General features: G+C 43.5%; 1 protein-coding gene and 1 long non-coding RNA gene across 2 annotated transcripts; one reads left to right on the top strand and one right to left on the bottom strand.

The window, feature by feature from the left end:
• The first annotated feature begins 24,045 nt into the window (after nucleotides 1-24,045).
• Nucleotides 24,046-45,430, top strand: LOC117500638 (bcl-2-modifying factor-like). Its single transcript, XM_034159383.1, has 4 exons — nucleotides 24,046-24,180; nucleotides 26,541-26,737; nucleotides 27,456-27,658; nucleotides 43,363-45,430. The coding sequence occupies exons 2-4, from the start codon at nucleotides 26,566-26,568 to the stop codon at nucleotides 43,477-43,479; spliced, it is 492 nt and encodes a 163-aa protein (XP_034015274.1). The 5' UTR covers nucleotides 24,046-24,180; nucleotides 26,541-26,565; the 3' UTR covers nucleotides 43,480-45,430.
• LOC117500639 lies at nucleotides 30,540-49,518 on the bottom strand. Its single transcript, XR_004557814.1, has 3 exons — nucleotides 47,196-49,518; nucleotides 41,579-41,582; nucleotides 30,540-30,551 (listed from the first exon to the last, which is right to left on the bottom strand). It is a non-coding gene; the product is annotated as an uncharacterized LOC117500639 (long non-coding RNA).
• Between the last annotated feature and the right edge of the window lie 22,571 nt (nucleotides 49,519-72,089).

Below are 72,089 nucleotides of genomic sequence, written 5' to 3' on the forward strand. Positions count from 1 at the left end.
CAGTGCTCAAAGTGCTTATCTAGATTAAATATTCACAAAGAAAATTAAAGTCGCGGAGACGACGTCTAGCCAAGTGCATGGAGAAGATGTGCTGAAGACTTAGAATTTGTGGAGCAGTTTTCTGTCTCGTAACATTATAGATAATCTCTGAAGAACAACAACAACCGTGGAAGCTTCAATTACTGAGGAGACTGAGGCTAATAAAAAAGACATTTTTGCCACATCAGTAAATGTGTTACTTTTAAATATCTACCTTTTTTCATTAAAACAAAATTTACATTGTTTTACTAAAATAAAATTTCAATATACACTTGCAAACAAAAAAATCCTGTACGAAAAAATCTCTTGGAGAATAACAAAAATCCATCAATCTTGATCCATTTAGGCTCACTTCATCAAAATACACTTACGCCAGAATGACCTCAGTGTTGTTACTGTATAGGACATGTTGGACCAACACCAGAAGATAGAGCCACCAGGATCAAAGCTCAAGTCATCAAAGTGAAAGGTCAGCAATCAAGGTCAAAGGTCAGTGAGCACAAATCAAGGATTTTTTATCAAAGATCTGTGGTTATGGATTAAAGAGATCTAATCCTTCTAATCGAATCCTGTTTCTGTGTAATCCTGCTAATAATCCATTAAACAAACAAACACAGCAGAGGTAAACAAAAAATTGAAGAGACATGAACAAATCTGATAACACACGATGAAGAACATTGTTGGTTACGTGTGTAACTGTAGTTCTGTGAGTAGCTGCTGGTGTCACTTTTCCCAGTGAGCTGTTTGTCACCAGCAGCGTCTCACACTCACGGGGACATTTCCTTTGAATGTCCATATATCCATATATCAATGCATTTATTTGTTTGATGTGATAAAAAGAAACCTGTAAATGTTTTTTTTTTGGTGTGATCCACACATTCTCCCGTTCTAACACGTTTCAGATGCTAAAATCCAATACACAGCTTTTGAACCATATTGATTGTTATTTGACACGCGCACAGTAATCCTGAAAAGCACTCAACAAAACACAGCGCAGTGAGCCAATCCTGGTGGAAAACAGCATCGGCCTCCATGAATACTTAGAGACCATTAGTTCTCCATTAGAGCAACTCGCCGCGTTCACGGCGGACTCGTCTTGTTGTTGACGACCCGTCCAGTCTGATTGACAGCACTTTTGTTTTCCGTGGATTAGACAATCTGACTTCATCGTCGTCCGTGAGGGGGGTTCACGTAACTCTGCTCGAAGGTCAGTAAATCCATGTGACCCCCCCTCCTCTCCGCCCTCCAGACCCAGACTGGACCGAGTGACCTGTACCCCGTTAAGACCTCATGCATTCTTCAGTCACTTTCCCGGGCAGAGCATAAATGTTTAATGGAATATACATTAAGAAGCTGCTATATGATGTTTCCCCACAGCTAATATTTCAGTGTGGCGTGGATTGGATTGGGATTGAATGATTGATTTTCTATCAGGCTGCTTTTCTACGATTAATAATTCAGAGTTATGGCGTGTGACACCTTCAGCATATTCCATTACGAGCTTCAAATTATTTCAAAATAGACGAGTAAAGACATGTCAGGATCGGGTTCCATCTCCGTGCATGTTTACTGTACAGGTTGCCATGGCACAGAGGTTTGTTTGTTTGCTTTGGGAGGACACCTGCTGAGGACTTTCTCTCTTGGCCTCCTGTCTGCAATGAGAAACACGAGACAACAGTGTCTGAGGTCACATACTGATTACTTGTCCCCACTCAGGGTCAAATGACTTTTAAATGTTTTGTTTACACTTTAACAACTACCCAATAAGACTCCAGACTTTCAGCTGTTTGGGGTCTCTGGCATCACAAGGGAGTGGTATTTGTTTGCCACATATGATGCGTTTTTGGTGCAGCAGACCAAACAACAAACAAACATGCAGATGTGTGCACATCTCAATTCAGTCTTTTTTTTTTTTTGGAGGTTCATTGCAGCAGAGGAATGAAGATTTCAGTTCAGTTCAATTTGTCTTTAAAGTGTCAAATTACATCAGTTGCCTCCAGGTCGTGCTTTTTATTCTTAGGCTTAAGAAAAGCTGAGGCTTGCAGCCTGTGAATTGCAATGAACAGATAAATCAGTCCATCCTCTCCAAAGGTTTTAACTCAGTAACTCATAAACAATCAATACGATCATTTTATAAAAAGTAAAAGAGCACCATAATGAGGACAAATTGATTAAACTTCAATTTACACGGATGCACCAGATTAACACCAAACCAGGGTTGTTTTTCTTGTCAGGCAATCATATGCCACACATCTGCCAGCTGCTGGACATGTCTGGGATTGTTGCAGGGAATAATCTTATCTTCACATGCATAATGGAAATTTAAGAGCAATTCAGGTTGAAGTCTGTAGTGTGAAATGAGATTGTTAGTTTCTTTGATTCCTAAAGCCTCCTAAAGAAAGAGGCTGGTGAAAAAGAATTCGGATAGTCGGAGAGATGAAGAAAGTAGACAAGGTGAAGTGACGTAAGGCGAAAAGAAGTGGCAAAAGCTAAGGAAAACGCATATAGTGAGCTGTACAAGAAGTTGGTTCGTAAGGAAGGAGAAAAGGACTTGTACCAATTACCAGACAAAGGGACAGAGTTGGAAAGGACGTGCAGCAAGTTAGGTTGGTAAAAGATGTACATGCTAATGTGCTGACAAGCGAGGAGAATGTGGTGAGAGGGTGGAGGGAATATTTTGAGGAGCTGTTGAATGACTAAAATGAGAGAGAGAAAAGGCTAGATGATAGATGATGTAGAGAACGACTCAGAAAGTGCAAGAAATTAATAAGGATGAAATGAGGGCAGCTATGAAGAGGATGAAGAATGGAAAGGCATTTGGCCCAGATGACATTCCAGTGGAGGCATGGAAATGTCTAGGAGAGATGGTAGTGGAGTTTCTAACCAGATTGTTTAATAAAATCTTGGAAAGTGAGAGGGTACCTGAGGAGTGGAGACGAAGTGTGTTGGTTCCTATTTTTAAGAACAAGGGTGATATGCAGAGCTACAGTAACTACAGAGGCATAAAGTTAATCAGTCACAGCTTCAGGTTATGGGAAAGAGTAGTCGAAGCTAGGCTTAAAAAATAGGTGAAGATCTGTGATCAGCAATACGGTTTCATGCCAAGAAAGTGCACTATGGGTGCAATGTTTGTGTAACCTATAAGAAAATTTAGGATTTGGGAATATGAGTTTGTCAGATGTTGGGCTAGATCAGAAGATAAGATACGGCTCTGGGAGGTATAGGAACAGCAAATACACAGACAGAGATTTTAGTTTATGTGGCGGATGCCTTATTATTAAGTACAAATAGTGAATAGAAAAATATTTACAATATATACAATCTGCAGATGAGGTAGATTTTTTTCCCACAAGGAAAAAAACAATTTTCTAGTCAAAACCAATATTCCAAACACAAATACACACACAGCTCTGTTCAACAGAAAATACAACTTTTGCTTGTCCAGAGTGGAAATGGAACAGTCTCTCAAGATTCCAAAAATAAATGTTTAGTTCCCACAATTGATGTGGTTTAATTGTCCATAAAGTTCAACAGGAGTGGTTGATACTGTCCATAAAGTTCATAGGCAGTTGGTGGAACCGAGAGAGTGAACAGAAGTTGGAGAGGAACGGCTGCATCAGCCTCCTACCATACAGTAGCTAAGGTTGTGTAGGGTCTCAGGTACTTTTCAGGGCTAAGCTTGCCATCAAACGGGTTTTTTACCCCAACAGGAATCACCTGGCCTGTTTTAAGCAGACAGGACCAAATATTACATTCCTGAAATACAATTCATAATACTTTTTGTATAAAAGTGCATTGAATGAACAGGATATGAAATCCAAAACAAGACATTAAAATAGCTGTAGCCAAACAACATGAGCAGCAAAGCTAATAATACTTAGTTAGCATTTCAGTACAAACAGGTAGTCTGATGATACAGACCACTCATGCATATGCTAATGCTAACACAAACAATCAGACTCACCAATTCCGTTTAGGAAACGCTCCCACAGCGCGAACCCCAGCGTCAGCGGATATTAACTTCTAAACATACGGATTTAAAACAGGGTTTTAGTACGAATGCAATAAACATGCAAAAACAGAATTTTAATGGAAGACAAACCTTGATGCAGCCGTCCTGAAGCCTCCTCTCCCACACGTCTGTCGGAGAGGGGGAACAGGCGTCTATATCAGGCGCTACGAGCAACGCGATTGGCTGAACGTCATGAGGGCGGAAGGGCACATGCATGTGGGATCACGTGACTAAAGTGTTGCATTCACTGACGCATTACGAGAGGAATTTAGAGTTTTATTTATTTTTAATGCACAATTCATGTGGGTTACATCCTCCCCGCCTAAAATCGTGCACGTCCCGGTGCATGATAACAAGCTTGAATGCGAAATAACAGATTTTAGTAACAACTGACTGAAAGTGCATCGGACAAACTATGTAGCATCGTTTGGACAATGGAGATTAACGGGTTACCGCATTGGATACTGAAGTCTTTCAGGTGGGTTCCTGTTTCTCTGTGAACGTCTGAGATTAACTGCAGTAACGTCATTGTCAGGTTGTTCAACAGGATCTAAGGTAAGTGATTTTGGTTTTCAGGTTGGTTATCAGCAACAGTTTCTAACAAGGTTTCAACATCAGTCTGAGGGGGTTCACTACTGGACTCGATGACTGAAGGTAAAATATTGGCTAGAGATGGTGCTTCAATTTGTTTTTCAGCTGAAGGATCAGGCAACAGTTCATTTTGGTCTTTATTTTGAAGAGATGAACTTGGAACCGGAGTGCGATGTTTCTCCACTGTAAATGCACTGTAGATGGACTAGAGTTGTAAAAAGCCATCCTCTCATCTTTGTCCGCAGAAAGGTCTGTCAGGCAGTCTGAATTTTTGCTCTGCTGTCGAGTTCTAGGTCTGCGAACAGGTGAGTTATCGGAATTTAGCTCCTCTTTACTGACTTTGAGAAAATTACAGGGGAGCAGAAGGTCTCGATGGAGGGTACGTGCTGGTCCGTCACTAGTTTCTGGTTTGATTTTGTACACTGGAAGGTCTCCAGCTCTGTGGACCACAACATAAACTTCTTGTTCCCATTTATCAGAAAGCTTATGTTTCCCTCATAATCGTATGTTTCTCACAAGAACTCGATCCCCTGGTTCTAGAGCAGATGGAATTACTCTACTGTCGAAGCGGGCTTTGTTTTGGTCAGCTGTCTTTGTTGCATTTCTCAAGGCAACTTGAAAACTTTCTTCCAACCTGGATTTCAAAGATTTGATGTACTGTGAGTGGTTCTTGGTCCACTTCCCTCGCACTGGAAGATTGAAAGCAAGGTCCACAGGTAAGCGTGGTGTTCTGCCAAACATAAGTTCATAGGGGCTGAATCCTGTAACCTCATTCTTAGTGCAATTGTAAGCATGGACCAATGGTTTAACATGTTCTTTCCATCTGGATTTCTGCTTTGGTTCCAACGTGCCTAACATAGCAAGAAGCGTACGGTTGAAACGTTCCACGGGGTTTCCTCTCGGATGGTATGATGTTCTGCTCTTTTGGATTCCTGCAACCTCACAGAGTTCTTTAATCAGGTTTGATTCAAAGTCTTTTCCTTGATCGGTGTGTATGCGTTCTGGAATGCCGTAGTAAGTTATGAACCCATCCAATAAGCATTTTGCAACAGTTTTGGCCTTTTGATTTGGCGTAGGTATTGCGACAGTGAATTTAGTGAAGTGATCAGTTAAAACAAGGATATCACGTGTGTTACTGGAATCTGGTTCGAGGCTCAAGAAATCCATGCATAAAAGTTCTAGCGGTCGGGATGTTATTATATTTACCAATGGGGCAGCTCTTTCTGGTAAGGCCTTCCTTCGCACACAGCGGCCACAAGTTTTTATTTTTTGCTCCACGTCCACTGCCATTTTTGGCCAGTAGAATCTAGTGCGGATTAGGTCAATCGTGCGCTCAATTCCCATGTGACCCATGTCATCATGGAGATTCTTCAGAACCAAAGGATGTAGTTCCTCAGGAAGGACAAGCTAGTATGAAACGTATTCATTTTCATGCCTTTTCCTGTACAGAATTCCATCCATTAGCTCTAATCTTGACCACTCCCTGAGCAACAGTGGGAGCTCTGGCAGTTCTAATCTTGTTGTGGGCGGTACCTTTTCCCCAGTCTCAAGTTGATGGATTAGCTCTCGTATTGTGGCATCATCGTGTTGCTTCTCTTTTATATCAAAAACTGGCATGACTGGAAACTGGGGGTCTTCGGAGTTGTAACTTTCAGAGATGGTATCTACAGTGGCTGACATCGTTTCAACAAGTGTGAACGAAATCTGATTGTCGTCATGTGGCTGGGTGCCTCCGATGAGGTGACTCTGGCAAATGGCTTCAACAATTTCCTCTGAAATGGTATTGGCGCTGGCAGTATGCTGAGAGATGAACTGGTGAATGAGTTCAGTATCTTTTGGGATGTCGTCACTGGAAAAAAGGTGTGGTCGATGTGACAGAGCATCTGCATCACAGTTTTGATTTCCTGCTCGGTATAAGAGTTTAAATGAATAGGTAGATAATGCAGCCAACCAACGGTGTCCAGTGGCATCCAACTTGGCTGTAGTTAGAATATAAGTCAGTGGGTTGCTGTCTGTTACCACTGTGAAATCGACACCATACAGATAATCTTTGAACTTTTCTGTCACACTCCATTTCAGGGCAAGAAATTCAAGTTTATGGGTAGGGTAACGGGTTTCACTGTGTGATAGCCCACGGCTGGCATATGCGATGACTCTGAGTCTCCCATCTTGTTCCTGATATAGGGCTGCTCCTAGTCCTGTTACACTGGCATCAGTATGAAGGATGTGTGGACGAGATGGGTCAGCGAACCCAAGCACTGGAGTGGTTGTTAATTTCTCAATCAAAGTCTCAAAGGCAAGCTGGCAGTTGTGATCCCATCTCTGTCCAAAAGGCTGGGTTGGAGAATAAACAGACGAATTGTTGGTTCGTGGGCGCTTTGGTTTTTGGAAAGGTGCATACCCCTGGGTCAGATTGTTTAATGGTCTTGCAATGATGGAGTAATCTTATGAATCGGCTGTAATATCCTGCGAAGCCAAGAAAAGATCTCAGTTGTTTCAAAGTTGTTGGAACTGGCCAGGTTTTTATTGTTTCAGTTTTTTCTGGATCTGTTTGAACACCATTTTCAGATACAATGTGGCCCAGGTAACGAACTGAAGTCTGAAATAGTCTGCATTTTTCAGGTGACAATTTTAGCCCATATTCATGGAGTCTGTTCAGTACTCAAAAGCCTTCGTTCATGCTCTTCTAAAGTATCTGAGAATACATTTATGTCATCCAAGAATACCAGCACTTCTTTTAGATGAAGGTTTCCCATGCAGCACTCCATCAAGCGCTGGAACGTGCTTGGGGCATTCGTCACACCTTGGGGCATTCTTGAAAACTCCCAAAAGCCAAGTGGGGTCACAAAGGCGGTCTTGGCCTTATCTTCATCACACATCTCGATCTGATAGTAACCAGACTTTAGGTTGAGTACTGAGAACCATTTGGAACCACAAAGAGCAGAAAATGATTCTTCCAGATTTGGTAGAGGATATGCATCTTTTATCGTTTGAAGATTAAGTTTCCGATAGTCAATGCACAATCGGACTTCACCGTTTTTCTTCCTCACAACCATGACAGGTGACGCAAAAGGGGATGAGGATTCCTGTATAACACCGGCCTCCAGAAGCTCACGTAGGTGGTGACGGACAGCTTCGAAATCTTGAGGATGGATAGGCCGGGCTCGTTGTTTGAAAGGTGTATTGTCGTGGAGTCGTATGTTATGTTTCACAACGGAAGTGCAACCAAAGTCCATGTCATGTCGTGAAAATACTTCTGAAATGGCATTGAATTTCTCAGTTATCCGTTTTTTCCATTCAAGTGACAGTGGTGAATCGCCAAAATCAAGATTTAAGTTGGACGGTGGGTTCTGAACTGTTGGCTTAGTCACATGATGTTCTGAGAGGACACACTGGTACATTTCCAGGTCAGCAACAACAGTGAAGGGTGGGATGTATACGTCTTGTTCTGATTCATTGGTAAGTACCACTGGAACCTTGTATGGAGGACGGACTGGAAGGGATATTAGGCAGCTGCTGACACACAAGCCACCAGGGAGGGGGGTAGCAGGATGTCGCATCATAACACTGCGGCGGAACTGTGGAGTAGGGACTTTAGCAGAGCCCTCGCTCACAATGGTGCGGCCGGCCGGAACACGCACAGGGGTCTTACTTAGAAGCCTTACAAGTCCAATACTGTCATGGCTGTCCTGTTGGTGTGAAAGCTGCAGAATCTTTAATACGGCTCTATATCCATGTTCACTGGGTTGGAATGTAGAATGTTTGTCAACATACTGCTTGTAAAGTGGTTCAAGTGTATTCATGCCAATAAGTACAGGGGCTGGAGAGTCTGGGACAACAAGGGCAAGGGTCGACAGTTCATAGTCTTCACCGACAAAATCTTTGGGAAACTTGATGGAAATGTTGACATAGCCAAGGTAAGGAACCTTTTGACCTGCAGCACCTTCAACTTGTAATAGGTCTTATAACGGTTGTATTGGATGTTCATGAAGATATTTATTATAAAATGATACAGGCACTGTGGTCACTTGTGATCCGGTGTCAAGCAGGCACTGGTAGGTCTGACTGGCAATACTGACTTCAGCTGTGCACCTGGATCCAATCAGTCCTCGGGGCAGCGTTGTTTCTGGCCCTGGACTGGTTTGTTGTAGCTCTGCACAATTGACATTCCTCTTCTTTGCTGCGGGACAGGGTGGGTCCTGCATAGTTCCTGTGTGTCCCTCAACACGAACTGATTCTAGTTTAAAGACTCATGAGGGGAAGGATTTTGTCTTTGCCATTTCTGTTTTCTTTCACTGAACTGTTTGCGCTTTGTGTTAACGAGTGTTTGGTTGGGAGGATTCCGACATTGTGGTCTTATATGTCCATCTTCTCCACAGCGGAAGCAAAATCCGGGTTTTGGAGTTGAAAGTATAGTTCTTGGTTTCTGGTGAGTCTTTTGAGTGTGAGAATGCCTCGGAGTAAGGGGCTGGAATGAGCTGGAGGATTTGCAGGCAGTGAGAGCAGCTAGTTGCTGTTGTATTCCTGCCATCTGTTTTGTGAGAGTGGACAATGCAGCACAAACTCCTTTCTCCTCTTCAACTGCTAACTGTGTTTTCACAGAAACTTTGTGTTGTTGTTCCAAGATGGTGTTTCATCCGTTCAGCTTTACTGGCTTCCTGGTCTTCTTCTGTTCTCAGCAAGAGCAGCAGTTCAGCAAAAGGGGGTGGGTTTAATTTGCGTTTTTTTAACTGGAGTTCTGAAATTAAATTGTTATTCCAGCATCCTCTGCAAAACTGATTAAGCAGGTGCCTATTCACGTCACTGGGCCTTACTCCTCCACGCTTCACAGCCAGACTAAGAGCTACTTGCAGTCTTTGTAAGTAAACAGATGGTTTCTCCCCCTCATCCTGACAGGTATCCATGAATTTAACATACAACTCCTCCCCATCCTGTACAGTTCCATAGGCTGAGTCAAGGTGCTGGATATAGATTTCAGCAGACAAATCTGGGCTGAGATGTTTCACAATGTCCACAGCAGGTGGTAGTAAGCTGTCCATGATGTATCTCGACTTTTGGAGTTCCGATATTGCTGGGTCTTGAAGGATGATATCAACAGCTGAATGCCATGTGTCAAAATCCACTTCATGCTGTGGGCGTGGTGTTTTTCCAGAGAATATGCGGAGTCTGTGAGAGGAGCGTACATTTAAATCATCACTCTTAACAATGTGTTCCACAACATACCTCTGCACCTCAGATGGATTTAAATCGGCAGCAGATATATTTATTTTAGGTGCAGGCATTGGGGAAGACGCAGCCATGTTGTGAATATGTTGAGGAGGAGCAGCGGCAGCCATTTTGATTTCTGGAGGAATCTTTCCTTCTGTTTTAGCTGGGCGAAGCTCTGCAACAGCATCATTTATTTGGACCATTAAAACCTGAAGCACCTCTGTGAAGTCTTGTCCAGACAGTTTAGCAACTTCCTCTAAGTCAGCTAAATAAGTCTTTGTCTTGGTGCAACCTACATTCGCAGCGTAAACTTTAGCTAAGCTTTTAACGCAGTATTCATTATTCACAGATTTAAAAGTATATGGCAAGATCGGACCCAGTAAATTAAAAGGTGAACCGGTTTTAAATTCAACAACAAGCATGTCATTATATTCGCTTTCAGGTGCATTTATTGTCAAAGACCGCTCTATAGCTCCGTACTCAAGTGAAAATTCTTCCACTTCCTCAATATCACATTTTGGAGTACTACTCACTAAAACTGCATTTGGAATTTTAATACCAAGCGGCTGAAATAAATCCATATTTTCTGTGAATTGGTGAGACTTAATGAAAAATATAATTTACTGTTCCACAACCTCCTGGCTGGCTCGCCACGTTTTTCCTTTTATGTAACCTATAAGAAAATTTAGGATTTGGGAATATGAGTTTGTCAGATGTTGGGCTAGATCAGAAGATAAGATACGGCTCTGGGAGGTATAGGAACAGCAAATACACAGACAGAGATTTTAGTTTATGTGGCGGATGCCTTATTATTAAGTACAAATAGTGAATAGAAAAATATTTACAATATATACAATCTGCAGATGAGGTAGATTTTTTTTTCCACAAGGAAAAAAACAGTTTTCTAGTCAAAACCAATATTTCAAACACAAATACACACACAGCTCTGTTCAACAGAAAATACAACTTTTGCTTGTCCAGAGTGGAAATGGAACAGTCTCTCAAGATTCCAAAAATAAATGTTTGGTTCCCACAATTGATGTGGTTTAATTGTCCATAAAGTTCAACAGGAGTGGTTGATATTGTCCATAAAGTTCATAGGCAGTTGGTGGAACCGAGAGAGTGAACAGAAGTTGGAGAGGAACGGCTGCATCAGCCTCCTACCATACAGTAGCTAAGGTTGTGTAGGGTCTCAGGCACTTTTCAGGGCTAAGCTCGCCATCAAACGGGTTTTTTACCCCAACAGGAATCACCTGGCCTGTTTTAAGCCGACAGGACCAAATATTAGTACCAATAAATATTTCCATTAACACTAGCTAGCTTTCTTTCCTTTCGTCTGTGTACACAACATTCCTGAAATACAGTTCATAATATTCTTTGTATAAAAGTGCATTGAATGAACAGGATATGAAATCCAAAACAAGACATTAAAATAGCTGTAGCCAAACAACATGAGCAGCAAAGCTAATAATACTTAGTTAGCATTTCAGTACAAACAGGTAGTCTGATGATCGAGACCACTCATGCATTTGCTAATGCTAACACAAACAATCAGACTCACCAATTCCGTTTAGGAAACGCTCCCACAGCGCGAACCCCAGCGTCAGCGGATATTAACTTCTAAACATACGGATTTAAAACAGGGTTTTAGTACGAATGCAATAAACATGCAAAAACAGAATTTTAACGGAAGACAAACCTTGCTGCAGCCGTCCTGAAGCCTGTTCTCCCACACGTCTGTCGGAGAGGGGGAACAGGCGTCTATATCAGGCGCTACGAGCAACGCGATTGGCTGAACATCATGAGTGCGGAAGGGCACATGCACGTGGGATCACGTGACTAAAGTGTTGCATTCACTGAAGCATTACGAGAGGAATTTAGAGTTTTATTTATTTTTAATGCACAATTCATGTGGGTTACATCTGCTCTGAGAATACTGATGCAGGAGAATAGAGAAGGCCAGAAGGAGTTACATTGTGTGTTTGTGGATTTAGGGAACGCTTATGACAGGGTGCCAAGAGAAGAGTTGTGGTATTGCATGAGGAAGTTTGGAGTGGCAGAGAAGTATATGAAAGTAGTGCGGGACATGTACAGTAGTGTTCAGAATAATAGTAGTGCTATGTGACTAAAATGAGTAATCCAGGTTTTGAGTATATTTCTTATTGTTACATAGGAAACAAGGTACCAGTAGATTCAGTAGATTCTCACAAATCCAACAAGACCAAGCATTCACGATATGCACACTCTTAAGCCTATGGAATTGGGCTATTAGTAAAAAAAGTAGAAAAGGGGGTGTTCACAATAATAGTAGCGTGGCATTCAGTCAGTGAGTTCGTCAGTTTTGTGGAACAAACAGGTGTGAATCAGGTGTCCCCTATGTAAGGATGAAGCCAGCACCTGTTGAATATGCTTTTCTCTTTGAAAGCCTGAGGAAAATGGGACGTTCAAGACATTGTTCAGAAGAAAAGCGTAGTTTGATTAAAAGTTGACTGGAGAGGGGAAAGCTTATACACAGGTGCAAAAAATTATAAGCTGTTCATCTACAATGATTTCCAGTGCTTTAAAATGGACAAAAAAAAACAGAGATGCGTGGAAGAAAACGGAAAACAACCATCAAAATGGATAGAAGAATAACCAGAATGGCAAAGGCTCACCCATTGATCAGCTCCAGGATGATCAAAGACAGTCTTGAGTTACCTGTAAGTGCTGTGACAGTTAGAAGACGCCTCCAAGGGCCGCAGACAGTTTGTGACACGCCCCCCAAACTCTGAATTCAAGCCACAGTTCACAGTGAAGACAGTGAAGCATGGTGGTGCAAGAATCATGATATGGGCATGTTTCTCCTACTATGGTATTGGGCCTATATATCGCATACCAGGTATCATGGATCAGTTTGGATATGCCAAAATACTTGAAGAGGTCATGTTGCCTTATGCTGAAGAGGACATGCCCTTGAAATGGGTGTTTCAACAAGACAGTGACCCCAAGCAAGCAGTAAATGAACAAAATCTTGGTTCCAAACCAATAAAATTAATGCCTCGCAGATGTGAAGAAATCATGAAAAACTGTGGTTATACAACTAAATACTAGTTTAGTGATTCACAGGATTGCTAAGAAAGCAGTTTGAACATAATAGTTTTGAGTTTGTAGCGTCAACAGCAGATGCTACTATTATTGTGAACACCCCCTTTTCTACTTTTTTTACTAATAGCCCAATTTCATTGCCTTAAGAGTGTGCATATCATGAATGCTTGGTCTTGTTGGATTTGTGAGAATCTACTGAATCTACTGGTACCTTGTTTCCCATGTAACAATAAGAAATATACTCAAAACCTGGATTAATCTTTTTAGTCACATAGCACTACTATTATTCTGAGCACTACTGTACAAGGACAGTGCGACAGTTTGAGATGTGCAGTAGGAATGACAGACTCATTCAAGGGGGTGGTGGGATTATACCAAGGATCAGCTCTGAGTCCTTTGCTGTTCTCATTGGTGATGGGTAGGTTGACTGATGAGATCAGACAGGAGTCTTCATGGACTATGATGTTTGCAGATGACATTGTGATCTGTAGTGGAAGTAGAGAGGAGGTTGAGTCTAGCCTAGAAGGTGGAGATATGCCCTGGAGAGAAGGGGAATGAAAGTCAGTAAGAGCAAGACTGAGTACATGTGTGTGAATGAGAGGGAGAGTAGAAGTGGTGAAAGTAGATAAGTTTAAATACTTGGGGTCAACTGTCCAAAGTAATGAAGAGTGTGGTAGAGAGGTGAAGAAGAGAGTGCCGGCAGGGTGGAGTGGGTGGGGAAAGGTGGCAGGAGTGATTTGTGACTGAAGAAAATCTCAAGAGTGAAGGGGAAAGTCTACAAGACTGTAGTGAGACCAGCTACTATGTACTGAGAGGCGGAGGCACTAAAAGAAGACAGGAGGTGGAGCTGGAGATGCTGTGATTCTCTTTACCAGTGACGAGAATGGACAGGATTAGGAATGAACATATTGGAACGGTTTGGAGACAAAGTCAGAGAGGTGAGATTGAGATGGTTTGGACATGTGCAGAGGAGGGACCCAGGGTATAAAACAGGAAACATTGGCAAACTGACAGGAACTAAGATACTACTGTTCATATGCAACAATATGCAACGAAGAAGAGCCAAGAATCAAACATCTCCACCTACAGTGTGCTCAGGGTATTTATGATCCATCACAGTAGACATCAGTGGTGCCCACATCACATCTCTGTGGAACACCAAAGGTGACCAAATGCAGCATATTCTTATTGGCAGTATAATAGGATGTCTTCTGAGGAGCTCAAACATTTGCGTCTTTCACCAAAGCATTTTTAAGCTTGACAGTGAAAGTTTGTCCTCAAGCAGAAATGGTCTTTTTCTGCTGAATCCAGAAACCTAAAATCACACAAGGGTTAAAACCTGTCTAATTCTGCACCTCCAATAATCGCCCTGAGAATAATATGTGATAATAATCTGACTGAGTGTGAGAGCATAATCTGTTCCACAGTCCTCAGATGATTGAGGGTAAAGTTCTGGGATATGAGTGACAGATGGAAGCGAGATGGCTTTATGTGTTTTTTGTTTAATAGCTTGTGCATCTTTCAGGAGTATCTCCACTTTCAGCTGGCTGGAGTCCGAGTCCTGGACCGACAGGTGCTGGATGATTACCCACATTAGTGTTAAGTACAAATTGCTCGGAACGGGTGAGACTTAGAAATAAAGGAAGTGTGAACGGCCACTTCACACATAGCAACCAGACCAAAGGTTTGATGCTGCTTATCAGCCAACCAGTCTGAGTCTGTGGATTCTGTGATGCAACAAAGTGCAAAGTCACGTGATGTCTGACATCAGAGGGGTGGGGCCATGTGGCGAAGCCGCTAACAGAGCAACAGGATGAGCTGCTCTTAGAAACAGAAAACAATCTGACATGAAAAGATCAAAGGTACTGAGAAAACACAACCTCATGTCTCTTCAAAGGTGTGAAGTCACTTGGTCTTCTCCAACCGCTGGGGTCCTTCACAGTCAGGCACCTGTGTGCATGATTAATGGCCATATAGCCAGAATGTCATTGCTGATGTTTCCAACAGTTTGATGTCTTTGGTAGTAGGTCTCCTTGGATTACCCTTGGTTACCCCTTTTTGGTTACCCCTGAAAGGAGTTTTTATCAAATGAGTAGCTACCTGTGTTTTGGGAGTCTAAGATGAGGAGTATCACTTGCATTTTGAGCTGCAACATTTTGTCCATGTGTTGCGTTTCTCTGGAGATGATCCAGGACACAGGTGCCTGTCAATGACCCCAGTGGCTGGAGAAGGTCAAGGACACACTCACGTTTGACCTGGCTGTGGTGCGTTGTAGATGGTTACTTTGGGGAGGTGAGGATTGTCTGTCTGGGTGGTTGCCATCCAGGACCCAAGATGGTTTTGTGGTGTGGAGGAGGCAGTGCCAGAGCATTTGTTTATTAGCACTGAACAGTTTCTGATTGTTTGCACAAATACTAAAGTACATTGCTTTTGAATTTGAATATTGATTGATCGTTTGTGCAGATTACTTGATTAAATATACTGCATTTATATAGTGCTTTTCCATCTGCATCAGACGCTCAAAGTGCTTTACAATAATGCCTCACATTCACACCGATGTCAGGCTGCTGCCATACAAGGCGCCCACTACACACCGAGAGCAACTAGGGGAATAAGGACCTTGCCCAAGGGCCCTTAGTGATTTTCTGGTCAGGCTGGGATTTGAACCGGGGATCCTCTGGTCTCAAGCCCAACGCTTAATGATTAGAAGAGTGACACTGTCACCTCCTTGTGGAAATCCTTGTGGAATAAAGACTTTGCAGTTTATGTTTTGAATTATTTTACGTGTCTGTGCAGTTTGAATTTCATGTTTTATTACTTCCGCCAAGGAGGTTATGTTTTCGGTCGTGTCCGTTTGTTTGTTGGTTGGGTTGTTAGCAGGATTACTCAAAAAATCCTTGGCGGATTTTTACCAGGGGTGTATCTTGGCCTAACTTAGAAGTCATTAAATTTTGGTAATGATCCGGAACACGATCCGGATCCAGTAATTTTTTAAGGATTCTTTATCATTGCAGGATAGGGCCAATTTCAACATTTTTGCATCTAACGTCATGAAGATGGGTCACAAAAGCTGAACAAAAATTACGTTACGACACAACAATAATTCAGCATTTGTTTTTCCTCATTGAATAAACTTATTAGAAAATAAAAAAATAACTTGTGTAGTTCATGCAGCTTCTCTTTATAAATACATTTGCTGAAGGTCTAAGGGTTTAACCACTGAATCTGAAACATGATGGTACAACCCCTGGCAAAAATTATGGAATCACCGGCCTCAGAGGATGTTCATTCAGTTGTTTAATTTTGTAGAAAAAAAGCAGATCACAGACATGACACAAAACTAAGTCATTTCAAATGGCAACTTTCTGGCTTTAAGAAACACTATAAGAAATGAAGAAAAAAAGATTGTGGCAGTCAGTAACGGTTACTTTTTTAGACCAAGCAGAGGAAAAAAATATGGAATCACCCTGTAAATTTTCATCCCCAAAACTAACACCTGCATCATATCAGATCTGCTTGTTAGTCTGCATCTAAAAAGGAGTGATCACACCTTGGAGAGCTGTTGCACCAAGTGGACTGACATGAATCATGGCTCCAACATGAGAGATGTCAATTGAAACAAAGGAGAGGATTATCAAACTCTTAAAAGAGAGTAAATCATCACGCAATGTTGCAAAAGATGTTGGTTGTTCACAGTCAGCTGTGTCTAAACTCTGGACCAAATACAAACAACATGGGAAGGTTGTTAAAGGCAAACATATTGGTAGACCAAGGAAGACATCAAAGCGTCAAGACAGAAAACTTAAAGCAATATGTCTCAAAAATCGAAAAATGTACAACAAAACAAATGAGGAACGAATGGGACGAAACTGGAGTCAACGTCTGTGACCAAACTGTAAGAAACCGCCTAAAGGAAATGGGATTTACATACAGAAAAGCTAAACGAAAGGCATCATTAACACCTAAACAGAAAAAAACAAGGTTACAATGGGCTAAGGAAAAGCAATTGTGGACTGTGGATGACTGGATGAAAGTCATATTCAGTGATGAATCTCGAATCTGCATTGGGCAAGGTGATGATGCTGGAACTTTTGTTTGGTGCCGTTCCAATGAGATTTATAAAGATGACTGCCTGAAGAGAACATGTAAATTTCCACAGTCATTGATGATATGGGGCTGCATGTCAGGTAAAGGCACTGGGGAGATGGCTGTCATTACATCATCAATAAATGCACAAGTTTATGTTGATATTTTGGACAATTGAAAGGATGTTTGGGGATGATGAAATCATTTTTCAAGATGGTAATGCATCTTGCCATAGAGCAAAAACTGTTGGGGAAAGTGTAGGAGCACGGACCCACAACAGGGGGCGCAAATGAACGGACAATGGATAAAGCCAAATACAACACTTTACTGTTGTGAAAATGCACAACAACAACAACAGCTTACAATAGTGAGTCAAATACAAGATGTCATGTGGGCAGGCTCGAAGATAGGAGACATCAGTCCGAAGTCGAACCGGAACCACACGATTTCCTCCGCCACCGAACCCCGGGAATACTGGAGCCGCCAAGTCCCGAACTCCCAGGTGGCCACTGCCTCCGCGTGTCGGATCTGGTACTGCTGGCGAGGAGCAAACACAGTTAGAAGTGGGTGCGTGTGCACCCAGCAATACGTACGGTGGAAAACCACCTCCTCCTCTCGTCGAATAAAGAGTTCACAAAAAACGCTCAAGCAACAAAGGGTTATTATCTCACAACCAGCTGAGGTACGTTACCTTCAAGGTAGAACGATATCTCGGCAAAGAGGTGGAGATGTCGTCTGGCTGATATACCAATGCTGATCCTGTTGAGTGGTGACAGCTGTCAAGGACGATGAGCGTCAGCTGTCACCCTGGCTGCTCCTGTTAGGCGGCAGCGCCCTCTGGTGCCTGGAGCCCGCACTCCAGGCAGGGCGCCCTCTGGTGGTGGTGGGCCAGCAGTACCTCCTCTTCAGCGGCCCACACAACAAAAACTGCAAAAACATTCCTTGCAAAAAGACACATAGGGTCAATGTCATGGCATAGGGTCAATGTCAATGAGCAGATCTGATTTGATGCAGGTGTTAATTTGGGGGATGAAAATTTACAGGGTGATTCCATAATTGTTTCCTCAGAATTGAGTGATTCCATATTTTTTTCCTCTGCTTGGTCTAAAAAAGTAACCGTTACTGACTGCCACAATCTTTTTTTCTTCATTTCTTATAGTGTTTCTTAAAGCCAGAAAGTTGCCATTTGAAATGACTTTAGTTTTGTGTCATGTCTGTGATCTGCTTTTTTTCTACAAAATTAAACAACTGAATGAACATCCTCTGAGGCTGGTGATTCCATAATTTTTGCCAGGGGTTGTAGATGCGTGAAACGACGTGGAATAAGTCTCTTTGCCAAAGGGTATTCCATGTGACGTAAGTGACCCTATGGCCTTGGTGGAGGTTTGTGCTCTCAGAGTGCTTCTAGTTTTAATATGTGTCCAAAAAAGAGAGAAAAAGTCGTATTAAATCTCTGTGATTGAGGTCTGTAGGTGAAATCGATCTAATAAGTGTTGTTGTTGTTGTTGTTTGTCCTTCCAGGTGACAGGTTTTCTTCTCTGCCTGGTGGATCAGGTACGGTCTGCTCTCCTTCCTATAATGAGCTGTGATTAAATATGAATGCTAAGTGTTTGATGGCTCCAGCCCAAAGCTGAAAGCGGATCTGGTTGGGCCCACAGGCAGCATCATTAGTAAGCGATGATAGAAGCCGTTTGTCTCGCTGAGCTGGATCTGCACACAGCACACCGCGTCTAAGCCAGGCTCAATTAAGCCAGAAATAAATAAACCTAAAGCCGCTGTGCTGATTGTAATCTGTGTTTAAATTGTTTCCTTGTCAGCAGTGATTCAGTATGAAAAGTTCAGCCTGGTTTATTTGATCTCTTTTATGATCACCTCAGAGGATTTACCCATGACCAGAATCCTGCAGAAACCAGGATCAGCATTTCAAAGGTCTGAGGCAGCAGCGTGATGTCTGTGACGAGGAAGAAAAGTTCTTTGTGTGCACCCGTGAAGGGTTGTGTTGTGTTTTCAGGCCTTTTTGGATTGTCATAACCTCAGCATGAGACTCACTCATTCATCCTTTGCATCTCTGCCATGAACGCTGCAGCGCTTCTGAGCAAAGTCCACAGCTGCTACACCACGTTTGCTTTAATGATTAAACAGATCAAAGTGATCACCGCACAGCTTTCCTGAGTAATTATCCAGTGTTACAGTGATTAGAAAAACTGCTCAGCCACACTCTGATCTGTCATGCCTGATTGCTTTATGACATCATAATACAATTAGGCTGTTTCATACAAAAAATATGGAAAAACTCAGCTTCATTCAGTCGCTGATTTTAGCAGTCTTTGTGGCACACATCAGAAAACTGTGAGTGGGGAAGCAAAAGTCAAATGTCTCTCCAAATAAAGCAGCTGAACTTCAGAGGTGTCTTTATGGCTTCCCTCACTGGTCTCCTTTGTGCACATTCACTCAGTTTACACTGATGTCGTAAAGCAATAGACAGACAAAAGCACAAGTGAGTGAATCCTGTCTACAGGTGCTGAATCTTGTTTATGTGCACAAATGTTTGTGGAGAAAAAAGCAGAACATCCCAACACCAGACAATCTCATTAAGTGGATTTTGTGCCACGGGGAAATTACCAGGAGCCGCGTCTCAGAGTTTCAGTTTGGTTTTTGGTGCCTTACATGAAAGTGTTGCCTGTGGTGTGTTAACGCTGCGCTTTGCCTCTGTTAGAATGTGAAGTACGCTGCGTGATACGGGCCAGCGGTGACCTGCAGGGGAGATCAAACGCTTGGTCTGAGTATGTCAAAGGAATCTCAGACTGTGGTTTTTCCTCCTGTGCACCAGAGGAGCTGAAAGTCTAAAGTGTCTAAAAAGAAGTCCAACTTTAAAATTGCTTGTTGTGTTGATGATGTGACAGAATCATTATCTCAGTTTATAAAACCCAATCAGTACTAGTGTAGTTCTGGATCAGAATGTGGATATTGGATCATTTTTTTCTGAAGGGGTGTTTTGGAGTCAAACCAGGTGTGCACACCCCATGAACATCTCCTATGCAATTATATTTCAAAAATGAATGTTGATCAGGATCTGGATGTGGATTGTCAGTGACTAGAGCTCTTGTGCGTGTGTGTGTGTGTGTGTGTGTGGGGGGGGGGGGGGCATCTTAATAAATGTCTAAAAAAATACTTGGTGAAATGGTTGATCTTATGAAGAGGAAGAATAAAAGGTTCAGGGAATTACATCTGGATCAGATTTTACTTCTTGTTTTGCAGCAGACTAGGGCTTAAAAAAGTATTCACTGGGTTTAGGAAAAAAGTATAATGCTGCTCCTGGTAAAACCTGTCAATTGTTCTTATCCCAAACAGTGACAATCAACCTAATACAGTGCATCTGGAAAGTATTCGCAGCGCTTCCCGTTTTCCACATTTTGTTATGTTACAGCCTTATTCCAAAATAGATGAAATTCATTTTTTTTTTCTCAAAATTCTACACACAATACCCCATAATGACAATGTGAAAAAAGATTTTTGAAATGTTTGCACATTTATTCAAAATAAAACACTAAGAAATCATATGTACATTTCACACTCTTTGCTCAATACTTTGTTGATGCACCTTTGGCAGCAATTACAGCCTCAAGTCTTCTTGAATATGATGCCACAATCTTGGCGCACCTAACTTTGGGCAGTTTGTCCATTACTATTTGCAGCACCTCTCAAGCTCCATCAGGTTGGATGGGGAGTGTCAGTGCACAGACATTTTCAGATCTCTCCAGAGATGTTCAATCAGATTCAAGTCTGGGCTCTGGCTGGGCCACTCAAGGACATTCACAGAGTTGTCCTGAAGCCACTCCTTTGATATCTTGGCTGTGAGTTTAGGGTCATTGTCCTGCTGAAAGATGAACCGTTGCTCCAGTCTGAGGTCAGGCGTGCTCTGGAGCAGGTTTTCATACAGGATGTCTCTGCACATTGCTGCATTCAGCTTTCCCTCAATCCTGACTAGTCTCCCAGTTCCTGCTGCTGAAAAACATCCCCACAGCATGATGCTGCCACCACCATGCTTCACTGTAGGGATTGTGCCTGGTTTCCTCCAAACATGATGCCTGCCATTCACGCCAAAGAGTTCAATCTTTGTCTCATCAGACCAGAGAATTTTGTTTCTCGTGGTCTGAGAGTCCTTCAGGTTCCTTTTGTCAAACTCCAGGTGGGCTGCCATGTACCTTTTACTAAGGAATGGCTTCCGTCTGGCCACTCTGCCATACAGGTCTGATTGGTGGATTGCTGCAGAGATAGTTGTCCTTCAGGAAGGTTCTCCCCTCTCCACAGAGGAATGCTGGAGCTCTGACAGAGTGACCATCGGGTTCTTGGTCACCTCCCTGACTAAGGCCCTTCCCCCTGATCACTCAGTTTAGACGGGTGGCCAGCTCTCCTGGATCTGAACTTCTTCCGTTTATGGATGATTGAGGCCACTGTGCTCATTGGGATCTTCAAAGCAGCAGAAATGTTTCTGTACCCTTCCCCAGATTTGTGCCTCGAGACAATCCTGTCTGAGAGGTCTACAGACATTTCCTTTGACTTCATGCTTCATGGATGTGTAAAATATGATGGGCAGTTCATGGGGCAGGTTTAACTTCCTGAGCTGTCTGAGGAAGTACATCCTGTGCTGTGCCTTTTTCCTGATGGAATCTATGTGGGATGTTCACTTCAGATCCCGTGAGATGGTGGATCAATGATGGCGGTGTCGTCCGCAAACGTAAGTCACATTTCAGATCCACCATTCATGTAATTTAACTATTTCTGCTGTTTGCAGTAAGGATGAGTGAATGATCAAATAATTAGCCTGAGTGCCAGTGTTATCCTTTGACAATAAAGCTCTTCATTGTGGGTGCAGCTGCCCCATGTCTGATGTTAAAATCCTTTAATTGTAAAGCACACTGAGGAAAATATGAGCAGGCACTGCAGAGCTGACGGCCGCCCTGCCAGGCCAATGGAAGGGAAACACCTGTTGCTTTCTCAGTCTTAATAGAGACAAGGACAGAGCTGAGAAATGTGGCCAGTTTAATTTATTCCTGTTCAGTAGTTTTTGCCATAGTTTGTTCCATGGGATCCAGATGAACAAGCATGGAGAGAAGTTGAACAGAAACCCTCAAATATTTGCTTTTTCCACTCAATGATAGTGTAGAGAAAAGTTGTTAATGCTGTGCAATGCAGACTCTGTGCAGACTATGCTGATGATGCAGGCTCGGTGCAGACTTTATGCAGGCTGTACAGACTGCAGATTTGAAACACATTTTCTGTAAAATCAGAGCAGACGTGCAGCAGAGTCGGTGCACACGGGAGCAGTCTGTCACCAGACATCATGTGTGACCCAGCAGACAGGCCTCACAGAGGTAAACACGCTCTCAGTTACTGGGCTTGGATCAGGTGTCATTGCTTCATAACAGCATGTCCTCATCACCTTCATACATTCAGAAAGCTGTCTGAAGACCCTTTCACACTGAACGTGTTCAGGGCATTAAACATGCCGCGCATCACACAGTCACCCTGGTCTCAACCAGCCGAGTGCGTTTCAACATGAAACATTTCTGTGTCAGAAACTTTAGAGCTTCACACATCATTTTATTAACTATTTGTTTGTTTGTTTACAGGAAACTGTAAACACCCTGAACCACTGAGTGGACTATACCATGGCCTTCCCATTTTTAAAGTATCATGAGCCCCGCCCTCCATACTGTTTTCTCTGTGGTCACTTTGTTGGTTATAAACAATATGTGATACATTTTCTTCACATAACACATTTCTTCATACATTTTCAAGCTTGATTTGATTTGATTTGACCACTCTGCTACAGTTCTTTCCCATCATGCACATTTTTTTTTTAATCTTCATTTATATAGCGCCAAATCACAACAGAGTTGCCTCAAAGCGCTTCACACAGGTAACATGTAGCTGAGTGCTCTATCTCTGAGGCTTCTGGTCGGATTCAGAAACTAGATCAGTGGATACTCCTGCAAGCGGCACAGCTCTCCGTGGATTTATTGCACTTAATTATTCATTTTTTGGACTTACAGAAGAATTTTTATTCACACTTCACACACGTTGTTACAAGTGTTATTTTCTTCACCTTTCTCAACAAGTATTGGCAGCAGAGATAGTCAAAAGCAGCATACGCCTGTCCGAACATTTTTCTCAATGTCGCCAAGGCTTCAGGGTCCAAACTAACCAAGCTTGGCATATGGGTATTCCCAGTGAAGGATCACCATAGCAACAGTGGCCAGATTTACATATAAATTGGATCACAGATAATATTTTGGCTTATAGAAATTATATTTTTTTAAGATCTGCACACAAAATTTTGATAGTTTGCTACAATGGACTCCAAAGCACCCACGGGGTATTTGCAGTCTCTTGGGGGGGGGTTGTCCTCTGCTCCAGCTGTCTATCACTGTATTGATCAGTGATCGCCTGAGGGGCCACGAGTACCTCAACAACAGGCCAGCTTGACACAGCAGCCTGAACCAGGTTATTTATTAAACCATGTGCTGGCTGAGAAATGCAGCGAGAACACAAAATACCTTCTGAACATTCGAACTGTGTCTGGGAGGTTATGTTTCTGCATTTAAAAAAACCGCAGCATGATATGAACCAGCTTTTAGGAAAATATAATGACGTGTGTGTGTGTGTGCGTGCGTGTGAAAATGTAAATATTCAGTTGTGATGGCGTCACTGCGCATGCTCCATAGCGGCGGGCTTTAGCGGTCTCGTGCTACGCGGGAATTTCCCGTCCACGTGTCTGAATCAGTGTGAATACGCGATGAGGAAGGCGGGATGAAAACAAATGCGGCGATTGGCTGCAGCCGCCGGAATGTAAATTACAATTAAAGGAAGGCGTGCCGTCGGTGTAGTTACCATGGATACGCAGTGCAGCCTGCCGACAGAAACGCAGGCGCCTTTCAGCGGCTTTTCTCTGCCCGCCTTGGGCGGAGCGTATACGTATATGGGGCGGAGCCAGAGTGGGGTGTTGACGTCAGCGAAATGAAACCCGCTGCTCGGTGTTTTCGTCGCAGAATGGAAGCGAGCTTCAGCTGGTGCAGGGTAAGCTGCTCCACTTGCCGGATACTGAGCGGGTTTTATTTCGAGTGTGGAACAGCGGTCACAGCGAGAACTTGTACGCGGTGAGTGTGAACAAACTATCCTTTTGTTTTCGGTGCTTGTAGTGTGGAACTCCGCTAACAAAGTGAAACAAAAGCGCCGTTGTTACAAAGAATGAAGCTTCATCACCACAAAAATAAAATTTCTAAGATTTGTTGGAAAGAATGAAGCTTCAACTGTTAGACAAAAATAAAACTTCTAAGATTGTTGGAAAGAATGAAGCTTCGACTGTTAAGCCGAAAGTAAAACTTCGATGATTGTTGTAAAGAATGAATCCTCAACAGGTAAGACAAAAGTAAAACTTAAATGATTATTGTAAAGAATGAAGCTTCATCACGTCTTTCCTGCAAACACTGATAAATAGCTTGTTATGTATAAAACTGAAAGGATCGGTTTGGAGTTGACCATTATTGCCAATAAACTGCAAAGTTGATATGAAAATATTTCTAGCTGCTGTAGACCAAACCTGAACACATGGATGAAAAGACAACATTTGTAGCTACAGTTCCTATTATGCTGTTTTGGACAAATTTCTAGATTTTGGAGGATGGACACTTTAGTCTGGATGCAGCATTTCTGAGAATTTGACAGTTTAGTATAGATGCTGTATTTAGGGGAATTGACAATTGTATTTGGGAGGATTGACACTTGCGTCTGGACGTGGTATTTCTGAAAATTGGCACTATTGACACTTGCGTCTGGACGTGGTATTTCTGAAAATTGACACTATTGACACTTGTGTATGGATGCGGTATTTCTGAAAATTGACACTATTGACACTTGTGTATGGATGCGGTATTTCTGAAAATTGACACTATTGACACTTGTGTATGGATGCGGTATTTCTGAAAATTGACACTATTGACACTTGTGTATGGATGCAGTATTTCTGAAAATTGACACTTGCGCCTGGATGCGGTATTTGGGAATATTGACAATTTTGTCCAGGTGTCTTATTTTGGAGGATTGATAATTGCATCTGGACACGGTATTTCCGAGGATGACAACTGCGTCTCGATGCGGCATTTGCTTGTGACCGGCGTATATCCGAGTGCTGGCGGGTTGCTTGTAGCCAAAGTTTTTTGAAGGCATTGTGCTTCAGATTGCAGGTCACTTCAGGTTGCAGCCTGATATGAAACATGAAGCTTTGACACACTTTGTGCAAGCGCTTCACCTTCTCCATTCCTTTTTTTTGTGTTTACAGCAGAGGGAGCCACTGGATCTGGATAAGTCCATCATCTTCTTATCTTACAGCGTCTTTGTCAAAACAAAACATTAAGTGGTTTTATTGTGTGTGCGCACCTGGTGTACATGCAGCATCAGGATGTTTAGATGAAAGCAGGACGGCCAGTCCAAGAAATGAGTGAAACATTTTCCTCAAACACTCAGTGGTTTTTGCTACTGATCTTAATCTGGAAGTGCAGCAGCCAAACTCTTCATGTTCAGCCTGTTTTATTATACCTTTTTGTGTGACATTCCAGACTGTCACAGTGCATCATTTAGTCAGTCAGCACAAGAATAATCTTAATCTTCAAATCAGTGTATCTTAAATAAGTGACACTGATGCTTTGTTTCTGCTGGAATGGGAACAGAACCTCCTCTTGGACTGAAAAGGAGTAAGTCATGACAATTTAAAAAGCCTGAACATCTTAACGTGTCATTTATAAGTAACTTTGACTGCCGCCCCTCCTGTTTTTGGTAAATGTGAGGTTTGATCAGTAACACTGAACTCTGTCACAAATCAGGTACATTACTTTGCTGGTTTTCTCTGCCTCTTCTTCTTCACTGTGGGTTTTATTGACTTGAGGCCAATTACAATTTTGAGGAAAGCAGTTTGTCATAACTTTGCATCTCCAAACACTTGTTCAGTAATTATTAACATTTAAATTGGACAACATTAATGATCACATTTTTCACCCATGATGCACCAGTGCCAGAATTACAACAGTTAGCATGGGTGACCTCACTGACCTGTGTACACATTTTAGCATGATTACAGAACGTTGTCAGGCTGCATCACCAGAGGCTGAGCAATGATTTTTTTTTTTTAAACTTCTCTATTTGTTATTTTAAACTGAAAGCAGTCTTTGGTTTCAGTCTTGTTACCATTAGCTCAGCAGTACAGGGAAGCTAATATAGCTGAAACACCATTTTATAAGTGTTTTCTTGTAAACATGATATTCATGCTGTTTTTGAAGCGCTGCTTGTCCAAAGAAAATTAAGTGTGTGTGACAAAGCAGGACAAATTAAAACTGAGTGCTCTGGCAGCACTCTTGGCTGAGCATCTTTGTGCAGGATCAGTAATGAAAATAATTGGCTGCAGCACTATAGTTTTGACACTGCTCTAATCTGTCTTTTGTTTTTTATTCTTGTCTTTCATAAGGCTGCTCATCTTATAGCACCCCCGTATGGATGATGAGGAGGATGATGTGTTTGAGCCAGACCTCCGCTGCTGGCGCACCGCATTCAGGGAAATAAAGTGTGAAGAGCGCAGCACACAAACACCTGGCCCGGCTCTGTCGCTGACCAACGGCATGCTGCCCTGTGGCATCTCAGAGGAGCCCATATCTCTGTTCTACGGTACGACGCTTGCTGCGTGACAGCCAATGCTGTAAAACATAAACTAGCACATGAGACTTGGTGAGAAGTGAGTACCAGGGTGCCTGTGCTGATGTCACTGGTGGCGCCTGACAGTCGCTGTCATGCAGGACTTTATGGTCTGTGTGGAGTGTACACAGCTGCTTCGGCATTCAGAAGGTGCCAGACGCTTACCTGCACTGGAGCGCTGATTATCATCGAGCGGTGCTGTACACACGCAATCAGACCCAAGACTCCAAAACAGCTTTTATTAAAGAAAAGACACCTGATTGGTCAAAGCTCCAGCAGCATGCAGAGGTTTTAGGCATCCCAAACATTTGACAAAAAAATGTTTTTTTTGTGTGTGTGTGTGTGTGTGTGTGTTGCTGTGGTACAAAAAAATGCAAAATAAGATCAGGAGATACTTCAAAAACAAGTGCTGAAGTAGGGTTGTTTACTTATTTATTCTAATAAATTACAAATAAAACATAACTATTGGATTTTATAGCAAACAGCAGCTTCTCCAGTTGCTTTGTTGCTTCCTGACAGATTAAACTCCAGACACTTTCATGCTGGTTTGCACTTTTCTGGTTGACAATTTATCAGAAATGATGCAGAATAAGTTGCACACATGTTTTTAAAAAAGTAGCTGTGCATTTTGTGATGTCATAAAGCTCAGCCAGACCCTTTGATGCACATTTTTGAATATTTACTTCTGCAGGCAGTGCAGGATTTCTGTTGCACTTGCCAGCACACTTCGAGCTTGTTCGGGGTCCGGACGCCAGGCGACTGGAAAGCCCAGAGCAGGAAAACAGGATGGAGCAGCGGCACCTCCAGCAACCTGCGGCCCACAGCGTGGAGGCCTGCATTGGTCAAAAACTCCAGCTGATTGGAGACCAGCTCCACCGGGAACACCTACAACGGGTGAGGAGGACGGACACACTCTCCTGTCTCAGCCAGAACTACTCAGTTGTCAAATTTGAATACATTTGACAAAAACACAGCATGGCACCACACAAATAGGATCTCTTCCGAAAGTCATTGTGACCTATGTTATGAGTTCTTGTAAACAAAGTGTTACCGCCCACAACATGCCTCGTCATATCATGAAATACGACCCACGTGGCACTTTCTCTTCTGTGTGTGAATCTACAAATAGCTGAGTGCCAACATGCAAAATATTACGGTCAACCACAGTGTTACTGTCAAATCCTCAGGAAAACAGTCACGTGGATAAATTTGTCCTGAGCAGTGCATTATACATTTGAAGGTCAAATCCTTGTGTGACCAATCAGACAGCAGAAGTTTGTTGACTAATTTTAAGGTAATAATGAGAGGCTGAGCTTTGATAGAGTAAATAGCATTCAGTTCCACACGTTAACTTTGGAGGGAATGTGGGTGACTCGGACAGTTTCATCAGAAATTTAAAGTTTGAAGCCTCCCTGCTGAAATTTCGACCTGTCTGCGTCCTTGTTTGATGTGTCATTCTGACAAATGTGCTTTTAAAAAAATTGTAATCTTGCAGGCTTATCTTAAGTGTGTGTTGTGGGGACGGCGTGCACAGAACCAGAACAGCCCTTCCCCCACATCACACTCCCTTTCCTGTTTGTTTCTCTCGCCTCCTGTTGTGGGGCCAGCAGACAGAGACAGGGTGACATCGTCCACCAACTCTATGCCTCATCTGTGTGGGTGTGGCTTGAACCTGTGGTGTTATTTTGTTTGCTGTGGTCTGCACTTGAGAAAGCCGTCAGTCTGCTGTTGCACAAAGAGGAAATAAACCGCACGCCTTCATCCAAAAAAAAAAAAAAAAAAAGCAGAAGTGGTGCGAAAAGGTGAGCGTGTTGTAACCTGAAGCGGAGCACACGATCCTGGAGGTGAAGACCTGTGTTTAAGGAGGCTCCTGTCAGTCCTTTAACACGTCACAGGAAACCCAAATCAGTTCTCCTCAGTCACTGGTGGAGAGGACAAAGGTCCACAATGATTTAAAAGCTGGGATTAAACAGCGTGCATAAAGTAAAAGTTTTCAGACACTGTTCAAAGGCTTTAAAACACGACAGAGACATTAAGGCTACTGATTGTCCACCGGGGGAGTTGGTGAGGCTCCAGCTGCAAAGACAGTCTGTGTCCCCACGCTGGACCAAACACCAGGCACACAGAAGTGCTGAGATGAAAATGCAGATGATTTCCACGGATCAGACAAACCAAACCTTCAGGAAGTTCCACAGAACAGGACTGCAGGGACAGTGGGGCCACCCCTTCAGCAGACAGAGGTGATAAATATATAGAGCTGTGTTCTTACAAAACTACTGCTGGAGTGTTTGCGAGTAGTGTCCCAGATATTTTATATTAATGAATGTTGTGTAATAATAAAATGTCATAGCCTGATGATGATGATTATTATTTTATGTATAAATGACATCAAATTGGGTGCTTGAGTTTGACTTCTTAGGCAAATGTTTGTCATTCCTCTGTTTCATTATGCTGAAATGACAGAAAATACAAAGTTTACTTTGTTTGTGGTGAAAATAAGCTGGTTGAGCTCAGCTGACCGTGAATGTTTTAATATGGTGATACTTGATTATAGGGCAGCGCAGTCTCGTTTAAACCCCTGCGTGATATCGTGGGATTTGACTGCTTCTGGGGACAGCCTGTCGTGCAACATAAACGGCGTTACTTCACACAGGAAAATGGTGTACTGTTTTGTTTTCGGCTGCAGTCACTGAAGCAGTCGGGGAAAAATGCAGGGTTTTTTTTGGTCCCCACTGGAGAAGGGAAGACGAGGCAAAATGGGAGAGGTCGTGTCAGTAAGTGTTAGCCTACACACCTTGACAGAGTAGCTACGTTCTCTCGCCTGCACAACCGCCTTGGCACGTTTAAACAAACCGCAACACATGTCCACTTTTCCACCGCATCGTCACTTTTTCTTTTGCGTTTTCACTTTGTTTGCATGTAATTTTCCCAAAAACCCAGAGAAAGTGCAGTGTTTCTGATGGGGACAGACGAGGACTGTCCTTGGATGTAGCAAAATTGCGTCATATTTTACCCCTTAGCACCAGCCCTCAAATGAGACTGCTCTGCCCAGTTGTCAGTAGATGTTTATGAGACGTTTGCCTCAAAACATCAAAGTGGCTGCTGCATGTTCCGAACAGTGATGCCGGTAACGCATTACTTAGTAACACGTTACTCTAATCCGACCACTTTTTTTAGTAACAAGTAATCTAACGCGTTAATCTTTCCAAATCAGTAATCAGATTAAAGTTACTTCTCCATGTCACTGTGCGTTACTATTATTTTTCATTGTGGGTCAACAGCAACATTAAACTTGGTCTGTGGGCAGGAGGTCGGGGTTTGACTGAACTGCGCACTTTCAGTGAGCTGTGAGCTTTTCATCCACGGTTTTTTGCAGCTGCTCGACTCGTCCTCACCTCTTAAAGCGCGGTGATCAGCACACCTGCACTGAGCTTTACAAAGACATTTTTATACTTTTTCCCCACCTTTATTTAGAATTCTGAGCTGACCTGCTCCGTATCGTCTCGTTAAAAACAGCTGATACTCCGCGACGCATCAACAACTAACACTATTTTCCACTCAAATGCACCTAAACTCTCTTTCTGAGGACCACATGATGTGAAAACGCAATAAAACTTTCTTACCTGTAAATCTGGTCCTGTTTTCTGCATAAATAAATGTTATCCATTCTTTGTGCTCAAACGCCAAAGCAGGGGCGAATCCAGATGGAATGGGGGCGTGGGGCAGGGATGTGCCCCCCTCCCCCACAACACCCCTAGATTAAAGGTCCAGTTTTGAAGGTTTTTTACTACAACTACTAATATTGCTTAAAATAATAATAATTTCGACAAGTAAAATGTTTAGAGAGTTAGAATTTAATAGTTACATTTCTAAACAATGTAGGTTTGAAATTGCAAGTTTTACTGTTACAGTGCTGTCAACAGTTGAATATGAGGTCAAGAAAGAGGTCTTTATTTTACTTTTTATAAAACAAGTATTTATTTTCATTGAAGTCAAGAAAGGGTGACTATAAAGTGAGTTGTTGTCGGCAGCTGGGGAAAGTAACTAAAAAAGTAACTAGTAATCTAACTGAGTTACTTTTACAATTGAGTAATCAGTAAAGTAACTAAGTTACTTTTTCAAGGAGTAATCAGTAATTGGATTACTTTTTCAAAGTAACTGTGGCAACACTGGTTCCGAATGAAGTCTTCAAACTTCCTGCCTTGTCTATCCTGTTAGGTTGAGAAGGTAATATTTGTCTTGTCATTTCCTGATGTGCCAGGAAAAAATAAAGCTTGCAAAGTTTTTCCACAAACCAGACAATCATCTAGAACCAACCGTAACGGCACATTTCTGCATTTAAATTCACGGATTGTGCAATATGATATCATTTTCTGGAGGTGAGGTTTGGCCTTGTGCATTTTGACAGTGTCCCTTTTTTAAATCTCATCTCAGACTTTTTTATGTTGAGAACTCTTAGCGGTGACAGATTTTCCAGAGGAACTCTGCTCGTGACTGTAACCCCAAGCACGTGCAGTTGATTGGCTGTAATATTTCAAAAACCGGACTCTGGTCGATCCAAGCAGCTGAATTTGATTTATGACCACATCCCTGAAGTGTTCTTCACATGCACTCATGGATGTCCTGATGGCACACAACAGTGTGATTATTCCACTGACACCTGGTCATGTGGTAGGGTTCCAGGGACACCTGGTCAAGTTCCTTTATAGTTACTTTGATGCCAAAGTCCCTAATATAGCCAAACAAATGTGTACTACGAGGTCTGTTAGAAAAGTAACAGTCCTTTTTATTTTTTGCAAAAACTATATGGATTTGAATCATGTGTGATTGCATCAGCCAAGCTTGAACCTTCGTGCGCATGTGTGAGTTTTTTCACGCCTGTCGGTTGCGTCATTCACCTGTGAGCACGCCTTGTGGGAGGAGTGGTCCAGCCCCCTCGTCGGATTTTCATTGTCAGGAAATTGGCTGATCGGCTGCCGCTTTGCTTCATCAAAATTTTTTCAGAAAGTGTGAGAGACAGCCAAGTGGAAACCATTTGGAAAATTCAGATGGCTTTCGGTGAAGATCTTATGGTGATCACACAGATTAAGGACAATTACAACTGGATTAAAGATGGCCCACAGCGGCAGATGGCGCGCCGCGCACCGAGCGGCGATCGACAGGCTCAAACGACCAGATCATTTCCAAAGTGAACGCTTTGTTGATCCGGGACGTCGTCTGACTACCAGAGAAATGGCAAGACAGCTGGACATAGCACTTTTTCGGCACATTCCACTGTTACAGGAGTTTTTGTAATGGAAAGAGGAGTGGAGAAATTCGCCACGGAGCCACTCATGGCGCGGGACGAAAGCACCTCCGTGTTGGTCTCACAGGACAAGCCCTAACATGCCCAGCTCTTGCACCATTCGGAAGATTCAGACGGCTTTCGGTGGCTTTTCAGTCGTGTGACTATCCGAGAAATTGTGGACGAGCTGGACATGTCACAACATGTCCTGTGAGGCTTCATCACGGCGTTGCTTTTTGTTCTGTGGCCTGCGCCTCTGTCGACGCGCAAATTTCTCCGCACGTCTTTTCATGCTGAAAAAGTGTTGATGTCAAACTCTTCTGCCATGTCTGTGGTAGTCAGACGACGTCCCGGATCAAGAAAGCGTTTACTTTGGAAATGAACGGCACATTCCACTGTTACAGGAGTTTTTGTCATGAAAAGACGTGCGGAGGAATTCACGCGTCGGGACAGAGGCGCAGGGCACAGAACAAAAAGCAACGCCATGATGAAGCCTCACAGGACATGTTGTGGCATGTCCAGCTCGTCCACAATTTCTCGGATAGTCACACGACTGAAAAGCCACCGAAAGCCGTCTGAATCTTCCGAATGGTGCAAGAGCTGGGCATGTTAGGGCTTGTCCTGTGAGACCAACACGGAGGTGCTTTCGTCCCGCTCCATGGCGAATTTCTCCGCTCCTCTTTCCATTACAAAAACTCCCGTAACAGTGGAATATGCCGAAAAAGTGCTATGTCCAGCTGTCTTGCCATTTCTCTGGTAGTCAGACGACGTCCCGGATCAACAAAGCATTCACTTTGGAAATGATCTGGTCGTTTGAGCCTGTCGATCGCCGCTCGATGCGCTGCGCGCCATCCGCCGCTGTGGGCCGTCTTTAATCCAGTTGTAATTGTCCTTAATCTGTGTGATCCCCATAAGATCTTCACCGAAAGCCATCTGAATTTTCCAAATGGTTTCCACTTGGCTGTCTCTCACACTTTCTGAAAAAATTTTGATGAAGCAAAGCGGCAGTCGATCAGCCAATTTCCTGACAATGAAAATCTGACGAGGGGGCTGGACCAGTCCTCCCACAAGGCGTGCTCACAGGCGAATGACGCAACCGACAGGTGTGAAAAAACTCACGCATGCGCACGAAGGTTCAAGCTTGGCTGATGCAATCACACATGATTCAAATCCATATAGTTTTTGCAAAAAATAAAAAGGTCCGTTACTTTTCTAACAGACCTCGTACACTGATGTACTCCACTCAGTATCCGTGTGGAAACGTCTCAAATAGCTTTTAAAGCATGTTTTGAAATGAGGATCAGATAATCGTTTAAAGTCTGTTGTTTTGGACTTTGGTCCTCCACCCCATAATGCTGCTGGAACATGTTTTATTTGTCAGAGGTGTGAGACGGATGTGCACATATCATGCCGTGACTCATGTTGTGGTATCAGCTGACTGAGCTGGCAGACAGCAGGTTTGCAGACTCTGTTGTGGCTGAGGTCCTCTAACCCACGTTGAAGGTGGGTCTGGGTTAGGCGATGAGGAAGTGGGTTGTGCTTTCATATTGGTGCCATTAAAAACATGAGAAAGGGTAGTTGGAGTGAAAACTGGAGTCGTATCCTCAGCCAGCGAGTGACAGGGTGCACACGTTGTGAAGTTGCAGTCAGATTCTTTTTTGTTTGTTTGGGGTTGTTTTGTTTTTGCTGACATCAGTGGTTTGTAGCGTGGAGGGTGGGAGGTCCTCCATGAGACCACAGATTCATTGCAGGTGGAGGTTTAAGAGAATCGGGGGGGGGTGTTGTCATCAGGACTCGGGAGCGAACTGTGCAGCACCTCCTTTATGTTTGTCTTCAAATGACAAGGAGCAGTCCCACCACAGTGTAGCTAATAGTAAAAGGACAGACATTGAGCAGTGGTGTATAAATTGGATAAAGTTTAATGATGCTTTTGGTACTTTTGGAGTATTTAATGGTCTTGCGGAACATTGCTGTCAAAAACAATGCCTACAGTTTTCTCTCTAGTTGCATTATTGCTGTCATGCTTGTGTAGTGCCCCCTAGTGGATTTATTGCTTAATATTCATGCCAACATACAGGACATATGTAAACAGCGGCGGTTATATCGTTTGAATGGCACATATAGATTTGTGTGCATATGTGTCACAGTGTCTTTATTATCCCCAATGGGGCAATTTATTGTGCAGCCAGCAAAAAGATTAAATATGACTCGTGTACAAGTATTCTGTTTGTTTTGAATGTAACTTTAAAAATTGTTACTGGTTGTAACTCTCAACACCTGTTTGAGTAAAAAGATCAAACAATAGCTTTTTTTTGTTGTTTATAGAACTGCAAAGAGTCATTTTATCGTTAATTTTAATTTGTCATTTAAACTCTAATTGGTTCACTGATTTCAAATGTTTTCTTTGGAGATGGAATACTGCAGAAGGCCGTCTGTGATGATGTATTTCGATAGAACTCATTGAGGTGTACTTCCAGCAAGACGAAACAATCCTGGATTTTTCTGACATTTCAGTTACTCAGTCCATTTTTGAGCTTTCTGTCGTCATGACCAGGCATATGTACATCTGATTTTTAGATGTTTGTGTTTGTTTGTTTGTTTTTATTGAAAAAAACATTTTTTTTTTTTGCATGGTCATTAAGGGGTATTGTGTATTGAATTTTGAGGAGAAAAATGAATTTCACCCATTTTGGAATAAGGCTGTAACATAAAGAAATGTGGCAAAAGTGAAGCGCTGTGAATACTTTCCGGATACGCCATAAATGTAATTACACACATGTAAATTTATTTTATTTGTTACGTAAAAGCTGTAACTTACCTGGAGGATATGGGGGTTGTTTCAGTCTTTACTGCCTCCAGCTGGGCAAATTAAGAGCCTCGCTGTGGTCATTTGTAAGTTCAGCAGAAATTTTTAATTAACATCTTTAGTTTGCTTGTTTATTTGCAGCTATTTAGTAACCCATCTAATTTTGGTGTAGAACCTTTTCCACTGTAAACTTCTTTGTTTCTGTTGATTCCTGCTAGTATCATTAGTGTATTTCTTCATGCTTATGAAAACACACGCCTACTTTAGTGCTCCAACATAATCTGGAGCCACTTTATTTCACTTGAGATGTGCTCATCATGTCAAAATGATGAATCTGCTGAACATGGTGGAGTTTTCTCCACTTTTCACCAGTTTGACAGTAAACTCTGACTTTAGAGTAGTACACATCCAGTCACAGAGCCGTGAAGGGGCGGAGCTGTGACACTTCACCCTGTTGAACAATGGTAAAATGCTGCGTTGCCGCCTGTTGACAGTCATAAAACACCACATCTGTATTGTAATAGCCAAGTGGCGTCTGTGTGTATGTATGGCATCGGTCACGGAGAAGAAAGTGGGAAGAGGTGATATTTGCCATTTGGTTTGCTCATGTATTTTGGTTCAGGGATGAATGCTGCGAAAACAAAGTTGAGAGGACTAATATTTTTGGAGAAATTAATGATATTGTCTAACGACAGTGAACAATGGACATTGTGTTGCAATGCACCATGGGATTTTGGGGTTTTAAATGTTTGTGGTTCATGTTAGTTTAACAGTGTTGTTAGTGTTGGTTTAGTTAAGTGTCATGTTGCCGTTACCATAAGTGAAAACTGCACTGCATTTGATGTCTTTTGCCACTGTCTCTGTTTATGGGTGTGTAAAAATAAAAGCACCTGCTTGCTGCAGAATGCAGAAAAGATGCTCTGAGTGCGTGCGTATAACTTCAATCACTGAAAAACTGGGGAGAGCTGACATTTGCCGTTTGGTATGTTTATGCATTTTGGGACAAGGATGAACACCGCCAAAATGAAACGTTGATAGGGCTAATGTTTTGGGAGAAACTATGGTTATTGGCTAACAACACTGAATGTTGATAATTACATTCTGGACTTGCACGCCATTCCAGCAGGGGGCGGTAAGTCATCTTTATTTTAAAAGCGTACATGGATGACACAAGAAAGTGAAAACACTTATTTCCATTGTGGTTCATTTAAAAAATCAAATGACAAAATAGAAGTAAAAATAAAGTAATCTTAATAATGCAGGTGGTGGTGATAGTAATAATAGTGTGTATATCATAACAAGAATGTAAACAATTTATAAATACATTAGACGGTAAATTAACATTAAAAAGTTATATAATTCACAAGAAATAATAGGTTTTAATAGGGTTTCCCCCTCTAGCTGCCACCTTATCGTGGTGGGGGAGTTTGCGTACCCGGATGATCCTAGGAGCTATGTTGTTGGGGGCTTTGTGCCCCTTGTACGGTCTCCCAAGGCAAACAGGTCCTAGGTGACGGGTCAGACTAAGGGCAATTCAGAACCTCCACGACCAGTAAAAAATCAAGGACCGAGACGTCACCCGGTATGACGGAGCCGGGGCCCCACCCTGGAGCCAGGCCTGGGGTTGGGGCTCGCGCGCAAGCACCTGGTGGTCGGGCCTTAGCCCATGGTGCCCAGCCGTGCTGAGCCCGAAAAAGCAACGTGGGCCCGCCCTCCTGTGGGTTCACCACCTGCAGAGGAGGCCATGGGGGTCGGGTGCAGAGAGGATTGGGTGGCGGTCGAGGGCGGGTGGCCCGGCGGCTCGGTCCATGCTCACAGCCCCTGGCTGTTGAGACGTGGAATGTCACCTCGCTGGGGGGGAAGGAGCCTGAGCTTGTGCGGGAGGTTGAGAGATACCGACTAGAGATAGTCACTCACCTCCACGCACAGCTTGGGCTCTGGTACCCAACTCCTGGAGAGGGGCTGGGCGCTTCATTTTTCTGGCGCTGCCCACGGGGAGAGGCGGAGAGCTGGGGTCGCATTGCTTGTTGCTCCCCAGCTCAGTCGCCATGTGTTCTCGTTCACTCCAGTGAACGAGAGGGTTGTGTCCCTATGCCTTCGGGTCGGGGACAGGTTTCTCACCATTGTCTCGGCCTACGGGCTGAGCAGCAGTGCAGAGTACCCGACCTTCCTGGAGTCCCTGGGAGGGATACTAGATAGCGCTCCGACTGGGGACTCCATTGTTCTCCGGGGGGATTTCAATGCCCACATGGGCGGCGACAGTGAGACATGGAGGGGGGAGATCGGGAAGCACGGCCTCCCCGATCTGAACCCGAGTGGTGTTCAGTTGTTGGACTTCTGTGCTAGTCACAGTTTGTCCATCACGAACACCATGTTCGAGCACAAGGGTGTCCATAAGTGCACGTGGCACCAGGACACCCTGAGCCGGAGGTCAATGATCAAATTTGTAGTCATATCGTCTGACCTTCGGCCACATGTCTCGGACACTCGAGTGAAGAGAGGGGCAGAGCTGTCGACCGATCACCACCTGGTGGTGAGTTGGATCCGCTGGGAGGGGAGGAAGCCTGTCAGACCTGGCAGGCCCAAACGTATCGTGAGGGTCTGCTGGGAACGACTGGCGGAACCCTCTGTCAGCGAGGTCTTCAACTCCCACCTCTGGGAGAGCTTCTTCCAGATCCCGGGGGAGGTTGGAGACATGGAGTCCGAGTGGACCATGTTCTCCACCTCCATTGTCGATGCGGCCGCTCGTAGCTGTGGTCGCAAGGTCTCTGGTGCCTGTCACGGCGGCAATCCCCGAACCCGGTGGTGGATGCCAGAAGTAAGGGATGCCGTCAAGCTGAAGAAGGAGTCCTACTTATCTTTGTTGGTAGGTGGGACCCCGGAGGCAGCTGACAGGTACCGGCAGGGCAAGCGTGCCGCAGCCCGTGCAGTTGCAGAGACAAAAACTTGGGTCTGGGAGGAGTTCGTGGAGGCCATGGAGGAGGACTATGGGTCGGCCTCGAAGAGATTCTGGCAAACCATCCGACGCCTCAGGAGGCGGAAGCAGCTCTCCACCGGCACTGTTTACTGTGCGGATGGGGAGCTGTTGACCCTGACTGGGGATGTTGTCGGGCGGTGGAAGGAATACTTCGAGGGTCTCCTCAATCCCATTGTCACGTCTTCCGAAGAGGAAGCAGAGACTGGGGACTCAGAGGCGGACTCATCATTACCCAGGCTGAAGTCACAGAGGTGGTTAGAAAGGTCCTCGGCGGCAAGGCTCCTGGGGTGGATGAAGTCCGTCCTGAGTACCTTAAGTCCCTGGATGTTGTGGGACTGTCTTGGCTGACACGCCTCTGCAACATCGCGTGGCGATCGGGGACAGTGCCTCTGGATTGGCAGACCGGGGTGGTGGTCCCTCTGTTTAAGAAGGGGGACCGGAGGGTGTGTTCCAACTGTAGGGGGATCACACTCCTCAGCGTCCCCGGTAAGGTCTATTCCAGAGTACTGGAGAGGAGAATTTGACCGATGTTCGAACTCGGATTCAGGAGGAGCAGTGTGGTTTTCGTCCTGGTCACGGAACACTGGACCAGCTCTACACACTCCATCGGGTGCTCAAGGGTGCATGGGAGTTCGCCCAACCAGTCCACATGTGTTTTGTGGATCTGGAGAAGGCGTTCGACCGTGTCCCTCCGGGCACCCTATGGGGGGTGTTCCAGGAGTCCGGGGTCCTTTGCTAAGGGCTATCCGGTCCCTGTACGACCGCAGCAGGAGCTTGGTTCGCATTGCCGGTAGTAAGTCAGACCTGTTTCCAGTGCACATTGGCCTCCGCCAGGGCTGCCTTTGTCACCGGTTCTGTTCATTATTTTTATGGACAGAATTTCTAGGCACAGCCAGGGTGTAGAGGGGTCTGGTTTGGGAACCACAGAATCTCGTCTCTGCTGTTTGCGGACGATGTGGTTCTGTTGGCTTTGTCAAATCAGGACCTTCAGCGTGCACTGGGGCAGTTTGCAGCCGAGTGTGACGCATCCGGGATGAAAATCAGCACCTCCAAATCCGAGGCCTTGGTTCTCGACCGGAAAAAGGTGCTTTGCCCTCTTCGGGTCGGTGGAGTGTCCTTGCCTCAAGTGGAGGAGTTTAAGTATCTCGGGGGCTTGTTCACGAGTGAGGGACGGATGGAGCGTGAGATTGATAGACGGATCGGTGCAGCATCTGCAGTGATGCGGTCGCTGTATCGAACCGTCATGGTGAAGAGAGAGCTGAGTAGGGGGGCAAAGCTCTCGATTTACCGATCAATCTACGTTCCGATCCTCACCTATGGTCATGAGATTTGGCTCATGACCGAAAGAACGAGATCGCGAGTACAAGCGGCCGAGATGAGTTTCCTCCGCAGGGTGGCTGGGCGCTCCCTTAGAGATAGGGTGAGGAGCTCGGTCACTCGGGAGGAGCTCGGACTCGAGCCGCTGCTCCTCCACGTCGAAAGGAGTCAGTTGAGGTGGCTCGGGCATCTTTTCCGGATGCCCCCTGGATGCGTCGCTGGAGAGGTGTTCCGGGCACATCCCATTGGGAGGAGGCCTCGGGGAAGACCCAGGACACACTGGAGGGACTACATCTCTCGGCTGGCTTGGGAACGCCTTGGGGTTCCCCTGGAGGAGCTGGGGGAGGTGTGTGTGGATCGGGAGGTCTGGGCGGCTTTGCTTGAGCTGCTGCCCCCGCGACCCAACTCCGGATAAAGCGGAAGAAAATGGATGGATGGATGGATGGATAATAGGGTTTAGTTCCTCTTCTAAAAATTGATGAGGTCTAAGGTTCTAAAAACATGCTGGACTCACACATCATTCCAACTCATTATAGACACTTTGTATAATTTATTACCACCATTGAAAAATGTCAGCTACCTATTTTATAAACACTACCCAATCCAGAGCCCATGGATCCCCACAGGAAATGCGCTAGTTGTTATTTTAATTTGTCTAGCTTCATCTTCTTCGGCATGAATACTGCATGTAGGTGTAAAGGTGATTATCAGCATTGACTCTTGGATTCTGGTCCAGTGACAGGCCCGGCCCGTCTACATTGTGCAAACACTAGGTGATTCTGGAGGCGTGATTCCACTGTAGCTTCTGTCTTTTCTATTTCGGGCTCTGCAGTGTAATTGTGCAATTAATTGTTGTGTGCTTGTGCATGAACACACCCCTGCTTGCTTTTCTGCTTTGGCTGTCTGCACAAAAACTCTCACTCTGTTTTGATTCCTGTTTTCCTCCTTCCAGCAATTGATTACACTAAAATCAGCTCTGATTTTAAACTCCATTCAAGATGATTCAAGCTTCAGTTCCAGTTTCGTCCCATTACTGAATAACTGTCAGACTCTCATTACAGAGTCTATGGTTTGAGCAATTCCTGCCCCTCAATTCCTCGAGGAAGCAAAACTTTTCTTTAGAACAGAAAAAGTGCACATTAAGTCCAAAGTGGTAAAATAGTGATAAACATATTTAATAAGTGTTAGTAAAATGTGACAAAATATAAACCAGAAAAAAGGCTCCATGTTAAACAAATGTCAGAATATTTGGGAAAAAAAATAGGTAAATGTTGTGTGTGTGTGTGTGTGTGTGTGTGTGTGTTTGTTTTTTCTAAGCATACAAACAAATGACAATAACAAATTGTATTCCCCCCACCACCTGCCAACAAGGCCTGACTTCATGACATCACCACAATCTTTATATTGTTCACCTGATGCACAGAAACCAGAGTGTAGCCCGGCAGAGGTGTGCGCTCTGAGGGCTCTCTAGTTATTCAGTGCAGATGCTTGTTCCTGATGTGAGCTCTGGCGTCTTAATGGATGCTGAAGTGACGTGGCCATGAGTGTTCACCGTGGGGGCCCTTGGCCCCTGGCTGAAGGAGGGATTAGATGGCAGCGGAGTGCTGGTGGATGCTGACAGATAAATTGCTCTTCAGTCAGAGGGAGCCAAAGGGGACGTGGAGGTCCCCAGAGGACAACTGACATTAGCCGTCTCGCCATTTGAGACGCTGCAGTAATGACGGTCACAATAGCAGGAAGGCTGCTGCAGCCTGCACAGGCCAAGGAGCAGAATCACGTATCAGCTGTGTGTGTGTGGGCGGGGGATTTTTTTTTTTATTTTTTATGAAAGCCTGAACACTCCTGCTTTCCACATGAGGTGATGACAGCAGGGTTGTGTATGCACACCGTGTTTTTGCTCTCGTTATCTGCACCGTTGAAGACTCTGCGCTTTCAGTGCCTGAACCAGCTGCACTCCAAGCCCACGTCACATATTTACATTTAATTGATTTAGAACTGAAAAAGTACATTAGCATCTGTCCATCAACTCTGTTTTGTTGGCCAATCTTTGTGTGCACTCCTATTATTTACCAAGAAAATATGGCAGGTTTACTCATTTTTATTAAAATGAGAAAATGTTTTAAAGTGCTAAATTAATTCAAAATAGTTACATGAAATGTATGTATTGGAATTTTTACTTTACCAAAATGATGTTGAATGTTTGTTTTTCCTCTTGTGCAAGCGCTCAATGCAGTTTACAGCAATGTCTCACATTCTCACACACACTGTCATCATGCTGCCATGCACACAGGGAGCAACTTGGGGATTCAGGACTTCTCCCCATCATTCTGGACTTTTCACCAAAGTCCAGAATGATGGGGATTTGAACTGAGGCTCTTCTGGTCTTAAGCCCACCTTTTTTAAGCACTAAACCATCTCTATCTCCAAAACATGCCTTATGACATCACAAGGCTCCACCATCCTGCTCACTTGTTGGCTGATGTTCACCTAAATGTAATCTGCAGTTCATAGTTTTGAAGTGCCCCACCTTTTACACTACACCTGGATTAAAGTTCCCACATAAGGGTCTTGGAGTCTTTGGGGGTTTAACTGATAGTTGACAGTGATAAGAGCTTAGCTTACAGAAATATATAGATACATTAGATACAGAAAGCACACCGCGAGCCCTAAACTACCAGTCTTCTGGATTAATCCGGTACCTCAGCAGTCAATTTGAGATCCCTCAATTATGTTGTCATCATACTATCCCCGGGCATGAGTTCAGTCAGTCATGTAACAGAGGGGCTTTAATCCAGATCCTCTCCAGGCTTGGCACTGATGGTTAACTTTAACAAAGAGTGAATGAGTGTATAAGATACAGATGTGATGTTTGGAACCTGCCAAATCTTACGCAACACCTGGCAATTTTCAGCAGAGTTTGATAAGAGTGTAGAAAGCCAAAGGCTTATCGCAGTGCCAGCTGCTGGCTGTTCAAACAGCCGCGCTTAAACGCCACTTTAACGGTCATGTCAGTATCTAATCTGTGCTATCAGACATTGAGGCTTTCATAAATAATTGCAGAATGCTGCTGAGAGAAGTTGGTAAACGTGCACTGTCATGACAATCTAATCTCTCGAGTTTATGACCGCGGTGGCCTGAAAATAGCTGCAGATTATCAGAGGGGGTGGCGTCTACTATGTGGTTCCCTGCCGCTCATCAAGATCCTCCAAATCCTGTTTGGTGCAATTATCTTAACTTCTCAATGCGGGAGATAACATTATTATACCCCTAATCATGCCAGTGGGCCTGAGAGAGCGCGGCTCCTCCTGCTGGTCTCTGCCAGAACAATTAGGAAAAAGTGTGGCTGAGCGACGTGAATGTGTTTATGACTCAAAATGTCTGTAGGGAACCAGAACCAGTGATGGGATCTGAAAAAGATGAAAACGTGTTCCAGAGTTTTGTTTTTTTGACAATATTCACACATGACCATTTTAACCGCACTCACCGACCCTTTCTGACCAGCAGCTTTATATTAAGAACTATTTTAGCTGGAACTATCCTGAACAAGGTACCGAGTGGTCACAGATCCACTGCCAAACCGACCGGGATAAACCCTGCTGGGATTAAATGTAGCCGGAGCTAAAATAGACTTGATGGGACTGGTCTGACCTGAACAGACCCAAACACCAAACAAAGCATCCGGACCTTAAAGACTTGGACCTTTGTTCTCCTGAAAAGATATCAGCATCACCAAACACCTCTGACCTTTGACCTTATTACTCCATAAGGTCTTCCCAGGATCTCAAAGGCCAAAGATCCAGAGACATGAACGTTTCTACAAGTTCAGCACTTTCACTGCACGTGTAGTGGACTAATCATTGTAGCGTGTGGGTGCTCAGCTGCACACAGGGCGCAGCTTGGGTAAAAAGGACCTTGTTCAAAGGCCCTGCATGATTTTCTGGTTTGATGGAGATTTGAGCTGAGGATACTCCGGTCACAAGCCCACCTCATTAATCACTTGACCGTTACGTCCACGCCAACGTGCATTCAGATATACTTCTGATGGCCAAGTCCAGGAAGTCACTGCAAACCTGGATCTTTAGTCTTGGTCTGATACAGTCACAAACTCGGACTCTCCAGAAGTCACTTACTCACAGAGCTGTAAGCTGTGATTGAGTTATAGGAAAGTTCTGTCCACTTCTTAACACACTGCATTACTGTTTTTGTCTTTGCAGTACCACCAAAACCAAAGGAACAGGGGCCCGCTGTGGTGGCGCCTGGCGGTTGCTCTGCTCGGCATTCTGTTGGACAGGGGCTTCATAGCTGGAGGGGGTGCTGCTGGGCGGAGGTGAGGATTTTCTTCCTGCATCCTTTTGGTTCATCACTCAGAGGAACTGAGCTCCTAATGGCACTGTCAAATCTAACACGGGTCTGTTTTTGGAAAAGAAATGAGACTAAAGGTCACCGCGGGACGGAGACAACTTTTATACAAGGACTAATTTTTTTTTTGTTTTCTGTTGGGGTTTTTTCCTAGAAGATGCCATGATCCTCTGAGATTCCTCCACAGGACAACTCTCTTATTTTGATACAGGAGTGCTGTCATGTGTTTGTATAATACATAGTTGTTTTTAAAGTTTTGTTTGTTTTTTTTTGCACTTCCACACGTGTTTATCTTTGATGACTTCAGCATACCCTGGCTACGCCTTAATTCATGCAGACTTTACAGGCAACACAAAGTCAAAGGGTTTTCTTTTCCAACGTTTCCTGGTTAACTTGTCAAGTTAACGGATTAGTGATTTCCAAAGAGGCAACTTGTCAGAACAAATCACTTTGCACCTCATGTTTGCCTTGTGTTTTGTTTTCCCTTCTTCCTGGGTTGGAATTTCGATATAGCCCCTCGATGTTTCTGCAAATAATCAAAGAAGGGTCACACACTGGGTCCTACTCTGATTACACACGAGCAATTACCTTTATGAATTTATAGTTTAACAGACAGAAAATTGATTTTTTTTCTATTGTTTTTTTGAATTATTTGTGTAATTTGAGGCTTTGGGTGATAATTCCAATTGTTGGTTCAGTGGTGTTAATTATGAAAATGAATAACTAAAATCTCAGTGTAAGTGTTTGAGTGAGGGAGGGACAGAACGGCTTCAAACCAGCAACTCCAGTCATCACCAGTTGGTGGCACTGTGATCCTCACCTGGGTGAAAGTAGTGATTTGGAAGTTTATCGTAGAGTGAAAAAAACACTTGAAGTAGACTGCCAAAAATCGTGAATATAAAGGTAGCAGGTCCCCTTGTTTGTGTACTCTGAAATATTGATGGAGAGATGTTCAAATTAGGAGGGTTTTCGCATTTATACAGGCTCATTTTGATGGGCTCAGTCAAAACACCAGTTCAGACCTCGAGGGGGTAAGTTGCTGCATCAGTTGTTTGTATGAAATCCTACTGAAATTACTTTAAAAATGTGACTCTGTACCTTTTGTGTGGTTCGACATCTGTCAAAGTTCAACATCTGCAGATAGACTTCTTGAGTCTTCGGTTGTTTGTTGTCCATTTTGTAGTTGCTGAACTGGACTATTGAGAAGATCTTCCAAATGTTTTCCTGAAGAGTGAACATTGATCGACTTGTAGGTCCAACTCATTACTGTCGCCTTTAGTTGATGTTCTGATGTTCCTTCACCGTTTTTGTTGTTTGTTTGTTTTCAGACCTGTGTGCCCTTTAAAGTGGAACTGTGGATCCACTGTTTTTGCACTAGAATTCATCCTTCAAGAGTTCAACCTCTGTCTGTTATGAAGGTTTTCTTGTTACAAAAAAAAACAACGCTGGTGCCATCAGGCATCTTCAACACCACATGTCCCACTCCATCACTGCTCCTTGAGAAAGAGGCGGGGCTGACAAGTGGTGACGTTTTGAACCGTACAGCTGACTGTGAACCACATAAGTCTGTTTGTGGGACAGTTTACTGGTACAAGAATCATCCACAGATTGGTGGCTGAGACTTGCACTGTGACTGGTGTCTTGCTGCAGTTACTGTGATTGATACATGGGACCAGTGTAGCATTTACTGGTGCTGGATAAGACATACAACTTGAGCTTTGAGCTTGGCAAATCAGCCTAGCTATGACCATCATTTACTTTCGCATCATCTCAGCACAGACATTTGAAATGTCATCTGATTGTTTGTTACAGTTACACAAACGAGATGAGCACATAAAATTGTGACTTATCCAGCACTGACAAATGCTGCACTGTCCGTGTGTATTCATCATTAAACTTGAGGTTCCACAGTATAAGTTGCAATATATTGGATTTTTTTAAACTAATTTCTGAGGTTTTGTTAGTTTGTTTTAGTTCGGTTTCGTTTATCAATACAGTTAACTATTTATACGAGGTCTGTTAAAAAACTATCGGACCTTTTTATTTTTTTCAAAAACCATATGGATTTGAAACACGTGTGATTGCATCATCACGGCGTTGCTTTGCGCCATGAGGCTCCGCCGCGATGCGCGGGATTCCTCCGCTCCTCTTTCCATGACAAAAACTCCTGTAACAGTGGAATGTGCCGTTCATTTCTAAACTGGACGCTGTCTTGATCCGGTATGTCGTCTGACTAGCACAGGAATTGCGGAAGATGTGGACATCAGCACTTTTTCGGCACATTGAGACAGACGTGCAGAGGAATCCCGCATGTCGCGGCGGAGCCGCATGGCGCAAAGCAACGCCGTGATGAAGCCTCACAGGACATGTTGGGGCATGTCCAGCTCATGCTCAATTTCTCGGATATTCACACGACTGAAAAGCAACCGGAAGCCGTCTGAAAGCCACCTGAAAGCCGTCCTGAGAGACCAACACGGAGGTGGTTTTGTCCCGCGCCATGAGCGGCACGGTGGCGCATTCATCCGCTTCTTTTTCCATGAAAAAAAACTCCTGTAATAGTGGAATGTGCCAAAAAAGTGCTGATGTCCAAGCCTTCTGCCTTTTTGTGAAAGTCAAGTCAGACGACGTCCCGGATCAACAAAGCCTTCACGTTGGAAATGATCTGGTTGTTTCAGCGGGGTGTCAGCCTGTCAATCGGCGCTCGGAGCGTGCCGCGCTCTCAGACGCTGTGGCCGGTCTTTAAACCGTCTGGAGCACTCCTTAATCTAGGTAATCCCCATAAAATCGTCCCTGAAAGCCATATTAATTTTCCGAATGGTGTCCACCTGGAGGTCTCTCACAGTTTCAGGAAAAAATTGATGCAGCAAAGCTCCAAATCATTCCGCCATTTCTTAACGACGAGAGGGGTGGACCAGTGCTCACTCAAAGCCTGCTCACAGGCGAATGACGCAACCGACGGGCGTGAAAAAACTCAAGCATGCGCACAAAGGTTCAAGTTTGGCTGATGCAATCACACGTGATTCAAATCCATATGGTTTTTGCAAAAAATAAAAAGGTCCGATACTTTTTGGACAGACCTCGTATAGGGCTTTCCCAGGAAACATCACACTAAGCAAAATAAACCGCAATAATAAATGTACATGACAGCAATGCAAAAAACTCCCAAATGAGAGAGCTGATTCACTCATCTTCAACCGCTTACTCCAATTAAGGTTTACAGGATTAAAGAGCTGACTAAAATTAAGATGTGTGTATATATAATTGCGTCATGTTTTTATTGTAGTGTTTCTACAACCTGTGTCAGACAGCTTACAATATGTTCTCCACTGCATGTTTATTGTCCATCTTGCTTATTTTTGAAGGTTAAAAGTCCGTATGTTAAGTAACAGCACATGTTCTGATGTGCACGTGCTAAACTCATCACTGTGGGGAGAAACTGTTAAAAGTGAGTTCCTCATGCAGGAAAAAAAGGTGTGAATATATCTCCCTAGATGCATTTTGACAGGTGCAACTTGTACTCTGGTGTGACTTTGGAAAATACAGTAATTGCACCAGGTCACCAGTGAGTGTGCAGATTCAGAAATCTAGATCCATGAGGAATTCTCATAGAAAACACTGTTTAGTGGATCACAAACTCTGATATATCTGATTTGTTATCCGTTAGAGCCTTTTTAAAACTGATCTATACGAGGTTGCTCGCTTGCATGATAGCTACCTGCTTTTTGGAAGTCTGTTTTCTATCACTTCAGAGGTTGACAGCATGTGATTGGACGAGAGAACAAAATAACAGCTGGAAGTCGACCAAAATCAAACTCAAAGCAAAATATCTACAAATGACTCGAGCTATTATCCTGACAGTTGTTCTGAAAACGTCCAACGCCAATACGTCAGCAAAGCCGACAGTTGCCACTGGATTTGGATTGTTTCAGGCTAAAAAGCGCTGGCATTGTAGCAGAACCACGGATGTCGTGTGTGAATGTCGTCTTTGATACACATTCTACAAATGGAACCAAGAGAAATCCAGCCTGCACAGGTTTAAGATGCAACTCAACTTTTCATTGCTGGACGCAGTCCAACTTGTGGATCCAGAAAGCGTGTCAGGTTAGTAATTACGTGTTCCTCTCCACATAATTAAGGTTTCTCTCGTTATCCTAATGATGTCTCAGGGACACACTTCGGGCTGCTCGTCGTAACCTTGAGCATCTGTTACACGTTAGCATTCTGACATCACCAGCCTTGTTTATTCTTCAGCTGCTGCTTTGGATCAGTTTGTCGGAACACAGTACTGTTCAGGACCTTTTGCACCGCTGGAACTCTTTCAGGAAATCTTCTGTTTTTGTTCCTACGCCAGCATCCTCTGGTGGTACAGTGTCTATTGACTGCAGGGTTGCTTTTTGTGCAATCTCGGATTGGTCAATCGAAAAATGGGTAAAGGTGATAAATTGCATGTGGAAAAATGGCGACATTCATTCACTGGACCGAGCTAAACCTCTGCGCCGCTCACTCGTTAGAACAGTCGTTTGTAGTGAACTGGTTGTCGTTAATGCTTCATTACCAGAGGCCATCAAAATATGGCCGTCAGGTATTGCGAAGGTTTTGCATCTATCCATCCATCTGTCTGTGCTCAGCGTAAGTCCAGTCCTCTTACTGCCAGAGTCTTCAAATTCACAGGGAACATTCTTGGGACATAGACCTTGGACAAGTTCAAAGATGGCTAACCTTGATCTATTTTAAGGGGTTAAAATGTCACCAACAAGACAGTTCCTACCTTAGTTCTGAACTACTGGTGTTAAAGGGTGCGTGTGTGTGTGTGGTGTTTGTTTTGTTTGTTGTTTTTTACTGATGAGGCTGACCTGCAGTCTGCGGCGGCAGCGGGAACGAGCGAGTGTGTTGTGGGAGTGTGAAGTTCACTCAGAGTATTTGTGGTTTTTGTTTCCTGCGGATCCTGAACACTGAGCCAGTCTTCATAGTTCCCGCCTCACCGTCGGACCTGTTTGTTGTGCTCCTTCATCGCCTTGTCGTTTTTGTAATTTATTTTTCTTCTTATTTATTTCTTTTGTGTATTTTCTAATTTCTACTGTATACGTACGCACATGCGTGTGTACAATTACCCTGTTCCGTTTGCTTGGGTCTCAGTCCGACACATGCTTTAGTTCTCTGTACCTTCTGAGTCCGGGTGTTTTCTAAATCTGTGGATGTCCTCAAGAGTTTTTAATTTTGAAGACGAATGCAGCTGTGTGCTGCTAATCCTAGCATGGGTATTAGCATGCAAGAAGCGCGTTAATGCTTGTGCAAATGATGAATTTGGTCAGTTGTTGGTCTTTTTGTGAAAATTAGCAGCTGCAGTCAAACAGTTATTAATTCAAATGTGTTCCGAACTCAGACTTCGGTGGAGAGAAATTACTTAACTTTCTGAGTTTAAAGTTCAGTTACATATATGCATCTTCAACCGCTTATCCGGGACCAGATCGCGGGGCCAGCAGTTCCAGCCGGGAACCCCAGACTTCCCTTTCCCAGGCCACATTAACCACCACTGTTTGGGGGATACTGAGGCGTTCCCAGGCCAGTGTGGACATATAATCTCTTCACTTGGAGCTCCTCACGGATGACTGACCTTCTCACCGTATCTCTAAGGGAAACACCAGCCACCCCCCTGAGGAAACCCATTTTGGCTGCTTGTACCCGTGATCTAGTTCTTTCGGTCACGAGCATAGGTGAGAGTAGGAAAAAGTTTGACCAGTCTTTTGGTTCGGCTGCCTTTTTCGTCACTACAGTACGGTAGAGCGAATCCAATACAGTCCCTGCTGCGCCGATTCGCTGGCCAATCTGACGCTCCACTGTCCCTTCACTCGTGAACAAGACACCAAAGTACTTGAACTCCTTCACTTGGGGCACTTGGACAAGTTCAGTCTTAATGTGGTTAAAGTGTAGCTACACATTAAGGTTCCTTGTGTTTTCACCCTCTCATAACAGCTGTACAGACCGTTAGTGTAACTAGGGTTAGAAGTCACGTCTACGCCACGTCTGCCACCTCTGTATCCCGCTGAGCTACTTAATGTGTTTGTGGCTTATTCTTTAAAAGCGTAACTGCCCACATGGAAATTGTTACTTTTATTTTTTAAATCTAGATGGCGCGCTCTCAGCACATTTTTCCAGTGTAATAATAACAAAAAAACATTAACTCTTTCCCCAATGGACAGAGGAGGATATTGAAATTCTTTGATTGTCATAATGCAAAAGACACAAAAATGGGAAAAGCTTTTGTTATTATTATTATTTTTGCTGTTTTTGGCAGTAATTTGACAGGTAATACAGATGTGTCTTTGACAACTTCTCAGCCACGTTAAAGTCTCGTCTGATCTGCGATGAATAATCGTGTTCAGGTTTCCCAGTCGGAATTCAAGCATTCATTTTTCTCTCTCTCTCTCTCCCTGTACTGGAGCTTTAGAGTTCACGCCTCAGAGCAGAACCTACAAAAGAAAAAAAAATCAATCAAGTGTCATTTAATTCCTGATTTTTGTTTCATTTTGATTTGAATGTGCATTTTAAATGCATTTGAATATTTTTAAGATCTGGGTCTGTGAATTTAGCGGTGCGTGGTCTGTGTGTACGCCCCTGAAACGCAGCAACTCATTCAGGATTTTGGGGGGGGGGGGGGTCCTTCCCCTGTGTGCGCCTCTGCGAAGCGTGCACAGCATTTTAATCTCGCTCACTGTTGAACATGCACTGGAGAGTTTGTGTCGGTCCTTTGAGTTTTGACTCGTTTGGTTTGTTTGTGGATAGTTTGGACTCACCGGCCCCTCTGACTACACATCACAACCGCGGTCTGTTTGATTTATCCAAAATGAAACAAGTCGCTATGATGCCCTGTATAATGTTTTTTTTTGTGTGTGTGTGTGTGTTTAATTTTGAAGTTCTCAAGTTGCACTCATCACATGATGTCTGGGTGGGTGAAGCTTGTATTTTACTGAAAGTGTCTTGAATTTTGTAGTCCACTTTATAAATTTGAAGTTGTTTTTTTATGGTAAAATTTATTAACATTTTAAAATGTATTATCTGAAATAAAGAAAATTCTGCTTTGTAAGCACCGTTTGTAAACTAATTTTTCCTGTCAGTTGGGTTGTTTTGCCTCTGTGACATCGAGGACGTCATCTGCAGACTTTCTGATTGTGAGCTGGATTTGTGGGGTTTTTTCCTGCTCGGGTTCAGACGATCGCGCACGCTCTGTGTACCCAGAAACGAGACCCAACAAACATGTAGCATTTTTGTAAACATTGACTGTGTTTTCCAGACTGTGCGCCGCTTCTGTCCCGGTATTTCTGTAAGATGATTTGTTCCGTAGTGCAATATGCTGTACATACAGAGCTTTGCTCTACAAATCTTTTCTGGACTTTTTGCTGATTATTGGTACTTTTTTTCAATAAAATTTTATTGAAGGTGTCACCTTGGGTCTCGCTTGTGTTTGTGAAGATGTTAAAACAACAGAGACTCTGTTTCTCTGCCTGTTCACGTGGATTATTCGGACAAACAAACCAGTTTGGATCCAGTTGAACGGTTGAATTATCTGTGCTGATAACATGACATATATATATATATATATACATACACACACGAGGTCTGTTGGAAAAGTATCCGACCTTTTTATTTTTTGCAAAAACCTGATGGATTTGAATCACGTGTGCTTGCATGAGCCAACCTTGAACCTTCGAATAGGTGGACATCAGCACTTTTTCGGCACATTCCACTGTGAAAGAAGATTTGGCCATGAAAGGAGTTGCAACGAAATTCATGCTGATGGCGGAGCAAAAGCGCCTTCGTATTGAAGTCTCACAGGACATGTTGTGACATGCCCAGCTTTGAACCGTTCGGAACATTCAGACGGCTTTCGGTGGCTTTTCAGTCGTGTGACTATCCGAGAAATTGTGGAAGAGGTGAGCATGTCACAACATGTCCTGTGAGACTTCAACACGAAGGCGCTTTTGCTCCGTTGGCAGCTTCGTGCCAAAGCCATCGGCATGAATTTCGCTGCAACTCTTTTCATGGCCAAATCTTCTTTCACAGTGGAATGTGCCGAAAAAGTGCTGATGTCCACCTCTTCCGCAATTTCTCAGATAGTCACACGATGGTCCCACATCACCACAGCGTTCACTTTGGAAATGATCTGGTCGTTTCAGCATGTTGATGCCCGACTGGAGCGCGGCTCGCTCTCCACCATTGTGCAACCATCTTTAAACCAGTTGTACCACTCCTTAATCTGTGTGATGCCCATAGGATCATCACCGAAAGCCGTCTGAATAATCCAAATGGTTTCCACCTGGCTGTCGCCCAGTTTCTGGCTAAATTTGATGCAGTCGCGCTGCTCCAGTCGTTCCGCCATTTCCTTGCAAAGAAAATCCGATGAGAGACTCCACCCATCCTCACACAAAGGCTGCTTACCAGCAAATGACGCAATCGACAGGCGTGAAAAAATTCATGCATGTGCACGAAGGTTCAAGGTTGGCTGATGCAAGCACACGTGATTCAAATCCATCAGGTTTTTGCAAAAAATAAAAAGGTCGGATACTTTTCTAACAGACCTCATATATAATTCCCATGCATTCACCAGGAAATGGAGTCAGAAAAACTCATTTTTCTGTCGACACTTTGGATTCCTACAATTTCTCAACTCCAAAAATCACCTCCGCTGGTTCTCTGGATTCAAACCCAGAACCTGCTATGAATTGTGGGTAAGTGGTGGGCAGACTTTAGGGAACTTTAGAGAAGTCCTTTGTGTTGTTAAAGTTGCTGCAGGTTGGACCAAGGATTCCCGCTGTCTCCCGTTTTGGGTTGCGTCCCGTCCTGTTGTCTCCTCTCGGCTCAGCACTTTAACAGTGCTCATTGGCCCAAACAATGGCTCCTCTGTTCCCCTGGCCTCCAGCTGAAACAGACAGCCATTAGAGAGCCGTCTATCTCTGGGGTCAGGCTGGGGGGTCAGTCACAAGCATGTCTTTTGTTTATGTCTGCAAAGCCAATCAAAACACTGCAGCCTATAGGGTTGACGCCTCCTCGCCGGGCCAAGCCAGGGAGTGCCGCCGCAGAAAGAGAAGAGCTTCTCCTCGAGCTCAGTCAAAGAATTCATCAAACTGAAACACAGCTTTAATTTAAATCTCTTAAAGGTGCTAAAAAAAAGCACATTTTAAATACTAAAATAACCACCAGTAATGTGTTCCTATGTAATGCTTTACACTGTAAGGATGTGTGACGTTCCCTCTGTGGCGTCTTCTGAGCTTTTCTGTTTGTTGTTTCCAGACCCACACTGGCCACACATGCACATTTAGTGCATGTGAGTCCTGCTCTGTGAAATCGTTGCCCTTCCCACACGTTTGGGAAAGGACAGTGGTGCACGCGCATGTAGCTTTACGCGTTCAATGTGGCAGAGTCAGGACTTCCCAGAAATTCTTCCACGTTCGGAAGCTGGGAAAAAAAGGTGTCTGACCGAGAATGGACAAAATCAGGATAACACTGCCAGCTGCTAAAGGGATGCCAACGCAACTCAGAGTTGGCGTTGGGGGCGGGTCGTGCGAGCTGAAGGGTGGCTGATGTTTTGGTCTGAGTTACTGGTGCTTGTGACATCTAGTGACCACTGTATTTATCAGACCTTAAGTATTGGAAATGCCAACTATTACCAGCACGGTCGCTCAAAATGGGCAGGGCTTGATAGTGATGTTGATAGAGAGACTTGAGTTCCACAGTGATCAAGCTTGATGGGTACTGGTCAGCAGCTAATCTAACAGAGGGCTTTGGTGGAGGAGATGTTGGCCGATCCCCGAGGAGGCCTGTGAGCGCTCTGTGTTGACTCGGCAGAGCTGCGGGTTTGTCGAGCAGCTGCGACACACACAGCAGATATCTGACTCACAAACACGGCAGGCATCCTGTGGTCAAGGAGGGGCGGGGCTTAGATCGACGTGAACCTGCTGAACCCGTCTCCTCCGTCCCCTGCTGACTATTGTTCTCCAACTTTATCGCTCCTCCAAATCTCCACACTTATCCACCGCCATTTGGAGCCAATTAAAAGATACACAGCGTGCACAAATCCCTCAGCTGGCACCGTGTGTGTGTGTGTGTGTGTGTGTGTGTGTGTGTGTGTGTGTGTGTGTGTGTGTGTGTGTGTGTGTGTGTGTGTGTGTGTGTGTGTGTGTGTAAACTGTCCGTTTCCTTGCTGCAGCTGAGTTCTGCCTAATTATGATGAGTGATGTCATTCAATAGTCGCTACATAAACAAGACGAGTCATTGCTGGGAACTAATTGGCAGGAAAACGGTTCCTGCAGGAAGATAAACCTAATGTGGTTTCCTGAGGATGGTGCGGCCTTGTCCATAAAGGCCTGAGCTCCAGCACTGGACCTGTTCAGCTGGTGCATTTTGACTAAACCACCTGGCACATGGTGCCGGACGTGGGGCTCAGCTCGATAACTGGGCCCTGCCCGTTAGCAGGGGTCCACCTTGTTAACAGGCCCTCACCTTGATAGGAACGAGGCACAAAAACATGCGGGAGGAGCTGCGAGAAACTGCACAAACATCAGTTTGAGGGTTGAACTCGGAGCTCGTGTTTCACCGCAGCAGCAGGTCCTCCCTCCGGCTCCCCTCCACCAGCTCTGGACTTTTTTTGTTCTTTAACTTTCCTCCCATCCCCCACCTCACTGGGACATTTTTCTTTCCTCTTCTCCTTCTGACTGGCCGTGTTTTTACACACACACACACGGCTCGCTCCTGCTCCTGCTGACTGACGGTGCTGATTTACTCCAGGCTTGGCAGTCGTTCACTTCAGCTCAAACTATTGTTGGAGCTGCAGGGCCGGTTTGGAGGGCTGTAAACAAAGTGACAGACTGTCTGCCTGTCTGTCCTCTCTTATCGTCCTTCACACTGTCTCCATGAGACACTGCATCCACTTCTACATGTTTTCATCACTTCAAAATAAACTGTAATAATAAAAAAACAACAGTCAGGCTCCTTTTTTTAGTTTGATCATTTATTATCTGTAATCTAAAGGAGAAAAACAAAACTCATGATGTAAAAGTCATAAAAATATACAACTTGAAATGATGAATCGCAGACGTCTGCGCAGCTCCAGCTTTGCTTTGCACACTTGGACAGTAATTTTTCTTCTTTAGTTGAAAAACTACCTCCAGTTCATCAGAATTCGTTTTATTCCAAGACGCCTGCGTTTATTTTTGCACTCTTTCTGCAGCAGAGAAGCTGCAGGGTCGTGACGGCAACACCGCAGGAATACAACAATAAAATAAAATGCTAATAATCAAAACGACTTAAAAACAGCAACATTTTCAACTCTGGATCCATTTCCATCCATGCATCCAATTTCTGGCGCTTATCCAGGTCGCGGTATTAGAGGACCAAAGCAGCTCATCCCACACTTCCTTGTACTTGGCTAAATCCTGTGTTAGGGGTAGAGGCAGGTGCCCACACAGACTGACACACGGATCAATTACCAGAAAAATGCCGCCCCCCCCCCCCCCCCCCCCCCCGCCCCCATCACAACCACCTCCAAAAAAGTATATATCATTTGAAATAACACTAAAGATCCAAAGAGAAATACTGTTTGGTTTTTTGGGGGGGTTTTGCCAGTATTGACTCTTCACTTCAGAAGTTATTCTTTCATCTGCTCCTGTTAAAAAATGATTGATCTGCCACACCAGATCAATCGTTTTCATCTCACCCTGTCCTCTGTCACATCAACCACCTGCATGTCCTCCCTCAACACATCCATAAACCTCCTCTTTGGCCTCCCTTTTCGTCTCCTGCCTGGTGGCTGCATCCTCAGGATCCTTCTCCCTACATACCCTGCGTCCCTCCTCTGCACATGTCCAAACCATCTCAACCTCACCTCTGACTTTGTCTCCAATCCGTCCCACCTGAGCTGTCCCTCTGACATTTTTATTCCTAATCCTGTCCATCCTCATCACTCCCAAAGAGAATCACAGCATCTTCAGCTCCGCCTCCGGTCTTTTTGTTAGTGCCACTGTCTCTAACCCTCCCATACTTTTCTGCCACTCCAGACTTTCTCAAACAGTACCACAACTCTTCTCTTGGCACTCTGTCATAAGCTTTCTCAAAATCCACAAACACACAATGTAACTCCTTCCGGCCTTCTCTATACTTCTTCATCAGTGTTCTCAGAGCAAACACTGCATCTGTAGTGCTCTTTCTCAGCATGAAACCATATTTATGCTCACAGATCTTCACCTGTTTTCTAAGCTTAGCTTATACTGCTCTTTTCCCATAACTTTATGCTGTGGCTGAACAACTTTATGCCTCTCTAGTTACTGCAGCTTTGCACATCACCCTTGTTCTTAAAAATAGGAACCAGCACACTTCATCGCCACTCCTCAGGCAGCCCCTTGCTTTCCAAGATTTTATTAAACAATCTGGTTAGAAACTCCACTGCCACGTCTCCTTGACATTTCCATGCCTCCACTGGAATGTCATCTGGACCAAATGCTTTTCCATTCTTCATCCTCTTCATAGCTGCCCTCACTTCATCCTTACGAATCTCTTGCACTTTCTGATTTACTTTCTCCACATCATTCAGTATCTCCAGATATCGTAGTATGAAAAGAATGAGCATAAGACTCCCACCTGGAAGGGGTCCAGTCCATCACAGGTTACTCTCCTCTCATTTTCTTCATCAAATTCTCAAAATATTCCCTCCACCTTCTCAACACACTGTCCTTGCTTTAGCACATTACCATGTGCATCTTTTACCAACCTAACCTGCTGCACATCCTTTCCAGCTCTGTCCCTTTGTCTGGCCAATTGATATGTCCTTTTCTCCTTCCTTATGATTCAACTTCTTGTACATCTCACTGTATGCCTTTTCCTTAGCTTTTGCCACTTCTCTTTTCACCTTACCCTGCATATCCTTGTACTCCTGTCTTTCTTCATCTCTCTAACTATCTCAATTCTTTTTTCACCAAGCTCTTACTCCTTATGCTTTCCTGGACGTCTTTGTTCCAGTTCCACTACCAAGTCTCCATGTCTTCCTTCCACTGTCCAGATGTCACACCCAGTACCTTCGCTGTCTCCCCACCACATCTGCAGTACTTATACAGTTGTTCAAAACTGCTTCCCCTCCATCCAGTACCTCTTTCACCTTGAATGATTTTGTTGTCCTCAATTTGGACCGCTGATCCTGGTTAAATGATTTCAGGTTAAAGTCTGAACCTGCATTAAATGTTCAGTCTTGTTCCTCTTAATCTTTTAGATTTGTTCAGATGGCCAGTTTAGATTAGATTTACTGTATATCTGAATCACATCCGGTCTCACTGACTTACTGTCCACATTATATACAGCAAATGACCAGATCCAATCTGTGTGTCCATGTGGCAGTCCTCACGTGTCTCTCATTCATGTTGGATGCTGCAGTAATGTCATCACACACACTGAAACAGTCACACGACTGCTGTCTAAACACTCACAGAGCTCTGAATGATCGGATCTGGATCATAAAAAAATCACAGCTGAAGGAGAGTTTATATATTTATATTCCTTGCTCACATAAATCTGATAATGGAGTCTGAACAAGGCCTAAAGGTCCATCTTCTAAAGTTCTTCTCACTTCTGTTTCTTATTTTTTCTGGTGCTAAACAGCATTGTGTCATCTGCAAAAAGCTGCACCAGGAGGTGTTTAAATTTCACTAAGTATTTCTGAGTGCATGTTGGCATGCACTGAGTTTATTTGTATTTCTGCATTTCTTTTGCCTCATCTTTAAAACAAGGTTAATTTGTTGATGTCGACATTTGTTCGATGGTTGACACACAAATGAGCTGCAGGTTCTGAAGCAGAAAATCCACTGTGATGCCTCGCGATCCTGTAACAACCTCAGCTCCGTGTTCTCAGTTTGTGAACCTGATAAATCTGTTTACTGGGATTTCTGGTTTTGATAAGTCGCAGCTTATGCATATGATTAAACTGTTGCTGACACGTCTTTGCACGCCTGCAGGCACGGGATGGATTGAGACGGCTTCATAGACCAACTACTTTAAAGGGTTTTGTGGCAGTCCAGCTGATAATGGGGCTCGGTGTGTGTGTGTGTGTGTGTGTGTGTGTGTGTGTGTGTGTGTGTGTGTGTGTGTGTGTGTGTGTGTGTGTGTGTGTGTGTGTGTGTGTGTGTGTGTGTGTGTGTGTGTGTGTGTGTGTGGCAATCCATTGCAGATGAAATGACGTTTTCTCTGCAGGGGATTTGTCAGCCTGAGCCACTAAAGGTCAAGTCATTAACCCTTTTTTGCTAATTCTTACATGTTCTTCCCTCGGGGATTAAAACTTTGTCCGACAGTGGTGTGCAGGCCAAATGTGGTGGATAAAAACCATGTCGACAATCACGGTGCGTACAAACACTCAGGATGCGTGTTAGCGCTCAGAGAGAAAAGCAAGGCTGAAAGTCTATTTCATAGACCAGACAAAGTATTTCACCCAGACTTTGTTGATGTTTGAAACGTACTGATTGACAAAGAGATTTAAACGGATTCTTCAATCTGCCACTTGAGAAGTTGTGTGAGGTGTTGGATTTGTGATGATCCTGGATCAGGACTAACAGAGTGTTTCCACTTTCATCCTCTTCCACATGACTCCCAGTTGCTACCACACACACCTTACTGAGTCATTACAAAGTCGAGCAGAGTCGTCACTCTACAGAACTTAGCGCTAAACTTGGCTGGATGCGAAAGCGGCTTTAGTTGTAGCTGCTTTTGGTGCACTGTGGTCCATTTCCAGCCACAGCGGAGTACGAACATATGACCGCAACTTAACCCGTGACAGGTTTTTGTTGTTTTAAATGCAGGATGGTTTGTGTTCTGTATTTATCAAATCTAAAATCAGCTGCGGAAACGTTTTTAATGCAGATTGTTTGTTTGTTTGTTTGCTTGAGTGTGACCTACGGGTCCGTGTGACCGGCAGCAGCGTGACTCGACCCTGCTCCGGGTGGATTTGGTCCAAGCTATATTGTCCGTGATTAAACCTCGTGGGCGTGACTGAACGCATGAGGAGGGTTCAGTCTGCGAGAAGCACGTGAGCACAAAAACAGAATGAGAGCAAAGAAAGACGCTCTCTTGTTTCTCTGCTGCTTCAGCTTCGCTTCATTATTCAAACCAACATGCTGCTGAACGTGGCGGCCAGACAAGTAAACATGAACAACAGAATAAACGGGAAACAACACAAATGCATCTGATGCTGCTCAGAGCCTTTAACAGTAATCTCTAATCAAACTGATTGGTTTTATTGATTTCTTCCAAAGTTTGTTTTCATTCACATTTGTTGTTGTTGTGTGTGACTATATATATATATATGTGTGTGTGTGTGTCTCTCTCTCAGAGTTGAGTCTGCAATTTCCTATCAGAGTACTTGCTGCAGCTGTCTGCTGAACTTACCTGTGTGACCTCGGCTGTGACCTCCAGGTGCTGTTTGGTGGTTTGTTCAATGAAATAATAATTGTTCGTTTTTTTTTTTTGTTCTTTTTTTTTTGCCCTTTCAGTTGTTAATCTTCACATCTTTTTCTTCTCCTGTTATTTGTGACCCAGGTAAGCCTTTTTGCCGTTGGTCTCTCAAGTAATTAACTGTAGCTAATTAGCTTAGCCTATCTCACGGAGCTATCTTAGCTAGTTAGCATGTCCTGACTTGAAAAAGAGAAATGATTTCTGACCAAATCATCTGTGTGTTCATCAAGTATCATGTGGCACTGTCCAGGTAATATTTGCAAGAAACGGAATCTTAGCTAACTAACTTATTCATTATTTGTCATTAGTTAGTTAGCTAAATGCTAGCTGGATCAGCTGCGACAGCATTCAAAGGAAACATTCACATTCTAAAATTATGAAATTAAGTTTTTCTACTTTCATATAGTTTCTCAAAAGGTTTAAAGCAGAATAACGTGTTAATATGAACACAGCTGCCACGTTTTGCCATTTCACCACTGGTTGATTCATAAAAAAGAAGTCTGTTTCGCTGACTGGTTTCTCAAAATATGAACTTGCGCGCCGCTTTTTCGTTGTCAATTAAATTTTTGCTGATTGGCTGCATTTTTCTTTATTTTTACACCCATCACCTCCAATATGTAAGCAATCCGCTGCCACAAGAACCTGAGGTGAGTCAAGATTGGGACCAAGACGGGTCAATGTCAGTACCAACACAGATCAAGGTCATTAGCAAGGCAGGTCAAGGTCTTTGCAAGGTGGGTCAACATTAGTACTGAGAGAGACCAAGGTCATTAGCGAGGCAAGTTCAGTAATGAGATATGACCCCGGGGTCACAGTGGGAGGAGAGACTTTAGGCACTGTGGGTGTGTCTGTCTTGTTCCATACTTGTGATTTCTAATCCTGGGTGCTTGAAACCAAAACGTTCCCAATGTTCCTTCCCCCAGCACGTCTTGGTTCTCCTCTGGGGGAAACTTTGAGCTACACTCAGTGTTGAAGACAATGTTCAGACTCGCTGCTCGAGCTTGTAAAAATATGCACAGTGAGAAATAAATGTTTGGACCTAAACATGGCCGTGGCAGCGTATGAAACAGGAGATTTAACTGGATGGAGCGACACTGCAGTGACTTCAGCATGACATCAGGATCATGTTTGTTGTGGACCAAGTTAACGTCACTGTGGTTTGGGGATGCTGACCAGGTAGATTGTAGAACCTCAACCTTACGGGGCCAGTTCATCCTGAGGGCATATGAAGGGCAACGAGGGTGAAAAGCAACGTGATACGAGCAACTTTTTATTTAGCTCCATCTCCACCACAGTCATCTGTTGTTATAGCTTATAGCTGTTTGTGTGTCCATCAGTGTTACTGTGCAATCTAGATTGAGCAAATCACTCGTGTTTAAATATTTTTAGAGCAATTGATACTCAAGGTCATACTGCTTCTTAATAAGCCTTTCCATCATGTTAAAAGTCAGAGAGAAAGTTATGATCTGTACTGCACAACATTCAATCTATTATCTATTAGCAAGACTTTGAAGCTCAAGGTCATGCTGCAGGGATTGTTTAAACCCTTGTACATGTTAAAAGTCAGAAGAATTGATGTTACTGCTGTCTTTTGCGGAACAAACTACTACTGAATTATTTTTAGATAAACTGGTATGATATTGAGCCTCAAGGGTCAGTGTCACTACTGTCTTTGGAGAAACAAACTACCAAACTATTTTTGAGTAAGTTAGCCTGGCATTGAAGCTCAAGGTCATATTGTAGGTTTTTTGTTTTGTTTCTTTGTTTGATGTTACCCTTGTGCCACACTAAAAGTCAGAGGAATTGATGTTACTGCTGTCTTTTCAAGAAAAACTACTGCTAAACTGTTTTTAGTTAAATTAGCGGGACATTGAAGCTCAAGGTCATACTGCAGAGACTTTTTTTTTACCCTTGTACTACATTAAAAGTCAGAGGGAATGATATTACTACTGTCTTTCTTTTGAGGAAAAACTACTGCTGAACTATTTTTAGTTAAATTAGCGCAACATTGAAGCTCAAGGTCATACTGAAGGGATTTCTTTTTACCCTTGTACCACATTAAAAGTCATAGGGAATGATATTACTACTGTCTTTTGAGGAAAAACTACTGCTAAACTATTTTTAGTTAAATTAGCGGGACATTGAAGCTCAAGGTCATACTGCAGAGACTTTTTTTTACCCTTGTACTACAGGGATTTCTTTTACCCTTGTACCACATTAAAATTCATAGGGGATGATATTACTGCTGTCTTTTGAGAAACAAACTACGAAACTATTTTTCTATAAGTTAGCCTGGCATTGAATCTCAAGGTCATACTGTATTTGACCTAGTATGGTCTAGGTTAAAGATCATGGAAGAAAGCGTCTAACACTGATTTCAAACCTCATCTGGTGAGACAACTCCAAACACGAGCAGCCAAAACAAGAAGAAAAAGTCAGAATAACATGAAGCTTCCACTCCATGAATTGAAATGTGATTACTGAGGTTCTGGAATCCCGTGTGGTAGTTATAGAAAATCTAAGGCTCAGTCGTCAGATTAATATTTGATATTTACAGGAGACAAGTTTGTGTTCTTTAGTAAATGAATCAGCATTTTTATTTGCGGACAATATTTTTTTTTTTTGTCTGCAGCTCCTCATTTAAACGTCCTAAAGCAGAAAAAACAAAGACTCCCAGTGGAGCCATAATGAATAAAGAGCTCCCATGTGACCACAGGCCAAGTCCTGTTTCGCTCCATCCTCTGTTTGTTTTCCCCACATTGTAATTACCCCTCCCTCCTGCAAAACCCAAACAACTTGGCGGTAAATAAACCCCGAGACCTGGGACTCCGACCCATCACAACACAGGAGGAAAGATGCAGGGGGGTTGAAGAGGTTGTGGGATCGGAGTGTATTGGGACAAATGTGGCCGGGACAAAGCTTTGGGATTTCAGTGTGTCTGGATTTAGCCCTGGCCCCCTTCCAGCAACAGTCACAGTCTAATTCCTGAAATGTGTGTTTGCCAGCTCAAGGCACTGTAGGAGCCGGTATTGTCTGGGGCCCCTGAGAGGAGCCACCATTCAGGCCTGGCTGCCCGTTATTTACTGAGGTGGAACGGGTTTTGCAAGAAATTAGTTTTTGAGACATCTACATGTTTTGGACACGCCTGCAGAGGCTCCGTGATACGGAATCACTCCACTGACCACAAACCATTTTTTTCCACACAGCTGGGATCCACGGGCTCCACAATGATGCTTCATCGGAAGCAGCTAAAAGTAGTGTTGCCAGGTCCACTTAATGTAAGCATTTTTAAAGTGGTTTTCACATTTTCACTGAGATGGCAATAAAGGCGCAAAAATCTTTTGATATTAAATCAGTTTTGTGAGGTGATGTTCCCCGGTCCTCACAGGCAGCCATCCTTCATTTATGTTTCTTATGGTGAAACCAGGCTTTCATTAAGGTCCATCCGTCAATGAAAATACACTAAAAAATACTGTAATCAATTACTGTGATAACTAATTGAACAACTGTAGATTCAGGATCATTTACTGACTTTGATTTATGTGTGGTTTTGGTTTCTGACACTTTGGCAGCTTGTTGTCTTCAGAGTGAAGCATCATAGGCCAGGGGTCTGATGAAATGCCAGAAAATTCCAAGAGCATCTCAGTCCGGTGAGGTTCATACAGCATGTGCACTGCACATTCTGGAAAATCTTCCTGTAATGTAACCACCACGGCAAACGGTGCTAATTAAGTTCAAAATGCAGCATTTTCAAGTGAGGGCTAAGGTTAGATTAGATTAGGGTTAGTTGCAAGCCTATCAGAGCGTGTACAGATTGCACTCAGACTCCTGTTTGTCAGTCAAACGCTTTAACATCCGTGTCATTCCTTGACGATTTAGCCAGCGTACGCCGAGCGTATCAAAATGCTGGCATACGTCTAATAAGTTATGGGTAAGTTTTGTATAAGTTAACAGCACATTGAAGCACACTAATATATGTCATAATATGATGAGAATGTCAATGTTTGTGGGCATGCATAACATTTTCTATGTATGCCAGCATGTGTCTCATATGTTCCACAAGTTGTAAGTAAGTTATGCGATTTTGACACGTTACTCATAAGTCGAAATACGTCCATTGATTGGCTAAACAACTGAGAGCTGCAGTCCTCATGTGAACAGTTCACACTGTTTCAAATATTAAAAACATTCACACACGGAGTAAATATAAAGTCTAAATCTTATCTGTTCATTTCAGTTGGATTCATTATCACACTCTGGTGGAAGCTTCCTGATTTTGGAAAACGACATCTAAAAATGCTTTAGTTCCTGTTTGTGGCTGATGAAATGTAGTGTTTTAAAAGAAGTCCCTCTGTGTTTTGTGTGTTTCTCAGCCTGAACCAGAAAACACCAGTGCTTTGTGCCACAACAAGAGAATTAACTTATTTTAAAGTCACAGTGCCTCATTCATTCACACCAGCATTTACCACAGACATCAGCCAATTCTTCACTAGTCTGCACACAACGAAAATAAATCTCATGATCCACCAAGACAAAAATAAAATTAAATTAAATTTTAAAAATGTTAAATTACTCTATTTGGCCTCCATGTGGAGGGATGGGGCCGTGTGACAGCGATGATGTGCTCGTCAATATCTACGTGTTCCGCCTACCAAACAAAAGGGTTCTGCCGGTGGTGGAAATAAAAACCAAGCCAGACTTAACTGTTCCGCCCTCACAATACGGTGCAGTACCGACCCAAACCACTCGGTTTAAACGGGGCTGTCAGAATACACTCGCTAAATCATCAGTGTGACAGGGCTCTGACAGACAATGAAATATTTGCTGCACATCGGCATTTGCTGCACTCAGACCTGCGTTCAGTCATGTTTCTGTTTTAGAAATAAAGCTACAAATAACAGGATTGTTCAAATTCTGTCCTTCTGCCTTATTTTGCTTTGAATTTTCATCCTGTTGCAAACTTGCAACAGAAATGGAAATAAAGGTCACAAGGTCAACCAACCCACACATACGTCGTTAGCGTGCGGAGTCCTTCAGCTAAACACAGAGTGTAGAATATTAAACTACGACGGTGATGCGGTCAGGCCACATTTGTATCGTGGATGAACTGTTGATTGGCAAACTGCTGCAGAGTTTGTGTTTTTACAGTGAAGCGTTTCAACTGTTGGCTTGGACTCGTCAAAGACAAATGATGCTGCACGGTTTTGTTTTCCAGCACGCGCTTGTCTGCTTTTTGACATCCCTTGTGCTGTGTTCGAAGAGAATTATTTATGAGCAAATCTGTTCACTGGAATCGTTGGTCTGATTTTGTGGTGCTGGTCTCCCTCGACGCACCGCTGGGACCCGCCGCCTGTCAGACGCACAAAACACCCCCAACAAAAACAGAATATGATTACAGCTTCATTACACATTATAATCACCTCCAGGAAATATCCACCACCATGGCGTTATTAGAGATTTGATGCATGTGTTGTTTTGTTTTTCTTAAACTCAGTTTTCATGTCGTCCCGCGGGAGGATGGAGGTGCGCGGAGGTTAATGATAAGCAGCCACAAACGAGGCAATTGGCGTGTTTAGTTCTGAGCTTCAGCCCCAGATGGTTTGCAGTTCCAGATGTCTGAAGCGCTTGCTTTGAGAAGTCCGAGTTCAGGAGTTTATTCACAGTCCTCTGGGCTTTGGGCATCAGCCAATCAGAGTGCAGGAATAACGACAGCTGGCAGAGGTGAGATATCACTGTGTGAACTGGATGGCCAACGTCTGTATACTGCCAAGAAGTTGATTTATGCCTCGAACCTCACCAGCGTCCATGCAGCCATATTCATGAAACAATGTTCAAACCCTCAGCAGAGGTAACACACTTTAGTGACTGAAACAACAACACTGTGCATGAAAGCACCAAAAGTGAGCTTCCATCACTGGGTGTGAGGATTCACCTTTAAGGTGCGGATTAATGAGTTTTGACTCAACTAGTTAAACAAATTTCTGACTTTTAGAATTTGTCATCATATCGGTGTTGTGTCCTGATTAGCCAACTGTGCAGTGGCATCCGTGGGTGGAGTCATTTTTATTTGTGTTCTATGCCTGTGAACCTTTGTGTTATTTATGCAACAATTAGCAAAATGGAACGGAACACCCCACATGCACTTGTGCACATATGCAGGTGTGCACATGACTGGTGTTCAGGTGCACATGCATGCTAAAAACAAACACAGATGGCAGTACCTCTCCTACCAGCGGAGTCACACTTTTCCTTTCCTTTTTGGTGTGCATTATTTATTTATAGCATGGACTAGCACCTGAGCACCAGTTCTGTGCACACCTGGCTATGTGCTTTAGACTGTACACAAGAGATCTGCAAGAAAAGGCCCAACATCTCCCTGTCAATTACAACACTGTCCTTTGCTCGGGAAGATGAAAGACTTCACACATCCAAAAATGATCCACTTTGGGTGAAATGACCTTAACGGCTCTCTGGGGAAACCATAACACTGCTCCGTGTTCACCTTAAGAAGCCTGTCTGGTTCTGAGCAGTAAGACATGATGAGTGAAGAGGACGTGGACCTGGTTTGGTTTGAATGTGTCAGTGTGTCTGATGAGCTGTTTGCACAGAAATTGACAGATTCATGTCTGATTAAACAGTTTGTTCTGCTCTTGTTTTTCTGAAGGAGTTCTTTTGTTGTGATCTGTGGACTTCTGTGAGTTGTGATCCTGATCAGCTCTTACTGTTGGAAGCCAGCGGACACTCCACTCTGAGGTAATCAGGCCAGCGGGATAATTGCACTCTGTAAAACACTAACTGGATGTTTAGGTCCAGAGGGAAGTCTTTAATTAAGGGTAATAAAGATATTTTCTGCCTTTTGGGACACTGTGACCTTAACTTGATCTCTGATGTGCTGTAAAGAAACGGTTTGCATCCAAACATGCTGTCACAGCGCTGAGTTTCACCTTTGCATCTTTTGCAGAGGAAATAAAACATCCAGTCAGCGTGCACACATGCACTAATATATGTGCACGTTCTGATATATTAACATCATTATTTGCTTTGTTATGCTAATTAATTATTTCAACGGCTACGTGGAAATGATCAACATAATGTGTGTTTAATGAAATGACTGGAAGCTTGTTCATAAATATCTAATGTCACAACGGCAACGTTTAATTACTGAGCTTCATCACAAAGTGAGAATCAGCCAAACATTATCACCACTACACATTACAGCAGGTGTTAGAACACACACACATGTGCACATACACTCACACACATACATGAACATGCACGCATACATGCTTACACATGCATATATACCCACACACATGCACACATATATACATGTGCAGTTACACACGTGCACACACACACACACACACAGGCATGCATACATGCTCACACATGCATACACACAAACTTGCACATGCATACCCACACAAGCACCCATACACACACAGGCACATGTATATATACATATATACATGTGTAGTTACATACACATAAGCACACGTGCATGCATGCGTGCACGCACACACACACAAACTCGCACACATACACACACATATGCTCACACCTGCACACATGTATACACACAGACATACAGGCACAGGCATGCATGCACACATGCTCATACATATACACAGCCATACACACAAGCACATAAACACACTGAACTTGCACAGAGTTGATGATGGAGTGTGGCGGATGTGACCAACATTAAATTGACGTATCACACAGACAGATAAAAAGTAAATCGCATTAAATCGGCATCATGATCTCAGTGTGACGTGAATGTGAGCAGAAACTCACTGAACTGTTTCTACAATGTGCATTTATTCCTGCATTAAACCCTTTTCTAAGATGTTCTTATCCTGTGACTGATGACACTTTTGCGAGTTGTTTTAATCACCGTGACCCAGCCCTGGGAAGGAAATGGATCACTGGCTGCCAGTATTGTGAATAATTGAACTGTAAGAATAAAATCATGGTTTGTTTTTTTTATTTTCATTGTGGAATTCTGGATCGTGTTCCGGGTAATCAGGATAAAATGAACAAAAAAGCAAACAATCAGGTCCAAGTGATTTCCAACATCTCCACACAGGCCGTCCGAGTCCATCAGTCAGCCTCAGAATCACAGAAAAGAATGTGAGAGCAAGCACAAGAATGAGACAATCTGGCACTGGAGCGAAGGACTGAGTCAGCTGTTAGAGGTGCATGAGTCCATAAGCACAGAAGTGAGTGTGCACTTGAAACCAGAAACCCAAGTCCCAGGAGACAGGAAATAAAGCCAAATAAGTACACAAGGAACAACCTGCTAAAATAAAAGCATGCGAAGAAACAGCAACATGGAGGAGGCATGAGGAGATACCAAATAAAGGTAAATGCTACAGAATAATCAGGAGACGGTCACCAGAGATATGAGAAACCCTGATTCTTTGGTTGAGGACTCTCTCAGCTGTTTTGATCCTCCACGTGAAGCTTCGCTGAAAGCTCACAGCAGATAAACTTCTCCTCCCCCTCGCTGTGTCCCTGCTCCCTCTGGCTTGATGAGAGACTTGTTTTTATTGGCTGATCGCCTGCTGCGAACTCCCAGCAGAAGCCAGAGGTTTGTTTTTGCTGCCTGAGGTCCAAACCCGGTCTCTGCAGATCCTGTTACTGGGCCTGTAAATTGTTCCAGAGGATTTCCACTGAGAGAAAAAGCTTATTTTAGACATGCAAGATGTAACAGACCTCATCCTGCTACTGAGCGTGCTGCATTAGATGCTGACAATAACCAACATCAGCGCAGCTCATCACAAATTACAGAAACTTTTTAATCAACAAAATGATTATTACCTCCACCAATGAAGGCTATGTTTTCACTCTTGTTTGGTTCTTTTTTTGTGTGTGAACAGCCTGGAGCTCATAATTTTTCATATATCATGAAAGTTTTACTGATGATTCATATCCTTAGAGGCAAGAACTGATTCAAGGTCACATGGTCAAAATTGGAAAAATCCCTATTTTAACATTGAATGAATTTTCAAAATTTCATAACTCTGTCAAGAAAGATCAAAATTCTTTATGTAGGATGGTATCCTTTATCGACTGATGAAGTTTGATCTGGATCTGATCCAGATTACAGATTTTGTGGCCATGTAAATTTAACATTGAAACCCCATTTAATATATAGTTTACATTATATCTTAATCAAACGTGCCCCAATCACTCTCATATCATCACCTTCCTAAAATAATGGCCTGAGTCATGTTTTTGTAAATATGACTTAGGCCATTATTTTAGAAAGGTGATGATATTTGAAAGTGAGGTGCAGACCGGCACTCACTATCACCTGACAAAATTTGATCCAGATGCGATCCAGACTGTGGATTTTCTGGACATTTGCATTTAAGATTGAAAAGCCCATTTGGTGTACATTTTGCATTATATCTCCATCAAAAAGTGCCTCAGTCACTCTCATTTTTCTGTTATGGATTTACCTACACCACCAAAATTGGATGGAGGTTCCAGTTTTATGCCTGTTTGTTTGTCTTCCAGTTGTCAGTCAGAAACCAAGTGCCAAAAAGCAACGACACATTGTGCATAGCAGAGACAACCAATGTTCTGTGAAAATCATCTGGAAAAGAATTCAGAAACCGAAAAAGATGGAAAAAAAAAAAACCCTGACAACAACACAAAAAACTTTGATTCAAGTGCATGAACTAAATACATCCTCCTGAATTTGATCACATCTAATTTAGCTTATGAAGCAGAACAGGACTTTGACCTTGAAAATTTTTTCCAAGGTAAAAATTTGTGGAATTGGAAACTAGTGTTAGTGTAGGTTTGTGCTCTACCAGCGCGGTGCTGTAGTTTAAGATTATTTAAGTCCAAATGACTGGATCAGTTAAAGGATAAGTTCAAAACATTACTGGCACCTCTGACATTCCTTTGATGATGAATGAGTGAACAGCAATTAGCAAAAAAAAAAAAAATCCATCACACGCTCAAAAAGGCAACAAAATATCAAACTAGTAACATAAAGAGTTCCGTCACCTCAGAGGTCAATGCTGACGTATTGGCGGCTTTATTACATGTTTTTTTATGACGTTCTGTCTTTTAAAATCAATCAGAGCTGCTTTATACTGCAGATTAGTGGTTTTACAACAACTGAGTGGAATTTGCACCAATTTGTGTCACAATTAATGAAGTTGAATTGCTGTAAAACACTGCCTCTAATGGATCACTCCTCCACTGAAGCTGAGTGAAGAATTCCTGGCAGCGAGCATGTCAGCAGAATAAATATTATGTTGAAGCTGCCACGTTGAAGTTCAGGTTAAAAGTTCACCATTGGGGCAGGCGGAGGTTAAAGAGGACGTGCCAGCATGTGTGATTTGCAGGAGCAGTCTGACCCAGTTATACATCCTCCTGCAGAGCCATCACCTCTGTGTGCCTGCAGCATCACATCTGTGTGCCTGCAGCATCGCGTCTGTGTGCCTGCAGCATCGCGTCTGTGTGCCTGCAACATCGCGTCTGTGCCTGCAACATCGCGCCTGTGTGCCTGCAGCATCGCGCCTGTGCCTGCAACATCGCGCCTGTGTGCCTGCAGCATCGCGCCTGTGTGCCTGCAGCATCGCGCCTGTGTGCCTGCAGTATCGCGCCTGTGTGCCTGCAACAACACGTCTGTGTGCCTGCAGCATCGCGTCTGTGTCTGTAGGTGTGAGTGAGAATGTTCCAAAACAACAGAATTTTTTTCAGTTTTTCACTCTGTCCAACAGTAGTAGTTTCTTTAAAATTAGCATATTTTCCAAACGACATGTTGCACTGGAATATTAGTGGCTTCTTATGTAAAAATTTGAAATGTGGTGCTGTGGCTTCGAGCAACAAGAAACAAAATAAATTTAATTTTATTTATAATGCAAACATCACGTTTGCGAGCAGAAGCTTAATGGGCTAATTCACGTTGTATGACAAAAACATCAAGAATGAGCTAAGCATGTGCATGATAACATCACTAAATCTAAATGAACATTTTACTTAATTAGATATTTTAAAAACAGTATCGTTAGCCTTATCTTAGCCTAACTGTCCTCTTCACAAAGACCAAAACTCGAGTACACAGTAGTATGAAGGTTACTTTATCTCTTCATTCAAAAGTAGTCTTTCGGTTTGAGAGCATGAATTATTAAATTCACTTGTTCTTTAAGACCCAGCGCACTCTCCTCATTTAGGGCTTCACTTTCTTCTTCTTCTAGTTTTTTTGCAATAGGCATCCAGCCTAATGGCGCATTACAGCCACCTTCTGCTCCAGAGTGTGGATCAGATGGTACCTCATTCAGATCAGTATACAGGAGCAGCTTGTCACATGTGTAAAAGGTAGATGGTGCTATTTTGTGGTTGTAAATGAGGGTGCAGTTTTTGTTTGGATATGTATTTGTTTGTTTTTTGACATATGTTACTTTGAAATATATGTCACAGGACCAGCCAAACAAGATTCTAAAAACGTGTTACTTGTGGTCCGGAAAATACTGTACAAATGTAATTGAAAAATACTCAGTTGTGTTTGACAACCCGTCAAAAACAGTTTATGTCAAATTTATCTAGTTTCAGTGCGTCTTAATCAGTGGCCCGCTGAGCAGTTTGGAGATGCTGCCCCCTACAGGCAGCTGTAACTTTCATTATACAGACCCATTCTCATGTTCACTGATACACATCTTGGTTGTTCCCGGTTTGAAACCTTCTTAATTTAGAAAACGTTCCAGGGTTTTCATACTGAACCAGGGTTTTCCATCACTGGGAGGTTTTCGCACACATTGAATGGTAGAATGTCTGTGCTAGATCGCCATGTTGGAGCCTGTCTGTGATGTTCGCATGCAGGTGTGTCGTGGTTCTAGACTGTGTAACCTTCTGGGAATCATATCCATTAAAGGGGCTTAAACTCAACAGCAGCATTTTCAAAATAAAAGTCCTAATGTCATGTTGTAAATTATGCACAATGCAAAATTAAATACATAAACCAAAATTATGGCAGTAAAAGAGCCATTATCCAGAAAGTCAACTCCGGTAGTGTGCGCTGGTGCTGCTCCTAACCACATTCACGATGCCACAGAACCACCTTGAGTCCTGCATGGCTACCACTCAGGAAGACAACCGGTCCAACCCATGTCCCGAAAATAACCATCACCGCCAGGTGAACCGTGGATGTCCCCTTGACCTTCTGCCCAAAAAGTGATCCTCTTTTTTGTTATTTTTTTTTTTTTTTTTTTTTTTTTTTGGCAAAATGTCTGTAATCAGATTATACATTTTCTTTTTGCTTCTAGTTGAATCGTTTTTTATTTATTATTATCCAGATGAAATATTCCAGAGTGCATAATCCATAAATCCATTACAGGTCAAACCTGTTCGCCACCTTTGGAAAACTAACTGGATTAATTTTACCGGACACTGTAACGAGTAAAACTACATCCTGATAAAAGTGTTGAGATCAGTGAATTACAGCTGAGACGATATCGACTTTAAACATCTTTTTTCCGGTTTAACTTTGTTTCTGGGAACTAAAAGTCTTCTTTGTGTACGTTGAGTTTGTGCAGCAGAGGAATGCGTGCGTCTGTTGTGCTCACTGCGGTGCCGAGCCTGCGGGGGCTGGCCCGGCCTGTTTTCATTTGGCAGCAGCTGACTGGCGGCCTCGACCCCTCCTGAACTTCAGTTCGGGTTCTGCTGATGTCAGCATCTTGCAACAGATTGGAGCATGCAGTGTGAAACAAAGCTGCGGTCTGAGCCCCGAGGGGGCTTCATACAGCCGCTTCTTAAAGGGGCCGGCGTCACTTCAGCCATTGTCTGCTCTCCTAACTGTCACCACGTTGAGTCAGCCGCATTAGCCGCCACCCGCTGCTTCTTTTCCTCAGAACCGTGTGTCAATTCTCAGGAACTTAAAGCATGTATTTATCCTCATATGTTCAGGATTTATACACTTTTACTTTTCGTATGTTAATTTGAATGAAATTACTCAAACTTTCAGAGGTATTTAAAGGTTAAGTTTATTTCACTTAAAATAATAATGTTTGCAGTTGAGTTATTTAAGTCGTCACGGAGACGTGATTCAGCTCATTTCCGACCTTCGTTACAACTCGCG

The sequence above is a fragment of the Thalassophryne amazonica genome, chromosome 19 (assembly GCF_902500255.1).
Source record: "Thalassophryne amazonica chromosome 19, fThaAma1.1, whole genome shotgun sequence".
NCBI lineage: Eukaryota > Metazoa > Chordata > Actinopteri > Batrachoidiformes > Batrachoididae > Thalassophryne > Thalassophryne amazonica.

Excerpts from the sequence above, each read along its gene's own strand:
- LOC117500638 (XM_034159383.1), top strand. The coding sequence starts at position 26,566 with ATGGATGATGAGGAGGATGATGTGTTTGAGCCAGACCTCCGCTGCTGG. Across the intron at positions 26,738-27,455 it reads GCCCATATCTCTGTTCTACG|GCAGTGCAGGATTTCTGTTG; the intron begins GTACGACGCTTG and ends TTACTTCTGCAG. Across the intron at positions 27,659-43,362 it reads ACCGGGAACACCTACAACGG|TACCACCAAAACCAAAGGAA; the intron begins GTGAGGAGGACG and ends TTGTCTTTGCAG.